This window comes from Argopecten irradians, chromosome 7, assembly GCF_041381155.1.
Source record: "Argopecten irradians isolate NY chromosome 7, Ai_NY, whole genome shotgun sequence".
Classification (NCBI taxonomy): domain Eukaryota; kingdom Metazoa; phylum Mollusca; class Bivalvia; order Pectinida; family Pectinidae; genus Argopecten; species Argopecten irradians.
This window is the reverse complement of record NC_091140.1, coordinates 837551-909639: the sequence shown is the minus strand read 5'-3', so window position 1 is coordinate 909639 and position 72089 is coordinate 837551. Positions and strand designations below refer to the sequence as shown.

Below are 72089 nucleotides of genomic sequence, written 5' to 3'. Positions count from 1 at the left end.
TATGTCATTATTGGTATGTTTAATGCATTACACAGTATGCCATTATTGCTATGTTTAATGCATTACACAGTATGTCATTATTGATATGTTTAATGCATTACACAGTATGTCATTATTGCTATGTTTAATTCATTACACAGTATGTCATTATTGATATGTTTAATGCATTACACAGTATGTCGTTATTGGTATGTTTAATGCATTACACAGTATGTCATTATTGATATGTTTAATGTATTACACAGTATGTCATTATTGATATGTTTAATGCATTACACAGTAAGTCATTATTGATATGTTTAATGCATTACACAGTATGTCATTATTGGTATGTTTAATGCATTACACAGTATGCCATTATTGCTATGTTTAATGCATTGCACAGTATGTCATTATTGATATGTTTAATGCATTACACAGTATGTCGTTATTGCTATGTTTAATGTATTACACAGTATGTCGTTATTGCTATGTTTAATGCATTACACAGTATGTCGTTATTGGTATGTTTAATGCATTACACAGTATGCCATTATTGCTATGTTTAATGCATTACACAGTATGTCATTATTGGTATGTTTAATGCATTACACAGTTTAATGCATTGCATAGTATGTCATTATTGATATGTTTAATGCATTACACAGTAAGTCATTATTGATATGTTTAATGCATTACACAGTAAGTCATTATTGATATGTTTAATGCATTACACAGTATGTCATTATTGCTATGTTTAATGGATTACACAGTATAATGCATTGCACAGTATGTCATTATTGATGTTTAATTCATTACACAGTAAGTCATTATTGATATGTTTAATGCATTACACAGTATGTCATTATTGATGTTTAATTCATTACACAGTAAGTCATTATTGATATGTTTAATGCATTACATAGTATGTCATTATTGGTATGTGTAATGCATTACACAGTATGTCATTATTGATATGTTTAATGCATTACACAGTAAGTCATTATTGATATGTTTAATGCATTACACAGTATGTCATTATTGATATGTTTAATGCATTACACAGTATGTCATTATTGATATGTTTAATGCATTACACAGTATGTCATTATTGCTATGTTTTATGCATTACACAGTAAGTCATTATTGCTATGTTTTATGCATTACACAGTAAGTCATTATTGATATGTTTAATTCATTACACGTATGTCATTATTGATTATTTAATGCATTACACAGTAAGTCATTATTGCTATGTTTATGCATTACACAGTAAGTCATTATTGATATGTTTATTTAATGCATTACACAGTATGTCATTATTGATATGTTTAATGCATTACACAGTATGTCATTATTGATATGTTTAATGCATTACACAGTATGTCATTATTGATATGTTTAATGCATTACACAGTATGTCATTATTGATATGTTTAATGCATTACACAGTATGTCATTATTGATATGTTTAATGCATTACACAGTATGTCATTAATTGATATGTTTAATGCATTACACAGTATGTCATTATTGATATGTTTAATGCATTACACAGTATGTCATTATTGATATGTTTAATGCATTACACAGTATGTCATTATTGATATGTTTAATGCATTACACAGTATGTCATTATTGATATGTTTAATGCATTACACAGTAAGTCATTATTGATATGTTTAATGTATTACACAGTATGTCATTATTGATATGTTTAATGTATTACACAGTATGTCATTATTGATATGTTTAATGCATTACACAGTATGTCGTTATTGGTATGTTTAATGTATTAAACAGTATGTCGTTATTGATATGTTTAATGTATTACACAGTATGTCGTTATTGATATGTTTAATGTATTACACAGTATGTCATTATTGATATGTTTAATGTATTACACAGTATGTCATTATTGATATGTTTAATGTATTACACAGTATGTCGTTATTGATATGTTTAATGTATTACACAGTATGTCATTATTGATATGTTTAATGTATTACACAGTATGTCATTATTGTATGTTTAATGCATTACACAGTATGTCATTATTGATATGTTTAATGTATTACACAGTATGTCATTATTGATATGTTTAATGCATTACACAGTATGTCATTATTGATATGTTTAATGCATTACACAGTATGTCATTATTGATATGTTTAATGCATTACACAGTATGTCATTATTGATATGTTTAATTCATTACACAGTATGTCATTATTGATATGTTTAATTCATTACACAGTATGTCATTATTGATATGTTTAATGCATTACACAGTATGTCATTATTGATATGTTTAATGCATTACACAGTATGTCATTATTGATATGTTTAATGCATTACACAGTATGTCTATTGTATGTTTAATCATTACACAGTATGTCATTATTGTATGTTTAATGCATTACACAGTATGTCATTATTGATATGTTTAATGCATTACACAGTATGTCATTATTGATATGTTTAATGCATTACACAGTATGTCATTATTGATATGTTTAATGCATTACACAGTATGTCATTATTGATATGTTTAATTCATTACACAGTATGATATTTATTGATATGTTTAATGCATTACACAGTATGTCATTATTGCTATGCTTAATGCATTACACAGTATGTCATTATTGATATGTTTAATTCATTACACAGTATGTCATTATTGATATGTTTAATGCATTACACAGTATGTCGTTATTGGTATGTTTAATGCATTACACAGTATGTCATTATTGATATGTTTAATTCATTACACAGTATGTCATTATTGATATGTTTAATGCATTACACAGTATGTCATTATTGCTATGTTTAATGCATTACACAGTATGTCATTATTGGTATGTTTAATGCATTACACAGTATGCCATTATTGCTATGTTTAATGCATTACACAGTATGTCATTATTGCTATGTTTAATGCATTACACAGTATGTCATTATTGATATGTTTAATGGATTACACAGTATAATGCATTGCACAGTATGTCATTATTGATATGTTTAATGGATTACACAGTATAATGCATTACACAGTATGTCATTATTGCTATGTTTAATTCATTTCACAGTATGTCGTTATTGCTATGTTTAATGTATTACACAGTATGTCATTATTGATATGTTTAATGCATTACACAGTATGTCGTTATTGATATGTTTAATGTATTACACAGTATGTCATTATTGCTATGTTTAATTCATTACACAGTATGTCGTTATTGGTATGTTTAATGCATTGCACAGTATGTCATTATTGATATGTTTAATGCATTACACAGTATGTCGTTATTGCTATGTTTAATTCATTACACAGTATGTCATTATTGATATGTTTAATGTATTACACAGTATGTCATTATTGATATGTTTAATGCATTACACAGTATGTAATTATTGATATGTTTAATGCATTACACAGTTTAATGCATTACACAGTATGTCGTTATTGATATGTTTAATGTATTACACAGTATGTCGTTATTGCTATGTTTAATGCATTACACAGTATGTCGTTATTGGTATGTTTAATACATTACACAGTATGCCATTATTGCTATGTTTAATGCATTACACAGTATGTCATTATTGGTATGTTTAATGCATTACACAGTTTAATGCATTGCATAGTATGTCATTATTGATATGTTTAATGCATTACACAGTAAGTCATTATTGATATGTTTAATGCATTACACAGTATGTCATTATTGCTATGTTTAATGGATTACACAGTATAATGCATTGCACAGTATGTCATTATTGATGTTTAATTCATTACACAGTAAGTCATTATTGATATGTTTAATGCATTACACAGTATGTCATTATTGATGTTTAATTCATTACACAGTATGTCATTATTGATATGTTTAATGCATTACACAGTATGTCATTATTGATATGTGTAATGCATTACACAGTATGTCATTATTGATATGTTTAATGCATTACACAGTATGTCATTATTGATATGTTTAATGCATTACACAGTAAGTCATTATTGATATGTTTAATGCATTACACAGTATGTCATTATTGATATGTTTAATGCATTACACAGTATGTCATTATTGCTATGTTTTATGCATTACACAGTAAGTCATTATTGCTATGTTTTATGCATTACACAGTAAGTCATTATTGATATGTTTAATTCATTACACAGTATGTCATTATTGATATGTTTAATGCATTACACAGTATGTCATTATTGCTATGTTTTATGCATTACACAGTAAGTCATTATTGCTATGTTTTATGCATTACACAGTAAGTCATTATTGATATGTTTAATTCATTACACAGTATGTCATTATTGATACGTTTAATGCATTACACAGTGTGGCATTATTGGTATGTTTAATGCATTACACAGTATGTCATTATTGATATGTTTAATGCATTACACAGTAAGTCATTATTGATATGTTTAATGCATTTCACAGTATGTCGTTATTGATATGTTTAATGCATTACACATTATGTCATTATTGCTATGTTTAATGCATTACACAGTATGTCATAATTGATATGTTTAATGCATTACACAGTAAGTCATTATTGATACGTTTAATTCATTACACAGTATGTCATTATTGATATGTTTAATGCATTACACAGTATGTCATTATTGCTATGTTTTATGCATTACACAGTATGTCATTATTGATATGTTTAATGCATTACACAGTAAGTCATTATTGATATGTTTAATTCATTTCACAGTATGTCGTTATTGATATGTTTAATGCATTACACATTATGTCATTATTGCTATGTTTTATGCATTACACAGTATGTCATTATTGATATGTTTAATTCATTACACAGTATGTCGTTATTGATATGTTTAATGCATTACACATTATGTCATTATTGCTATGTTTTATGCATTACACAGTATGTCATTATTGATATGTTTAATTCATTACACAGTATGTCATTATTGCTATGTTTAATGCATTACACCGTATGTCGTTATTGATATGTTTAATGCATTACACAGTATGTCATTATTGCTATGTTTAATGCATTACACAGTATGTCATTATTGATAGGTTTAATGTATTACACAGTATGTCATTATTGATATGTTTAATTCATTACACAGTATGTCATTATTGATGTTTAATTCATTACTCAGTATGTCATTATTGATATGTTTAATGCATTACACAGTATGTCATTATTGATATGTTTAATGCATTACACAGTATGTCATTATTGCTATGTTTAATGCATTACACAGTATGTCATTATTGCTATGTTTAATGCATTACACAGTATGCCATTATTGATATGTTTAATGCATTACACAGTATGTCATTATTGCTATGTTTAATTCATTACACAGTATGTCATTATTGATATGTTTAATGCATTACACAGTATGTCATTATTGATGTTTAATTCATTACACAGTATGTCATTATTGATATGTTTAATGCATTACACAATATGTCATTATTGATATGTTTAATGCATTACACAGTATGTCATTATTGATGTTTAATTCATTACACAGTATGTCATTATTGATGTTTAATTCATTACACAGTATGTCATTATTGCTATGTTTAATTCATTACACAGTATGTCATTATTGATATGTTTAATGCATTACACAGTATGTCATTATTGATATGTTTAATGCATTACACAGTATGTCATTATTGCTATGTTTAATTCATTACACAGTATGTCATTATTGATATGTTTGATGCATTACACAATATGTCATTATTGATAGGTTTAATGTATTACACAGTATGTCATTATTGATATGTTTAATGCATTACACAGTATGTCATTATTGATGTTTAATTCATTACACAGTATGTCATTATTGATGTTTAATTCATTACACAGTATGTCATTATTGATAAGTAAAATACGTTTGACTATGGTAAACAGGTTTTATTATTATATGACTGCAGCATAATCTATGGATACTTGTTAGCATTTGTATGTAATTAAATAAACTTTATGTTTGCAGACAACAATGAAAAGCATTTTCTGACGATAGACTTGATGATGTCTTAGTAAAATCCAGATATACACTTACGGTATTAGTATAAATACATATATAATTATTAAAATGTAATATATCCTTGTAAATCAATGCATACCAGTCACTGGTGACATCGTCATACCGGTCACTGGTGACATCGTCATAACGGTCACAGGTGTCATCGTCATACCGGTCACTGGTGTCATCGTCATACCGGTCACTGGTGTTATCGTCATATCGGTCACAGGTGTCATCGTCATATCGGTCACTGGTGTCATCGTCATACCGGTCACTGTTGACATCGTCATACCGGTCACTGGTGACATCGTTATACCGGTCACTGGTGTTATCGTCATACCGGTCACTGGTGACATCGTCATACCGGTCACTGGTGTTATCGTCATACCGGTCACTGGTGTCATCGTCATACCGGTCACTGGTGTCATCGTCATATCGGTCACTGGTGACATCGTCATACCGGTCACTGGTGCCATCGTCATATCGGTCACTGGTGACATCGTCATAACGGTCACAGGTGTCATCGTCATACCTGTCAGTGGTGTCATCGTAATACTGGTCATTGGAGTCATCGTCATACCAGTCACTGGTGTCATCGCCATACCGGTCACTGGTTTCATCGTCATACCGGTCACTGGTGTCATCGTCATACCGGTCACTAGTGTCATCGTCATACGGGTCACTGGTGACATCGTCAATCGGGTCACTGGTGACATCGTCATACGGATCAATGGTGTCATCGTCTTACCGGTAACTGGTGTCATCGTCATACCGGTCACTAGTGTCATCGTCATACGGGTCACTGGTGTCATCGTCATGCTGGTCACTGGTGACATCGTCATATCGGTCACTAGTGTCATCGTCATACTGGTCACTGGTGACATCGTCATACCGGTCACTGGTGACATCGTCATAACGGTCACAGGTGTCATCGTCATACCGGTCACTAGTGTCATCGTCATACTGGTCACTGGTGACATCGTCATAACGGTCACAGGTGTCATCGTCATATCGGTCACTGGTGACATCGTCATAACGGTCACTGGTGTCATCGTCATACCGGTTACTGGTGTCATCGTCATATCGGTCACTGGTGACATCGTCATACCGGTCACTGGTGTCATCGTCATATCGGTCACTGGTGACATCGTCATACCGGTCACTGGTGCCATCGTCATATCGGTCACTGGTGACATCGTCATAACGGTCACAGGTGTCATCGTCATACCTGTCAGTGGTGTCATCTTAATACTGGTCATTGGAGTCATCGTCATACCAGTCACTGGTGTCATCGCCATACCGGTCACTGGTTTCATCGTCATACCGGTCACTGGTGTCATCGTCATACCGGTCACTAGTGTCATCGACATACGGGTCACTGGTGACCTCGTCAATCGGGTCACTGGTGACATCGTCATACGGATCAATGGTGTCATCGTCTTACCGGTAACTGGTGTCATCGTCATACCGGTCACTAGTGTCATCGTCATACGGGTCACTGGTGTCATCGTCATGCTGGTCACTGGTGACATCGTCATATCGGTCACTAGTGTCATCGTCATACTGGTCACTGGTGACATCGTCATACCGGTCACTGGTGACATCGTCATAACGGTCACAGGTGTCATCGTCATACCGGTCACTAGTGTCATCGTCATACTGGTCACTGGTGACATCGTCATAACGGTCACAGGTGTCATCGTCATACGGTCACTGGGACATCGGTCACTGGTGACATCGTCATAACGGTCACTGGTGTCATCGTCATACCGGTTACTGGTGTCATCGTCACACCGGTCATTGGTGTCATCGTCATACGGTCATTGGTGTCGTCATCGTCATACGCAGGTCACTGGTGTCATCGTCACACGGTCATGGTCATCGTCATACGGGTCACTGGTGTCATCGTCATACAGGTCACTGGTGTCATCGTCATACCGGTAACTGGTGTCATTGTTCATTAACTGAAACCAGTATCAAATGTAAAATGACAAGCGTATATTTCTACACTAAATGATATTATACATTTGTATAACACCCAATATAACCTGTCACAACGACACTTACAGGAAAGGTAGCATACAAACTCTTTTTAGAATCCAAATCACACAGATTCTTTAGGCAATAGTATCACACATCTCACAAACTCTTGTAGGAAACAGTATCACACAAACTCTTATAGGAAAAACTATCACACAGACTCTAATAGGTGAACATGCAGTATCACACAGACTCTTGTAGGCAAAAGTATCACACAGACTCTTGTGGTAAAGACCATTACACAGACTCTTGTAGGCAACATGCAGTATCACACATACTCTTGTAGGCAACAGTATCACACAGACTATTATGGTAATTTAAACACCATCACACAGACTCTTGTAGGCAACAGTATCACACAGACTCTTGTGGTAAACACCATCACAAAGACTCTTGTAGGCAACATGCAGTATCACACATACTCTTGTAGGCAACAGTATCACACAAACTCTTGAAGTAAACATTATCACACAGACTCTTGTACTAAACAGTATCACACAGACTCCTTTAGAATACGATATATATAGCACATAGATTTATTTTTGAAACATCATAACATAGACTTTTGAAGGTAGGCAACAATATCACTCAGACTCTTGCAGGAAGCAATATCACATAAACGTTTTAAGCAATAAATAAACATGATTATCACATAAAGTCATTTTTTCAAAGAGTATCTCACACATGCACTTGTAGGAAACATCACATAGACGCTTACAGAGACAGCATTTAGGTAGGTCCATACTTTTGAACACCGCGTCAATTCGCATGTCGCTACACCGGAAGCTGCGGACGTTATTTCAATTTCCAGAATAGTTCCCGATACACTACGACAAGTGACAGTTGCCTACCTATAATATCTAATGTCTGAAACTATTAAGCAAATCAAATAAAAGCAATAAAGTGAGAATTAGAAGATATCTCTGAGATTTGATTTTCCTGTCATAAAATAGAATGAATTTTGAAACACTGGAAGTAACGTTGTCAAACGAAATGACAAGAGGGGACCGTCCGAACCGAAATTCCGGAATTATAAAAAAATCACACATACAGATTTTTCTTTATAATCCAAAATATGGAGAAAGTCATGAGAATAAACAGACGATATATATGAAATAATGTGGAATGGTGTTTTCGATGCGTATTAGTAAAACTACTCAAACATAACCCATCTTAGAACACAAATTAACACTGGGTTTCACTTCTTTTTTTGCAAATGCATTGATTTTTTTAGGTGCAAAAATATACCAAATCATGATTTTTATGTATTGAAACGGTCCTTGGAAATAAAGAGAATTAGTTTTTGTATTTTGCTTTTTCGTTAGACGTTCAGGATAAAACATTAATAGGAAAGAGGCGACATTCATCCTGACATTTCAGAAAACATAAACATAATCTTATCTTTTTTTTCTTATTCGGTTAGCAAATAAAATCTGCACAGATGGTTATATTAAGCTCAAATATTTACGGAAATAGTTCAAGAGCCCAAATTTTTCATATTTGAAAACTATAAGAGCATGAGGAAAGTGAGACCTATTGGAAAACAATGACATTAGTATGGAGCTACCTCAATACAGACTGGATTAACTATTTTAACCCGCATTCAACTAATACTTACACACATACACATGTAGCAATACATAAATGCTTACATTGCTCTGACACATTGTATCATCATACAAATAGTCACATAATATAATGTCTTATCTACGCTACGTCAATATTTTTTGATACAATGTCACTCTCAAACAGTGATTTGATTTCATCGTCGATTGTTTTAAAACAATAATATGATAATCATTTTAAATTTACAATATACCATGACGTAAAACTGCTTAATTAGGCCTATTGTAATAAGACGTTGGGTAGATTAAATGATGCTTCATGCAAATGTATTCATGTTTATCTTGTTAAGACAACATATGTTAAATGACTTTAATGAATTATCTATTCTGTTAGGAGACTAGATAATTTTAAAGTTGTCATAATACTCCAGGTACTCGATAAAAGTTTTAAAATAATTACAAAATACCCATTTCAAGTTTGTTTTTACAATACCGTGAGTGAAATATCTTGTGTTTGTTGGTGTATTACGACTTTACCATGAAACATAAGGGACAGCTATAAATATATGACTTGGTTAGAACAAATGACACACATCAAACAGTCTTTTTCAGAAATAAGGTCATTGCAAAAATATAAAGCTTCATAATATCAGCAGTCATTCATAGTTTCTAAGCAAAATCTTCAATAAATTGTTCTTCAAAGAAAAATGCTTTTAACTTTGATTTGAAAATGTGACATGGATTTGGTGAGACGCGTCTAATGCTCAATTACTGTTTGATAAGGAGGAGACACACTGTCGGCTCTACAGCCGGTACAACAGTACTGACACTAGATAGAGGGGGATACTTTAGAAACCGACCTGCCACTCTAGAAGACACATTTCCAACACTTTACATTTAGATGTAGACTTAACATAACCTCTGTTCCGGCCCGACATTCCGAGGAATGCTGAGGTTACATCGCATGGCGAACTTTAGTGTAATGGGATGCTAATTTGGATTCTATATATCAAAGGTGACTAGGTTTTAAATGTCTATGATTCATGATATGATCTTGTGATTCATGTAATCACCTTTGCATTTTAAAATCCAAAGGTGATTGATTTTGACATATTCTATGATCCATGACTAAATCTAATCTAACTATGTTCTATGTCTACTTGTAAGTTAGCAATGAGTAAGGAGACGCTGATTATCTCGTATCTAATCGATGTAAACACGCAAACTGAAGCACTCATAAGATAGGATAGGGATGATTAAACGAGTAAACAATAACTGATATCTAGGAAGACGCGATTAACATAAAGACACGCTGTGCCACATCTATTTAAGCACCCTTCTCGGACACACAGGGGTCTACAAAACTATGGACGTACACACAGGGGTCTACAAAACTATGGACGTACACACAGGGGTCTACAAAACTATGACGTAGATGATTAACTATGCCAGATCGTGAAACAATCTCAGCAATGTAATATGTACATATAATTTTGTCTGTATTTAAAGATTCATCAACCCAAGCTCGGCCATAGCCGATATTGGGAGGTAGTAGGACAGAGATTGGGTGGTGATTGTTTCAGTTTAATTGTAGTTGTTGCAAGCTGTTACTAGTGACTATACAATAAACAATTTATCTTGTCAAACATGGAAGATAACAAAAGCAATGTTTTTATGATATTTTATAGTCAACATGTTCACGACTCCACTACTTTGATTTACGTCTCTCGTGTTTGACCTCAATACATTGGTGCACAAAAACTGATAAAAATCGGTTGATGCCTGTAATCTACACACAAAGCACCATTCCATATTTAAAGACTGTTCAACAGGTTATTAAGCTCCAAACATCCTGTCTCATTTGTATTTTGGTGTTGGCCTCAAAGTTTAATTAACAACATCGTCTTACTCGAAGTTCTTATATTGTCCAGCCAACTTCGAGTTAACACTATTTCATGTTCAGTTAAGCAGGTTTCCCTTTATTTGAGTTTATAATTACAGTTAAAGAGGTTTCCCTATATCAAAATTTACAATTCGAGTGACCAAGTTTTCCTTTATTTCTGTTTGCAATTATTGTACGATGGCCGACAGCGGCCGGCAAAAAACAACTCCTACAAAACGTTTTTCGTGCTTAAATAGTCATTGATATTTAAGTACAACTTTTATTTTCTAAAAATATTTTTTGTCATGAAAAATAATAATGTACAAAATATTTATGTACAGAAAATATTTTCTAAAAATATTTTTTGTCGTGACAAATTTTTATCACATTTTTATGTACAAAAAACAACAGGTCTGATGCTAAACCCTGTATTTAAATGGAATCTTCCTATTCTCAGGTGTACAATTAATCTTTCAGATAAGGAATTCAACAATGAATGTTCCATTTGGCTTGCTTAAAACATAGACTGGGTCATACACAATCAATTAATACGGGTTTCTTAGTGGACTTTATTTTATCTATATTCGAGAAAGTGCATAAAAGTCGCAAACTTTAAGTGGTAATAAACAGGTCATAATCCCTATTCTTTGCCTACATTTAGTTATTATCCCTTTTATATATCTTTATATACCAAATGTTTAAATGTCCATTTAACTTAACTATTTGTTGCAAAACACGCCAGATTTTCCTGCAATCCTCAGTGTAATAGAACCCCACAAGTATTTGATATGCAATTAATCATCGTGATAAGTAGTACGGCTATGACCAAATTGGGGTGGTATTCACAAAATAATACGTCGCCTTTTGTTTTACTCTACTGTGATGATAGTACTGAAAACTACGAAATGTAAAACCGTTAATGATTTTTGTTAACAATGTTAAATTATATACCAATATTAACTTTTAATCCCGAATATCAGGACTACCATCAGAATAAGGAATTCGGCCAATGAAGTTGACATGTTAAAATAGTCCAACCTTAGGCGCGTTTGCATTCCTTATCTGAGAGATTAATTGAATATCTGAGAATGGGAAGATTCCATTTAAATACAGGGTTTAGCGTCAGACCTGTCGTTTTTTGTACATAAATATTTGATAAAAAATTGTCATGACAAAAAAACATTTTAGAAAATATTTTCTGTACATAATTATTTTGTAAATTATTATTTTTCATGACAAAAATATTTTTAGAAAATAAAAGTTGTACTTAAATATCAATGACTATTTAAGTACGAAAAACGTTTTGTAGGAGTTGTTTTTTGCCGGCCGCTGTCGGCCATCGTATGATTGAGATGGACCCGCCAATTTGACGGTCCTTCTTCGATTCATTTCGTGTGAAGTTGGCCTCGAAGAATGTTTAAACACTTAAACACAAAATTCCTAAGATAGTTTTATTCGGCTCGCTTTCTTCGAGTCCTTTAAAGACTGTAGTCTTCAAGGTCATTTATAATTTGGCGATTATCGTCACAAGTTTTTAAAATCAGCTCCCAGCTGTCGAATCACATAGCGATGATCAGTAGAAATCCCCTTTCGGCCACAGTAATTCCAAATGACGACCTGGAGGCGCCGACAACCGTCGTCGTATTGACCCGCTTCCTCAGGGTTTCCCTGACAGGAATAAAAAGGAGAATACTGAGAAACGTTAAAACACTGTCTCATAATGGCATAAAATGTTTTATTGGAACTTCAAACCAGTATTCAACACAAGAAAATTAAAAAAAACCCAGAATTATTTTAGCGTGAGAAATCAATGAGGCAGTAAGACATAACTGACTGTGTGATAAGGCACCACACCACACTACTAACTGACTGTGTGATAAGGCACCACACCACACTACTAACTGACTGTGTGATAAGGCACCACACCACACTACTAACTGACTGTGTAATAAGGCACCACACCACACTACTAACTGACTGTGTGATAAGGCACCACACCACACTACTAACTGACTGTGTGATAAGACCCCACACCCCACTACTAACTGACTGTGTGATAAGGCACACTAAGGCACCACACCACACTACTAACTGACTGTGTGATAAGGCACCACACCACACTACTAACTGACTGTGTGATAAGGCACCACAACCACACTACTAACTGACTGTGTGATAAGGCACCACACACACTACTAATGACTGTGTTAAGGCCCACCACACTACTAACTGACTGTGTGATAAGGCACCACACCACACTACTACTAACTGACTGTGTGATAAGGCACCACACCACACTACTAACTGACTGTGTGATAAGGCACCACACCACACTACTAACTGACTGTGTGATAAGGCACCACACCACACTACTACTACTGACTGTGTGATAAGGCACCACACCACACTACTAACTGACTGTGTGATAAGGCACCACACCACACTACTAACTGACTGTGTGATAAGGCACCACACCACACTACTAACTGACTGTGTGATAAGGCACCACACCACACTACTAACTGACTGTGTGATAAGGCACCACACCACACTACTAACTGACTGTGTGATAAGGCACCACACCACACTACTAACTGACTGTGTGATAAGGCACCACACAACACTACTAACTGACTGTGTGATAAGGCACCACACCACACTACTAACTGACTGTGTGATAAGGCACCACACCACACTACTAACTGACTGTGTGATAAGGCACCACACCACACTACTAACTGACTGTGTGATAAGGCACCACACCACACTACTAACTGACTGTGTGATAAGGCACCACACCACACTACTAACTGACTGTGTGATAAGGCACCACAACACACTACTAACTGACTGTGTGATAAGGCACCACACCACACTACTAACTGACTGTGAGATAAGGCACCACACCACACTACTAACTGACTGTGTGATAGGGCACCACACCACACTACTAACTGACTGTGTGATAAGGCACCACACCACACTACTAACTGACTGTGTGATAAGGCACCACACCACACTACTAACTGACTGTGTGATAAGGCACCACACCACACTACTAACTGACTGTGTGATAAGGCACCACACCACACTACTAACTGACTGTGTGATAAGGCACCACACCACACTACTAACTGACTGTGTGATAAGGCACCACACCACACTACTAACTGACTGTGTGATAAGGCACCACACCACACTACTAACTGACTGTGTGATAAGGCACCACACCACACTACTAACTGACTGTGTGATAAGGCACCACACCACACTACTAACTGACTGTGTGATAAGGCACCACACCACACTACTAACTGACTGTGTGATAAGGCCCCACACCACACTACTAACTGACTGTGTGATAAGGCACCACACCACACTACTAACTGACTGTGTGATAAGGCACCACACCACACTACTAACTGACTGTGTGATAAGGCACCACACCACACTACTAACTGACTGTGTGATAAGGCACCACACCACACTACTAACTGACTGTGTAATAAGGCACCACACCACACTACTAACTGACTGTGTGATAAGGCACCACACCACACTACTAACTGACTGTGTGATAAGGCACCACACCACACTACTAACTGACTGTGTGATAAGGCACCACACACACTACTAACTGACTGTGTGATAAGGCAAGCACCACACCACACTACTATACTGACTGTGTATAGGCACCAACACTACTAACTGACTGTGTGATAAGGCACCACACCACACTACTAACTGACTGTGTGATAAGGCACCACACCACACTACTAACTACTGTGTGATAAGGCACCACACCACACTACTACTGACTGTGTGATAAGGCACCACACCACACTACTAACTGACTGTGTGATAAGGCACCACACCACACTACTAACTGACTGTGTGATAAGGCACCACACCACACTACTAACTGACTGTGTGATAAGGCACCACACCACACTACTAACTGACTGTGTGATAAGGCACCACTACACTACTACTGACTGTGTGATAAGGCACCACACCACACTACTAACTGACTGTGTGATAAGGCACCACACCACACTACTAACTGACTGTGTGATAAGGCACCACACCACACTACTAACTGACTGTGTGATAAGGCACCACACCACACTACTAACTGACTGTGTGATAAGGCACCACACCACACTACTAACTGACTGTGTGATAAGGCACCACACCACACTACTAACTGACTGTGTGATAAGGCACCACACCACACACTACTACTGACTGTGTGATAAGGCACCACACCACACTACTAACTGACTGTGTAATAAGGCACCACACCACACTATACTAACTGACTGTGTGATAAGGCACCACACCACACTACTAACTGACTGTGTGATAAGGCACCACACCACACTACTAACTGACTGTGTGATAAGGCACCACACCACACTACTAACTGACTGTGTGATAAGGCACCACACACACACCACACTACTAACTGACTGTGTGATAAGGCACCACACCACACTACTAACTGACTGTGTGATAAGGCACCACACCACACTACTAACTGACTGTGTGATAAGGCACCACACCACACTACTAACTGACTGTGTGATAAGGCCACACACATACTAACTGACTGTGTATAAGGCACCACACCACACTACTAACTGACTGTGTAATAAGGCACCACACCACACAACTACTAACTGACTGTGTGATAAGGCACCACACCACACTACTAACTGACTGTGTGATAAGGCCCCATACCACACTACTAACTGACTGTGTGATAAGGCACCACCACACACACACTACTAACTGACTGTGTGATAAGGCCCCACAACCACACTACTAACTGACTGTGTGATAAGGCACCACACCACACTACTAACTGACTGTGTGATAAGGCACCACACCACACTACTAACTGACTGTGTGATAAGGCACCACACCACACTACTAACTGACTGTGTGATAAGGCACCCACACCCACACTACTAACTGACTGTGTGATAACTGACTGTGCACCACACACACACTACTAACTGACTGTGTGATAAGGCACCACACCACACTACTAACTGACTGTGTGATAAGGCACCACACCACACTACTAACTGACTGTGTGATAAGGCACCACACACACACTACTAACTGACTGTGTGATAAGGCCCCACACCACACTACTAACTGACTGTGTGATAAGGCACCACACCACACTACTAACTGACTGTGTGATAAGGCACCACACCACACTACTAACTGACTGTGTGATAAGGCCCCACACACACACTACTAACTGACTGTGTGAATAAGGCACCACACCACACTACTAACTGACTGTGTGATAAGGCACCACACCACACTACTAACTGACTGTGTGATAAGGCACCACACCACACTACTAACTGACTGTGTGATAAGGCACCACACCACACTACTAACTGACTGTGTGATAAGGCACCACACCCACACTAAGCCCACCCACCTAACTGACTGTGTGATAAGGCACCACACCACACTACTACTAACTGACTGTGTGATAAGGCACCACACCACACTACTAAACTGACTGTGTGATAAGGCACCACACCACACTACTAACTGACTGTGTGATAAGGCACCACACCACACTACTAACTGACTGTGTGATAAGGCACCACACCACACTACTAACTGACTGTGTGATAAGGCACCACAACAAACTGACCACACACCACACTACTAACTGACTGTGTGATAAGGCACCACACCACACTACTAACTGACTGTGTGATAAGGCACCACACACCACACTACTAACTGACTGTGTGATAAGGCACCACACCACACTACTAACTGACTGTGTGATAAGGCACCACACCACACTACTAACTGACTGTGTGATAAGGACACCACACCACACTACTAACTGACTGTGTGATAAGGCACCACACCACACACTAACTGACTGTGTGATAAGGCACCACACCACACTACTAACTGACTGTGTGATATAGGCACCACACCACACTACTAACTGACTGTGTGATAAGGCACCACACCACACTACTAACTGACTGTGTGATAAGGCACCACACCACACTACTAACTGACTGTGTGATAAGGCACCACACCACACTACTAACTGACTGTGTGATAAGGCACCACCACACTACTACTGGTAGGCACCACATCACACTACTAACTGACTGTGTGATAAGGCACCACACCACACTACTAACTGACTGTGTGATAAGGCCACCACACCACACTACTACTAACTGACTGTGTGATAAGGCACCACACCACACTACTAACTGACTGTGTGATAAGGCACCACACCACACTACTAACTGACTGTGTAATAAGGCACCACACCACACTACTAACTGACTGTGTGATAAGGCACCACACCACACTACTAACTGACTGTGTGATAAGGCACCACACCACACTACTAACTGACTGTGTGATAAGGCACCACACCACACTACTAACTGACTGTGTGATAAGGCACCACACCACACTACTATAACCACATCCACTGTGGACTGTGTAATAAGGCACCACACCACACTACTAACTGACTGTGTGATAAGGCACCACACCACACTACTAACTGACTGTGTGATAAGGCACCACACTATAACTTACTGTGTACACTACAACGACACTACTGACTGTGTAATAAGGCACCACACCACCACTACTAACTGACTGTGTGATAAGGCACCACACCACACTACTGACTGACTGTGTGATAAGGCACCACACCACACTACTAACTGACTGTGTGATAAGGCCCCACACCACACTACTAACTGACTGTGTGATAAGGCACCACACCACACTCGACTACTACTACTGACTGTGTTGATAAGGCACCACACCACACTACTAACTGACTGTGTGATAAGGCACCACACCACACTACTAACTGACTGTGTGATAAGGCACCACACCACACTACTAACTGACTGTGTGATAAGGCAACCCACACCACACACTACTAACTGACTGTGTGATAAGGCACCACACCACATACTACTAACTGACTGTGTGATAAGGCACCACACAACACTACTAACTGACTGTAGTGATAAGGCACCACACCACACTTACTAACTGACTGTGTGATAAGGCACACCACACCACACTACTAACTGACTGTGTGGATAAGGTACCACACCACACTACTAACTGACTGTGTGATAAGGCACCACACCACACTACTAACTGACTGTGTGTTTTAAGGCACCACACCACACTACTAACTGACTGTGTATAAGGCACCACACCACACTACTAACTGACTGTGTGATAAGGCACCACACACACACCACTACTAACTGACTGTGTGATAAGGCACCACACCACACTTACTAACTGACTGTGTGATAAGGCACCACACACACTACACTACTAACTGACTGTGTGATAAGGCACCACACCCACACTACTAACTGACTGTGTGATAAGGCACCACAACACTAAACTGAATGTGTGATAAGGCACCACACCACACTACTAACTGACTGTGTGATAAGGCACCACACCACACTACTAACTGACTGTGTGATAAGGCACCACACCACACTACTAACTGACTGTGTGATAAGGCAACCACAACCACACTAACTGTGTGTGATAAGGCACTAACTGACTGGACACACACCACACTACTAACTGACTGTGTGATAGGGCACCACACCACACTACTACTAACTGACTGTGTGATAAGGCACCACACCACACTACTAACTGACTGTGTAATAAGGTACGACACCCACACTACTAACTGACTATGTATAAGGCACCACACCACACTACTAACTTACTGTGTGATAAGGCCCCACATCACACTACTTAACTTACTGTGTGATAAGGCCCAACACCACACTACTAATACTGACTGTGAGATAAGGCACCACACTAACACTACTAACTGACTGTGTGATAGGGGCACCACACACACTACTAACTGACTGTGTGATAAGGCACCACACCACACTACTAACTGACTGTGTGGATAAGGCAACCACACCACACTAACTAACTGACTGATGGCCCACACCACACAACTAACTGACTGTGTGATAAGGCAACCACACCACACTACCTAACTGACTGTGTATAAATGATATAGACCAAATTCGTTTTACTGTATTTCTGTATAATACTTCTCGGAATTTATTATTCTAACCCCAGCCTTCTCTAAGCGGTTAACCGGGACCTTATGATTCTTATATATAATCTAATGATGACATATATGTATGTAAAGAGCTTAAATCATCAATCATCGTCATCTATTCATCATCGTCATTATCATCGTCATCATCATCACGATCATCATCATCATTATCATAATATCAGCATCATCCACGATACCTACATAGAAAACCTTACAACAAATTAAACTCAAGTCGTCTTTTACCCTATAAAGTACGAATTATGTACTAATGACAATGTGCGATGACTACATTGACTTATTTCTCAACAGACAAATTACATATCACATTCCTCTTATTCATACATGTCACAAATGAAACACTAATCTTATCTCCTATCAACACTACCCGGATCTATGCCGTCATTCCCCTTACACCCACGCTGCTGGCCCTGCGTCACATTCTTACCAATTCCTGTTAGAGATAAGACTATACCGGGGCATGGATATAATGGCAGCATTTAGACATCGTTAAATCTCAAACGCACAATTCTAACCCTCTTTCCAATTATAAGTTTTCTATTAAGCCATGGTGCAGTTTAATCTATGTAACATTTTGTCGAGGAGGATAATTTGAATGTTCTGAAATGTAAATGAATAGAAATTTACACGGAGATACATATGAACTTAATATGTGATGGAATTCAATGAATGCTGCACAGGAACTGAAATAATTCCTTCATATCAACAGCGATCCTAAATTTATCACATCAGAACCGTCTACTCCGTGGTTAATGAATGCCTAGCACGTGACATATGGAAATAAAATGGCCGCCTGTGGAGTAGTTTAATCAAAGAAGCTAAAGCGAGATGCGTTGCTGTCCCTGAAGGGGCCTAGTTAGCAGAATTACGAGGACACCCGCTTACAGTCCTCTTTCTTCTCATCCCGTTAAATAGAAATGGTTTTATGATGCGCTTCCACATTGCTGTAACGGAAGCAGATGGATTCATGGAGAAAGCTGCCAAATTGGAAATGGACGTTAAAAACTGTGGAAATAGGCGTTGATGCGTTTCAATTAAGAAGTCATGGGATGTTAATAGAGATCACGTGATCGTTTGTATCCAACAGACACGATCGGGCCTAGATGGATCTAATCTCGCTCTTCTGTCAATACATCCGGAAACAAATTCGAATGATAACATCTCTAAAAGGATTTGATAAACATACCAGCGTTTATGCAAGGTGCACAAGACTATCACTGTCTCACACGACACAGAATGACGTGTATTATACAAAGGACACCCGACTATCACTGTCCTCACACGACACAGAATGACGCTGTGTTATACAAGGTGCACCGACTATCACTGTCCTCCACGACACAGAATGATACTGTATTATACAAGGGACACCCGACTATCACTGTCCTCACGACACAGAATGATACTGTATTATACAAGGGACACCCGACTATCACTGTCCTCACACGACACAGAATGACGCTGTGTTTTATACAAGGGACACCCGACTATCACTGTCCTCACACGACACAGAATGACGCTGTGTTATACAAGGACACCCGACTATCACTGTCCTCACACGACACAGAATGATACTGTATTATACAAGGGACACCCGACTATCACTGTCCTCACACGACACAGAATGACGACTGTATTATACAAGGTGACACCCGACTATCACTGTCCTGGGTTCACACGACACAGAATGATACTGTATTATACAAGGACACCTCGACTATCATTGTCCTCACACGACACAGAAATGATACTGTATTATACAAGGGCACCCGACTATCACTGTCCTCAACGACACAGAATGACGCTGTGTATTATACAAGGTGCAACCCGACTATCACTGTCCTCACACGGACACAGGAATGATACTGTATTATACAAGGTGACCCGACTATCACTGTTCCTCACACGACACAGAATGACGCTCTATCAACAAGGTGCACCCGATATCACTGTCCTATACGACACAGAAGGTTATACAAGGGACACCCGACTATCACTGTCCTCACACGACACAGAATGACGCTGTGTTATACAAGGGACACCCGACTATCACTGTCCTCACACGACACAGAATGATACTGTATTATACAAGGGACACCCGACTATCACTGTCTCACACGACACAGAATGACGCTGTGTTATACAAGGGACACCCGACTATCACTGTCCTCACACGACACAGAATGACGCTGTGTTATACAAGGGACACCCGACTATCACTGTCCTCACACGACACAGAATGATACTGTATTATACAAGGGCACCCCGACTATCACTGTCCTCACACGACACAGAATGATACTGTATTATACAAGGGACACCCGACTATCACTGTCCTCACACGACACAGATCACTGTATTATACAAGGGACCCTACTATCACAACACGACACAGAATGACGCTTGTATTATACAAGGTGCACCCGACTATCACTGTCCTCACACGACACAGAATGACGCTGTGTTATACAAGGGACACCCGACTATCACTGTCCTCACACGACACAGAATGACGCTGTGTTATACAAGGGACACCCGACTATCACTGTCCTCACACGACACATAATGACGCTGTGTTATACAAGGTGCACCCGACTATCACTGTCCTCACACGACACATAATGACGCTGTGTTATACAAGGGACACCCGACTATCACTGTCCTAACACGACACATAATGACGCTGTGTTATACAAGGGACACCCGACTATCACTGTCCTAACACGACACATAATGACGCTGTGTTATACAAGGTGCACCCGACTATCACTGTCCTCACACGACACAGAATGACGCTGTATTATACAAGGTGCACCCGACTATCACTGTCCTCACACGACACAGAATGACGCTGTGTTATACAAGGTGCACCCGACTATCACTGTCCTCACACGACACAGAATGACGCTGTATTATACAAGGGACACCCGACTATCACTGTCCTCACACGACACAGAATGACGCTGTGTTATGCCCACAAGTTAGAGTACACTATTAAGAGGCGTCCCTGACATGCCCACGAGTTAGATCACACTATGGAGAGTCGTTCCTGACATGCCTACAAGTTAGAGATACTATGGAGAGGCGTCCTTGACATGCCCACAAGTTAGAGTACACTATGGAGAGACTTCCATGACATGCCCACAAGTTAGAGATACTATGGAGAAGCATCCGTGACATGCCCACAAGTCAGAGTACACTATGGAGAGACTTCCATGACATGCCCACAAGTTAGATTACACTATGGAGAGGCGTCCGTGACATGCCCATAAGTTAGAATACACTATCAAGAGGCGTCCCTGACGTGCGCACAAGTTAGAGATACTATGGAGAGGCGCCCGTGACATGCCCGTAAGTTAGAGATACTATGGAGAGGCGTCCGTGACATGCCCACAAGTTAGTGTACACTATGGAGAGACTTCCATGACATGCCCACAAGTTAGATTACACTATGGAGAGGCGTCCGTGACATGCCCACAAGTTAGAGTACACTATTAAGAGGCGTCCCTGACATGCCCACAAGTTAGAGATACTAAGGAGAGGCGTCCGTGACATGCCCACAAATTAGAGCACACTATGGAGAGGCGTTCGTGACATGCCCACAAGTCAGAGTACACTATTAAGAGGCGTCCGTAACATGCCCACAAGTTAGAGTGCAGTATGAAGAGGCGTTCGTGACATGCCCACAAGTTAGAGTGACCAAATACCAAATGCAAAAAACTAATGATAAAAGGAAAGTTGGGATTCAAAATGGTACAGACACAAATAAATGTAGACAAAAATATGAAATGCACGAAGGAAAGGTTAAGATGACAAAACGATATGAGTTTGGAACAGCATACATGTAACTATCGATTTATATTGTCCTAGATTTATAAGCTTTTCTTTTTTGCATATTACATAGTTAGCTGTCCGTTCTGGTAGGTACTAAATGCAACGTCATTTTTTTTTGAGTGGAACGTCATGTTTTAGATAATAATGTAATGCTTGATCACAATGTAATGACGTCACAATGATACTTATCCGCAAGGGAGATAACTCTGTAACAATGATATAATAAAATAAGAAATTGAGTATAAAAATCGTAACAGTAAAAGCTTTATAGCTTGCAGTTTAATCGTATTTTATCACCATTAAAATTCTTATAATGAAATGAAATTTTATTTATTTATTTTTGTGTAATGATATACTACCAGAACTGCTGCTAGATGGTTTTGAGTATGTCTCTCATTGGCATTGGTGTACGTGGACAGTCACGCGTGTGATTAACGAGGCAAACACTAAACTAGACATTTAACAAAAAACACCGGACAGGGAGTGGTACCTGTTAATTGATCCAGTATGACGTCATCTCGAGCGCTACTTGAGGGTGGTGACGTCAGACCACAGATCCGCGTCCAGGTTGCCCGTCACGCTCCAGTACTTAGGAAAGGTGACTGAAAGGATAGTCCATCGCCTTTCAATGTTTGAACAAATCATTCACTGCAATAGAGCGGAAAATACACACTGGCTAACTAACAACTTTAGAAAAAATCCGCTCATAATTACAAAAACCGAGATAGTCGATCCAAAGCAATACTTTATTCTGATTTATGGTTCTGTTTTAGCTTTAGACAATTACATAACTGCATGCTTAGATAACATAATACAATATACGTTCCTTTCTGTACTCTGTACAGCTGGCTCACATTTATCAATATGATTTCTGTCCCCTGTACAGCTAGCTGACATTTATCAATATGATAAATTCGATGAATTATAATATAGAGTTACAGCGCTGTATCTATTAGTAAGTAATGTTCAGACATTTTTATTCATACGTAATCGTTTTTCTTCTTGATTTATATCAATGTATGGAATTTATCGAAATGTGTTTCCTAACGCTGTATGGGGCCTTTATACAGACATGTCTGATGCTATCACAGCGGTATTGATTGACAAGTCCTTCGGTTACAGAACTTATTCATTTGAGAGAAGATTTATTTCTATGATGACCGTATTTTGATTTCATTGAAGGATATTTAAAGTGAAGAAATGACCAATACAATCTAACAATGTTTGTTACTTACTGTGAACCAGCCGGGGCAACTTACAATTACGTTCAGTGATTTCACGTGTTGGTTTTTTCTAATTTAGTCATTACAACCTGTGTATTAGTACATTGTCACCCAGTACAGCTGTTTTGGTGGTATTATATTGTACAACAAGACAATCATATTTGATATATTACTATTGTAAAAGCCTTTTAGAGCATAACGCCTATTTCGGGCATACGATTACGTTTTGGACAGGGGATGTAACATTGTATGACGTAACGCCTTTTCTGATTCTTATTTTAAAGGTATTATATTGTGTGTGTCTATTTTAGACGTTGGTATTCCGTCTTTGCATATTACAGAGTTAGCTCCCTTGCAGGTAGGTTCATGTATCGATTATGACGGAATCATTTTGTGAGCGCAATTCGCGTCGTTTTCTCCAAAAAGTATAACGTTACGCTCGCAAACATATGCCATCACAATCAATACCTACCCGCAAGGGCAGATAACTCCATAATATACAAATACGGAATAAATGATTTTGTGTGAGATTGTGGAGGTGTGACATTGTATATACCTATTTTAGACATCGGTATAACTTTTTATATGAAATTTTGCCTGCGTTTTCTGACGGTGTGTGGTATGAAGGTCTTTGGATTGTCTACAATAGATCCACTTGGTCTGACGTTGTATGATATTACGGACTTTGGATAGTCTACAATACACCCACTTGGTCTGACGTTGTATGATATGACGTCCTTTGGATTGTCTACAATACACCCACTACGTCTGACGTTGTATGATATGACGTCCTTTGGATTGTCTACAATACACCCACTACGTCTGACGTTGTATGATATGACGTCCTTTGGATTGTCTACAATACAACCACTTGGTCTGACGTTGTATGATATGACGTCCTTTGGATTGTCTACAATACACCCACTAGGTCTGACGTTGTATGATATGACGTCCTTTGGATAGTCTACAATACACCCACTAGGTCTGACGTTGTATGATATGACGTCCTTTGGATTGTCTACAATACACCCACTTGGTCTGACGTTGTATGATATGACGTCCTTTGGATTGTCTACAATACACCACTAGGTCTGACGTTGTATGATATGACGTCCTTTGGATAGTCTACAATACACCCACTAGGTCTGACGTTGTATGATATGACGTCCTTTGGATAGTCTACAATACACCCACTTGGTCTGACGTTGTATGATATGACGTCCTTTGGATTGTCTACAATACACCCACTAGGTCTGACGTTGTATGATATGACGTCCTTTGGATAGTCTACAATACACCCACTAGGTCTGACGTTGTATGATATGACGTCCTTTGGATAGTCTACAATACACCCACTAGGTCTGACGTTGTATGATATGACGTCCTTTGAAATAGTCTACAATACACCCACTAGGTCTGACGTTGTATGATATGACGTCCTTTGGATTGTCTACAATACACCCACTAGGTCTGACGTTGTATGATATGACGTCCTTTGAAATAGTCTACAATACACCCACTAGGTCTGACGTTGTATGATATGACGTCCTTTGGATAGTCTACAATACACCCACTAGGTCTGACGTTGTATGATATGACGTCCTTTGGATAGTCTACAATACACCCACTAGGTCTGACGTTGTATGATATGACGTCCTTTGGATTGTCTACAATACACCCACTAGGTCTGACGTTGTATGATATGACGTCCTTTGGATAGTCTACAATACACCCACTAGGTCTGACGTTGTATGATATGACGTCCTTTGGATAGTCTACAATACACCCACTAGGTCTGACGTTGTATGATATGACGTCCTTTGGATAGTCTACAATACACCCACTAGGTCTGACGTTGTATGATATGACGTCCTTTGGATAGTCTACAATACACCCACTAGGTCTGACGTTGTATGATATGACGTCCTTTGGATAGTCTACAATACACCCACTAGGTCTGACGTTGTATGATATGACGTCCTTTGGATAGTCTACAATACACCCACTAGGTCTGACGTTGTATGATATGACGTCCTTTGGATAGTCTACAATACACCCACTAGGTCTGACGTTGTATGATATGACGTCCTTTGGATAGTCTACAATACACCCACTAGGTCTGACGTTGTATGATATGACGTCCTTTGGATAGTCTACAATACACCCACTAGGTCTGACGTTGTATGATATGACGTCCTTTGGATAGTCTACAATACACCCACTAGGTCTGACGTTGTATGATATGACTTCCTTTGGATAGTCTACAATACACCCACTAGGTCTGACGTTGTATGATATGACGTCCTTTGGATTGTCTACAATACACCCACTAGGTCTGACGTTGTATGATATGACGTCCTTTGGATAGTCTACAATACACCCACTAGGTCTGACGTTGTATGATATGACGTCCTTTGGATAGTCTACAATACACCCACTTGGTCTGACGTTGTATGATATGACGTCCTTTGGATAGTCTACAATACACCCACTAGGTCTGACGTTGTATGATATGACGTCCTTTGGATAGTCTACAATACACCCACTTGGTCTGACGTTGTATGATATGACGTCCTTTGGATAGTCTACAATACACCCACTAGGTCTGACGTAGTGTATGATATGACGTCCTTTGGATAGTCTACAATACACCCACTAGGTCTGACGTTGTATGATATGACGTCCTTTGAAATAGTCTACAATACACCCACTAGGTCTGACGTTGTATGATATGACGTCCTTTGGATAGTCTACAATACACCCACTAGGTCTGACGTTGTATGATATGACGTCCTTTGGATTGTCTACAATACACCCACTAGGTCTGACGTTATATGATATGACGTCCTTTGGATAGTCTACAATACACCCACTAGGTCTGACGTTGTATGATATGACGTCCTTTGGATAGTCTACAATACACCCACTAGGTCTGACGTTGTATGATATGACGTCCTTTGGATAGTCTACAATACACCCACTAGGTCTGACGTTATATGATATGACGTCCTTTGGATAGTCTACAATACACCCACTTGGTCTGACGTTGTATGATATGACGTCCTTTGGATAGTCTACAATACACCCACTAGGTCTGACGTTGTATGATATGACGTCCTTTGGATAGTCTACAATACACCCACTAGGTCTGACGTTGTATGATATGACGTCCTTTGGATAGTCTACAATACACCCACTAGGTCTGACGTTGTATGATATGACGTCCTTTGGATAGTCTACAATACACCCACTAGGTCTGACGTTTATGACGTTTTGGATAGTCTACAATACACCCACTAGGTCTGACGTTGTATGATATGACGTCCTTTGGATAGTCTACAATACACCCACTAGGTCTGACGTTGTATGATATGACGTCCTTTGGATAGTCTACAATACACCCACTAGGTCTGACGTTGTATGATATGACGTCCTTTGGATAGTCTACAATACAACCACTAGGTCTGACGTTGTATGATATGACGTCCTTTGGATAGTCTACAATACACCCACTAGGTCTGACGTTGTATGATATGACGTCCTTTGAAATAGTCTACAATACACCCACTAGGTCTGACGTTGTATGATATGACGTCCTTTGGATAGTCTACAATACACCCACTAGGTCTGACGTTGTATGATATGACGTCCTTTGGATAGTCTACAATACACCCACTAGGTCTGACGTTGTATGATATGACGTCCTTTGGATAGTCTACAATACACCCACTTGGTCTGACGTTGTATGATATGACGTCCTTTGGATAGTCTACAATACACCCACTTGGTCTGACGTTGTATGATATGACGTCCTTTGGATAGTCTACAATACACCCACTAGGTCTGACGTTGTATGATATGACGTCCTTTGGATAGTCTACAATACACCCACTAGGTCTGACGTTGTATGATATGACGTCCTTTGGATAGTCTACAATACACCCACTAGGTCTGACGTTGTATGATATGACGTCCTTTGGATAGTCTACAATACACCCACTAGGTCTGACGTTGTATGATATGACGTCCTTTGGATAGTCTACAATACACCCACTAGGTCTGACGTTGTATGATATGACGTCCTTTGGATAGTCTACAATACACCCACTAGGTCTGACGTTGTATGATATGACGTCCTTTGGATTGTCTACAATACACCCACTAGGTCTGACGTTGTATGATATGACGTCCTTTGGATAGTCTACAATACACCCACTAGGTCTGACGTTGTATGATATGACGTCCTTTGGATTGTCTACAATACACCCACTAGGTCTGACGTTGTATGATATGACGTCCTTTGAAATAGTCTACAATACACCCACTAGGTCTGACGTTGTATGATATGACGTCCTTTGAAATAGTCTACAATACACCCACTAGGTCTGACGTTGTATGATATGACGTCCTTTGGATAGTCTACAATACACCCACTAGGTCTGACGTTGTATGATATGACGTCCTTTGGATAGTCTACAATACACCCACTTGGTCTGACGTTGTATGATATGACGTCCTTTGGATAGTCTACAATACACCCACTTGGTCTGACGTTGTATGATATGACGTCCTTTGGATAGTCTACAATACACCCACTAGGTCTGACGTTGTATGATATGACGTCCTTTGGATAGTCTACAATACACCCACTAGGTCTGACGTTGTATGATATGACGTCCTTTGGATAGTCTACAATACACCCACTAGGTCTGACGTTGTATGATATGACGTCCTTTGGATAGTCTACAATACACCCACTAGGTCTGACGTTGTATGATATGACGTCCTTTGGATTGTCTACAATACACCCACTAGGTCTGACGGTGTATGGTATGACGTCCTTTGGATAGTCTACAATACACCCACTAGGTCTGACGTTGTATGATATGACTTCCTTTGGATAGTCTACAATACACCCACTAGGTCTGACGTTGTATGATATGACGTCCTTTGGATTGTCTACAATACACCCACTAGGTCTGACGTTGTATGATATGACGTCCTTTGGATAGTCTACAATACACCCACTAGGTCTGACGGTGTATGGTATGACGTCCTTTGGATTGTCTACAATACACCCACTAGGTCTGACGTTGTATGATATGACGTCCTTTGGATTGTCTACAATACACCCACTTGGTCTGACGTTGTATGATATGACGTCCTTTGGATAGTCTACAATACACCCACTAGGTCTGACGTTGTATGATATGACGTCCTTTGGATAGTCTACAATACACCCACTAGGTCTGACGTTGTATGATATGACGTCCTTTGGATTGTCTACAATACACCCACTAGGTCTGACGTTGTATGATATGACGTCCTTTGGATAGTCTACAATACACCCACTAGGTCTGACGTTGTATGATATGACGTCCTTTGGATTGTCTACAATACACCCACTAGGTCTGACGTTGTATGATATGACGTCCTTTGGATAGTCTACAATACACCCACTAGGTCTGACGTTGTATGATATGACGTCCTTTGGATTGTCTACAATACACCCACTAGGTCTGACGTTGTATGATATGACGTCCTTTGGATTGTCTACAATACACCCACTAGGTCTGACGTTGTATGATATGACGTCCTTTGGATAGTCTACAATACACCCACTAGGTCTGACGTTGTATGATATGACGTCCTTTGGATAGTCTACAATACACCCACTAGGTCTGACGTTGTATGGTTTGACGTTGTATGATATGACGTTCTTTGAAATAGTCTACAATACACCCACTTGGTCTGACGTTGTATGATATGACGTCCTTTGGATTGTCTACAATACACCCACTAGGTCTGACGTTGTATGATATGACGTCCTTTGGATAGTCTACAATACACCCACTAGGTCTGACGTTGTATGATATGACGTCCTTTGGATAGTCTACAATACACCCACTAGGTCTGACGTTGTATGATATGACGTCCTTTGGATTGTCTACAATACACCCACTAGGTCTGACGTTGTATGATATGACGTCCTTTGGATAGTCTACAATACACCCCACTAGGTCTGACGTTGTATGATATGACGTCCTTTGGATAGTCTACAATACACCCACTAGGTCTGACGTTGTATGATATGACGTCCTTTGGATAGTCTACAATACACCCACTAGGTCTGACGTTGTATGATATGACGTCCTTTGGATAGTCTACAATACACCCACTAGGTCTGACGTTGTATGATATGACGTTCTTTGGATAGTCTACAATACACCCACTAGGTCTGACGTTGTATGATATGACGTCCTTTGGATTGTCTACAATACACCCACTAGGTCTGACGTTGTATGATATGACGTCCTTTGGATAGTCTACAATACACCCACTAGGTCTGACGTTGTATGATATGACGTCCTTTGGATAGTCTACAATACACCCACTAGGTCTGACGTTGTATGATATGACGTCCTTTGGATTGTCTACAATACACCCACTAGGTCTGACGTTGTATGATATGACGTCCTTTGGATTGTCTACAATACACCCACTAGGTCTGACGTTGTATGATATGACGTCCTTTGGATAGTCTACAATACACCCACTAGGTCTGACGTTGTATGATATGACGTCCTTTGGATTGTCTACAATACACCCACTAGGTCTGACGTTGTATGATATGACGTCCTTTGGATAGTCTACAATACACCCACTAGGTCTGACGTTGTATGATATGACGTCCTTTGGATTGTCTACAATACAACCACTTGGTCTGACGTTGTATGATATGACGTCCTTTGGAATAGTCTACAATACACCCACTAGGTCTGACGTTGTATGATATGACGTCCTTTGGATTGTCTACAATACACCCACTTGGTCTGACGTTGTATGATATGACGTCCTTTGGATAGTCTACAATACACCCACTAGGTCTGACGTTGTATGATATGACGTCCTTTGGATTGTCTACAATACACCCACTAGGTCTGACGTTGTATGATATGACGTCCTTTGGATTGTCTACAATACACCCACTAGGTCTGACGTTGTATGATATGACGTCCTTTGGATTGTCTACAATACACCCACTAGGTCTGACGTTGTATGATATGACGTCCTTTGGATAGTCTACAATACACCCACTAGGTCTGACGTTGTATGATATGACGTCCTTTGGATAGTCTACAATACACCCACTAGGTCTGACGTTGTATGATATGACGTCCTTTGGATAGTCTACAATACACCCACTAGGTCTGACGTTGTATGATATGACGTCCTTTGGATAGTCTACAATACACCCACTAGGTCTGACGTTGTATGATATGACGTCCTTTGGATAGTCTACAATACACCCACTAGGTCTGACGTTGTATGATATGACGTCCTTTGGATAGTCTACAATACACCCACTAGGTCTGACGTTGTATGATATGACGTCCTTTGGATAGTCTACAATACACCCACTAGGTCTGACGTTGTATGATATGACGTCCTTTGAAATAGTCTACAATACACCCACTAGGTCTGACGTTGTATGATATGACGTCCTTTGGATTGTCTACAATACACCCACTAGGTCTGACGTTGTATGATATGACGTCCTTTGGATAGTCTACAATACACCCACTAGGTCTGACGTTGTATGATATGACGTCCTTTGGATTGTCTACAATACACCCACTAGGTCTGACGTTGTATGATATGACGTCCTTTGGATAGTCTACAATACACCCACTAGGTCTGACGTTGTATGATATGACGTCCTTTGGATAGTCTACAATACACCCACTAGGTCTGACGTTGTATGATATGACGTCCTTTGGATTGTCTACAATACACCCACTAGGTCTGACGTTGTATGATATGACGTCCTTTGGATTGTCTACAATACACCCACTAGGTCTGACGTTGTATGATATGACGTCCTTTGGATAGTCTACAATACACCCACTAGGTCTGACGTTGTATGATATGACGTCCTTTGGAATAGTCTACAATACACCCACTAGGTCTGACGTTGTATGATATGACGTCCTTTGGATAGTCTACAATACACCCACTAGGTCTGACGTTGTATGATATGACGTCCTTTGGATTGTCTACAATACACCCACTAGGTCTGACGTTGTATGATATGACGTCCTTTGGATGTCTACAATACACCCACTAGGTCTGACGTTGTATGATATGACGTCCTTTGGATAGTCTACAATACACCCACTAGGTCTGACGTTGTATGATATGACGTCCTTTGGATAGTCTACAATACACCCACTAGGTCTGACGTTGTATGATATGACGTCCTTTGGATTGTCTACAATACACCCACTAGGTCTGACGTTGTATGATATGACGTCCTTTGGATTGTCTACAATACACCCACTAGGTCTGACGTTGTATGATATGACGTCCTTTGGATAGTCTACAATACACCCACTAGGTCTGACGTTGTATGATATGACGTCCTTTGGATAGTCTACAATACACCCACTAGGTCTGACGTTGTATGATATGACGTCCTTTGGATAGTCTACAATACACCCACTAGGTCTGACGTTGTATGATATGACGTCCTTTGGATAGTCTACAATACACCCACTTGGTCTGACGTTGTATGATATGACGTCCTTTGGATAGTCTACAATACAATACACCCACTAGGTCTGACGTTGTATGATATGACGTCCTTTGAAATAGTCTACAATACACCCACTAGGTCTGACGTTGTATGGTATGACGTCCTTTGGATAGTCTACAATACACCCACTAGGTCTGACGTTGTATGATATGACGTCCTTTGGATAGTCTACAATACACCCACTAGGTCTGACGTTGTATGATATGACGTCCTTTGGATTGTCTACAATACACCCACTAGGTCTGACGTTGTATGATATGACGTCCTTTGGATAGTCTACAATACACCCACTAGGTCTGACGTTGTATGATATGACGTCCTTTGGATAGTCTACAATACACCCACTAGGTCTGACGTTGTATGATATGACGTCCTTTGGATTGTCTACAATACACCCACTTGTTCTGACGTTGTATGATATGACGTCCCTTTGGATTGTCTACAATACACCCACTTGGTCTGACGGTGTGTGGTAGGACGTCCTTTGGATTGTCTACAATACACCCATTTGGTCGACAAGGCGATGTGACCTACCAATACGTACCGCTATATGTACTACAATCGATTCTCCGATTTCTATATTAATGCTATGAAATATTTATTCATAAGATTTTTTTGTGAGTTACCAGGTTGTATGTGGATTTAGGAATAATTAAAGTGAGTAAATTAGACAAGTCTGATGTGAGTATCTCTATCAGAGCGTCTGATAGGCGTCTTCTAGTCGTTAACATGCATATCTAAACGAGAGCCTCGGCGCGTCCGTTACTATGTCGTAGAATCATTGTATAGCCCACGCGATTAGAGTTTGGATCTCGTTACTAATCAACATTGAAATCCACCTTATCCGACTTAATGTTTGAACCATACGAAATACCCCAAAAGGTATTTGTTCCAGTTATTTCTCCTGACGTTTTCAGAAATCGAACGAACTGAAAGATGTGGCGATAAATCGGTAACGTATGGTAATGTAAATGATCCTAGTATGGACAGTCAGAAAGATGGAAGTTGTTTCCGAAGTGTCATTTAATACCTACATTGATATCTGTATGGAGTATTAAGTGGGATGGCAAATCTTTGCTTTGTTGTTTTCTGGTTTGTGTCTTCCTCACTTGAGGTGTCATCGTCATCAAATATTTTTGTTGTTTTATGTTAAGGAACAAACAAAAGAGTTGACAATCTTAAGACGTGTGATATAAACAAAGCAGGACTCTTACCTTGATAATGCATATTCCTTTCCATGGAACAGCCTTTTGCCTGCAAATGTATGAAATATTTATTATGTCAGCAAATTGTGGAAAGTTCCTTTGACGACTAGGTCTGCAGTAGTAGACAATAGTAATAATAATTGAAATAATGATTATCATATACAACAGCTTAATTTACTAACACTTAGTTAAACTTTGGTGGATATTAGGGGACAAAAAGCGGCCATACATATTCATTCTACCAATAGATCATTCTCGATACTCCAAGGGTTATTGTCACTGAGGTTATATCCACTCTCATAGGAAACGTGAAGGCAGCTCAAGAAAATAATATGACCAATAAAAACCTGCAGAGACTTCCTTTGCAGATTACAGAGAAAGCCACACAGTCAACCACAGTGCATCGTTATTCGATTCTTTTGATATATTTACTTGTGTTTTCTGCTGCCTTTAGTTTCAAAGGGGTGGATATAACGACAGTCATAGTAACCCCTGGGGTATTGAGGATGTCAATAGAGAGGAATGTGACATTTACCTCTCTGTAGCCAACACCCCAAGATGACCCCTAACGCTATAGAACAGACTCTGAGTGATATGGCTACATCTTACAGATCACAAACTAGATAGAGTCATGTCCACTGTTGTGAGAAATAGAAATCACGGAGACCTGGGATTACAAAGAGCAAATAAAAGGCAAAATGATGACCACATCTTTTATGTGACTGCATATCATCTTGTGTTTTGTTTATCGTTTAAACAAACTTACTAAAATATGCAATGGTATGATATGAAATATTATAATTGTTCCAGTAAAGTATGGTTTTAAAGTCGAGTGCAAATGCATAAACGGCGTAGTAACGCTAACATAATAATTTCGGGATACGTAATCACTAAATAGGAAAACATTGGTTTATAATATAGGACAGTTTACAGATAGTTAACGATTAAAGGATTGTTAGGTTGCATTTATCGGAGATATAAATGCAATCTGGGTGGCAGATAAATAGAATGAGGCCCGTTCGGGAGATATATTTTAATAAAGGGTAAGATTTCCGTATAAAGTCTCCATATTCCATTTTTAATTATGATTAAAACAACTAGTTGACGAAGAATGGAAAAGAGAAAGGACGTCTATAGAAGTGTCCTTTTACAATCTCAGTATAAACTATTATTTCTAGGAGCTAGTATCTGTTGTTGTTATGACGATCATTTTTATTATCTATCACCGATGAATTATTTTTGTAAAAGGCAGATTTCTTAGCCGTTCAATACAATATTTGAAATTCATCCTTATTTGAATGACACGTTTTGGTACGGGTATGGTATGGCTGTGTTGTTGGTACGGCATTGAAGTTTTTGGTACGTTATGGATGTTTTTGGAACGATATTGATGTTTTAATGGTACGGTATTGAAGTTTTTTTGTACTGTATTAATGTTTTTGGTACGGTATTGATGTTTTTTTTTGGTACGGTATTGATGTTTTTTTGTACGGTATTGATGTTTTTTTTTGGTACGATATTAAAGTTTTTGGTACGGTATTGATGTTTTTTTAAGCAGTGATCCCAAGTCGATCTCGATCTACTAGCATGAGTCATGATCTACTATCTACTAGCACGAGCAGTGATCCCTAGTCTATCTCGATCTACTAGCATGAGCAGTGATCCCTAGTCTATCTCGATCTACTAGCACGAGCAGTGATCCCTGGTCACTATCTCGATCTACTAGCATGAGCAGTGATCCCTAGTCTATCTCGATCTACTAGCATGAGCAGTGATCCCTAGTCTATCTCGATCTACTAGCACGAGCAGTGATCCCTAGTCTATCTCGATCTACTAGCATGAGCAGTGATCCCTGGTCTAACTCGATCTACTAGCATGAGCAGTGATCCCTAGTCTAACTCGATCTACTAGCATGGCGGTAGAGCCAATTCCCGAAATCTTTTAATGATCAATAATTCAAACAGAAGGTAATTCAATGTTAATCAAAGTTTCTGTTTGGCTAATTATCTAATTGATTTAAGATTTAATTGAACTGCATAGAAAAAAGTAGCAAAACCATTCAAATACCTTACAGGCTAGATTTACGTATTGTAATGCGGTGAGAACAGTCGGAAAGAAATTACATAAGGCTTACGGAAGTAAGCTCACATACAATGTTCGGCGAGCAAAAGGTCAGAAGAGATGCTGCATGTAATTACCCATCTGGAAAATTATACAACGATCGTTAATTTTGTATCGGTGGATGCAGGCTGTACTCAATGACAGGACGTCACAGAGAAGGGCTTCACATGTATACAGCCAGGCAGTGCATTACCTTATTAAGACTATCAGTTAATTAAAACGGAGAGATGCTCTTAGTATAATTTGTTCCTTATCGACTCAGACAACATCTACCTATACAAAGGCTTTGTTTGTCGGTATATCATCACATATAGAAATATCGTATTGACATTCATCTACACGGATATAAAAATGTCGCTTTTCATCTGACACCCCTAGATGTATGACCTTCATCTACACGAATATAAAAGTGTCACTTTTCATCTGACACCCCTAGATGTATGACCTTCATCTACACGAATATAAAAGTGTCACTTTTCATCTGACACCCCTAGATGTATGACCTTCATCTACACGAATATAAAAGTGTCACTTTTCATCTGACACCCCTAGATGTATGACCTTCATCTACACGGATATAAAAATGTCGCTTTTCATCTGACACCCCTAGATGTATGACCTTCATCTACACGAATATAAAAGTGTCACTTTTCATCTGACACCCCTAGATGTATGACCTTCATCTACACGGATATAAAAATGTCGCTTTTCATCTGACACCCCTAGATGTATGACCTTCATCTACACGAATATAAAAGTGCCACTTTTCATCCGACACCCCTAGATGTATGACCTTCATCTACACGAATATAAAAGTGTCACTTTTCATCCGACACCCCTAGATGTATGACCTTCATCTACACGAATATAAAAGTGTCACTTTTCATCTGACACCCCTAGATGTATGACCTTCATCTACACGGATATAAAAATGTCGCTTTTCATCTGACACCCCTAGATGTATGACCTTCATCTACACGAATATAAAAGTGCCACTTTTCATCCGACACCCCTAGATGTATGACCTTCATCTACACTGAGATATCTTTAAATTTTGTTTTCTAATTTAGCTAATAACACAGATGTTTGGGAAGACCACTGTTTTACGTGTTTTGAGGTAAACAATGACAAGGGATGATTGGTTAGTCCAATACTTCGTTCATTCCTGTCAAATAATTATTGTGTATTGCTTCAATCCTAGAAATGTAAGACAAGACAAGGTGACATGTTATAAAGGAACATTAATCTGGTCTATGTAGATCAAGGATTTCTGATGAAGTCTTTGTTCGTAGTGTGGACTGGCTTTGATCTGTACTGCCATTCATCTTTTGACTTAAAAGACAAACATGTTTCAGTTAAGTAATTGATAACACAAAACAAAGAGCTATAACAGTGTTTTTTTCTGTGTAATTCTAAGGTTGAAGGGTGCAAAATCACAATTCAACATAAAAAGTATCCGAAATTACTGACGTGATTTATATGTCATTTCGAAGTATTTCATCTCATGGTTTTGGCCGTTAATATTATTACATATAGAAAAGATAAAGTAAATTGTCGATGATTAACAGAATGCTGATGAAAATGAATATCTTAGAAGGAGACAGACGTCAACACTACATGATAATTTAGTTTACAAAATGACCCTGAAACTAATTAAAAGTCATTTATATTGAAGTATTGATATTATTTTCTATCATAGGTGAAACCTAGTGACATTATCAAGTAAGAGGAATTTTAAAGTATAAATGGAGCACTATATAGTCAATCCAACTGTTATTTTTTGTATGTGGTGAACGTATTGAATTTCCTACAGATCACACTGCTCATATATTTCTGTAAACATTGTGTTTGATCATTATTACGCGCTTTCATACGGCTTCATATGATGCAATTGTTGGATAAGTACTATGACAACTAGAATTGCAATAGTAGAAAATTGCCATAATAACTGAAATAATGAAAATCAAATACAATAGCTTAGTTTCCTAACAGTTAAACTTTAACGGATGTTAGGGGACAAAATGGGGCCCAAAAATAGAGAAGTATGTGGCATTTACCTCTCTGCAGCCAAATCCCCCAGAGGACCCCTAAAGGTAAAACAGAGTTACATAGCTACAGACAGTGGCGAGAATACGGCACGCAAGTGATTTGTTACTATATACTCTTAGTAATATTACATTCAAAAAGCTCCTCTGATACTCCTGAAAGCAATTGTAAACGTAAATAATTCAAAATTGACAACAATAAAGGCTAGTTACATAGCGCTTATTTTGAAATAATGAAAATGTTCTTCCGTTGCAATATGTCCCGAGTTGTGAGCGATTATATCAAACCAAAGTTTGGTGACGTCGCCATTTCCTTCATGGTCTATAATAAAATGGTGCCATAAAATTACATGTCTATAATTGAGATCGATTTTGCGATAAATATTGCACGGGGAATATTGAAGATAATTTATATAGGATGCAAAAATAGTTCTTAGTCAAAACAAAACATCTTGTTACGATTGAATGCAAAATGGCGTTAGAAATAACAATTATAAAATGTGTAAAAATAGCAAACTTTCCAATTGCGTACTGTATTATGGCCAGTGACTGTACAGTACTAACATTATCAATAGACGATGGACATGAATAAACCTAACGCTCACGGTGACCTTTTTTGGATGACAAAGAGGAAAGGGAAAATGACCAGCTTTGTTCTAACGATACCGCGACGTTAGATCAGAGGTCGATAGGCTGTGTAAATATGTTAAACAACGCCTATTTGCAGCCTAAAATATCATTATTCTTTATCGATATAACGGTACGGTGATTGGCTTAACAGCGTCACGTGTCCAGGAAACAAATTTCAAGCATCCCTTTCGGAACCTACTTCCCTCCATTTTACATGTTGAGTATCCCTCTTGGAACCTTTCGGGTGTTTTCATAACAATTATTTGCAGACAAAATGAAATGTGTTCTTTATATATCAAACATGTATTGCCCGAGTGTGAGGGAGCCCTCGGGAAACATGATTTATCTCGGGGGACACAAATCTTCATGTCTCCCTTGCACCAGGACTAAATATCTTGAAAACATTTTCATGATAAAGATTTGAAGATGAGGAGAACGTGTGACAAGGACCGGTGAAGTTTTCTTTATATCAGTTTTGAACACCCAACATTTTTGTGTACAGACCACAGTGTAATTTTAATGTCTGGTTTCTGTGTGAGATATACAGACAGAAACCCTTTAAGGTCTATACAAATGGATCCAGATATAAAAGAAGTCTTTTACTGTCTGAAGAAATAATCGACTTACAAAATTTATATTTGTTCTAATGGAGCGCCTGTGGACAGGCATAGTGGGCCGGAAGTTGTCGCGGAAAAATGCCATCGGGTTTTCAGGACCGCTTTGGCGCAGCTTCCGGAAAGCCTCAATCTGAAATTAATTGAGTAAATATAGAATATAACGCAAAAAAACCATAACCCATAAAAGTAGCTTAAGCTTAGCAAATGATTTGATATACAACATTTTAAAGAAATTGATAATCTACAAAGTCGTAACGGTATCATTCAGAACGTTTAAGGTTTATGAAATAATAAAAAATAATCAGTACGTATAAGATAAAACATGCCAAAATTAATAGAAGTAATTATATTTTGATATTACATGATCTAAGCAGCTAGCTTGCATGACTGTTATGTCCTGACTGTTGGACAGGCGAGCTTAAGATGAAACAAAAGTAGGTGATTTCTTCCCGTAGCCTTTACTTACAACAGGACATATAAACAATACGCCACTGTGGTGGCCATGGTCATACCATTAGTCTATTGTTCAAGGTATCCCGTGGAACTGTAGCAATATGTACTTGAATGGTCTTTGTGGCTTTACATATGATATTATAACGTTGAACATATAATTAAGCATATTTTTAACTTTCACTGATTTTCTACTTACTTCTACATAAAGTGAAACAGATACTATCAGTAGTGAATTGTTTTTTACATAATACATTGTATTAATACTGTATGTAGCTTGGTAAAATTTGAATAGTTTGTATCTCTTTCTTTATTTGTACAATATAAAGTTGAATAGAATCCTAAATAACCTTTATCCCATTGTTTATTTGTACAATATAAAGTTGCATAGAAACCTAAATAACCTTTTGTACAATATAAAGTTGAATAGAAACCTAAATAACCTTTATCCCATCCTTCATTTGTACAATATAAAGTTGAATAGAAACCTAAATAACCTTTATATCACCCTTCATTTGTACAATATAAAGTTGAATAGAAACCTAAATAACCTTTATATCACCCTTCATTTGTACAATATAAAGTTGAATAGAAACCGAAAAACCTTTATATCACCCTTCATTTGTACAATATAAAGTTGAATAGAAACCGAAAAACCTTTATATCACCCTTCATTTGTACAATATAAAGTTGAATAGAAACCGAAAAACCTTTATATCACCCTTCATTTGTACAATATAAAGTTGAATAGAAACCTAAATAACCTCTATCCCATCCTTTATTTGTACAATATGAGCTGCATAAAGAGTTATCTTCTTTCTTTCTTTAATATGTAAATTTGAATACAAATTTGAGAAGACTTTACCCATTTTTTTCATGTGTACAATATCAACTTGAATAGAGATTTGAGTAGTTTTTATCCTTTTCTTCATTTTTAGAATATAAAGTTGAATAGAGATTTGAGTAGTTTTTATCCCCTTTCTTCATTTTTAGAATATAAAGTTGAATAGAGATTTGAGTAGTTTTTATCCCCTTTCTTCATTTTTAGAATATAAAGTTGAATAGAGATTTGAGTAGTTTTTATCCCCTTTCTTCATTTTTAGAATATAAAGTTGAATTGAGATTTGAGTAGTTTTTATCCCCTTTCTTCATTTTTAGAATATAAAGTTGAATAGAGATTTGAGTAGTTTTTATCCCCTTTCTTCATTTTTAGAATATAAAGTTGAATAGAGATTTGAGTAGTTTTTATCCCCTTTCTTCATTTTTAGAATATAAAGTTGAATTGAGATTTGAGTAGTTTTTATCCCTTTTCTTCATTTTTAGAATATAAAGTTGAATAGAGATTTGAGTAGTTTTTATCCCCTTTCTTCATTTTTAGAATATAAAGTTGAATAGAGATTTGAGTAGTTTTTATCCCTTTTCTTCATTTTTAGAATATAAAGTTGAATAGAGATTTGAGTAGTTTTTATCCCTTTTCTTCATTTTTAGAATATAAAGTTGAATAGAGATTTGAGTAGTTTTTATCCCTTTTCTTCATTTTTAGAATATAAAGTTGAATTGAGATTTGAGTAGTTTTTATCCCTTTTCTTCATTTTTAGAATATAAAGTTGAATTGAGATTTGAGTAGTTTTTATCCCTTTTCTTCATTTTTAGAATATAAAGTTGAATAGAGATTTGAGTAGTTTTTATCCCTTTTCTTCATTTTTAGAATATAAAGTTGAATAGAGATTTGAGTAGTTTTTATCCCTTTCTCTATTTGTACTCAATGCAGCTGAACAGACACTTCTTTTTCTGTTTATACTGTAGAAATGCTGACTATGCCGTCTATAACACTAGTCCTTGAGGAGACTGAGAGAACAAATTGACCAATTCCACAGCCTCATCAGATGCAGATGACATTTCTGGCGTTTGGAATCGAGTTTATGATAATGTCATAAGATCATCGCTTTGGCGGGATTCAGGTTTTATTGATATAATATTGGTGGGACGGCGAGCAGTGTTCAGTGCAACATGTCTCCCCGGAGTTCCAGCCTTATAGTAATGGTATGTGATAGAGGCTTGGGTCATCATTACAATCGAGGTATAATTCAATCATAAGGCAGTACGTACTATACCATAGCCTGATAACATCTACCACTATCAATCAGAAAGATTCATCTACATATAAACCAATCCTGATCGTTTGTGGTTCTACATTACAAGTAGGACACCGGAAGGACACTGCCTGTCACAGCATGAATGAGTGAATGCTTCTTTATCACCAATGTTGTGATTTATTCAATTCAATTCAAAATATTTTAGTGTATATAAGTTATACACAATGGGATTGGGTAACAGGCAGTGCCTATATCAACCCTTTCCCTCTTCAAGTAATGTACAACATAAATACAAAATAATCATCAAATTCATTAATATACACATCCTTACACTCTCTAACAAACATCCTCACGTTCCAACTCTGTGAAATATATTAATGAAGCAGGGAGCCTTTTAATTTGAGTAAAGATAGTAAATTATATAAGAAGATGTATAAATAATTTATTATTAAATGTGTTTATTAATTAATAGATAAGTATATGACTGAATATATCAACATAAAGGTTATATCATAGTCGTTTTGTATGTATTATATATTTGGATACATTATCTAGAATATGTTTGTTTATCAATATCAGAAAGTGAAAGACTACCTTTAGTTAGTATGTCAGTGGAGAAATAGCCAGTTTTGATAAATATCAAGTATAAAAAGTGTCTACAGGGATAATAATATTATATATATAATTGTGATTTATACAATATAATTGTATGCATATGCTTCAAAAGAAGAAAATGTCTCACAATCTAATAGCTATTTCTTTTGAGATGAAATCTGGATAAAATGATGAATAGTTTATGATAAATGGGATGTTATATTAGTTTGATAAAGTGCTGTCATAACTGAAATGTGATAATAATGTCCCAGTAAAACACATGTGTACGTACATGTAGTATTGGGTTATTATCTCCGTATAACATTATACCATACCTACAGTATTGGGTTATTTATCTCCGTATAACATTATACCATACCTATAGTATTTGGTAACTTAACTCCTTATAACATAATACCATACATGTAGTATTGGGTTATTTATCTCCTTATAACATTATACCATACCTATAATATTGGGTTATTTATCTCCTTATAACATTATACCATACATGTAGTATCGGGTTATTTATCTACGTACAACATTATACAGTGGAACTCGGTTAATACGAACTCGAAGGGACCGAGATAAAACTTCGAGTTATCCGAGTGTTCGAATTAAGCGAGTTCTCATGTCTAATGACGATCTCTTTACTTGGTATATACAGACCAGTTCCATGTCGTAAAATGATGTGAACAAGAGAGATGTAAAAATCGCCGATTGTAGTTGCAAAATTATAACAATAAAACCGAGATATATATTTTGAAATGCTTTTCTACAGCAGATTTTTGAGGAAAAAATCAGCATTTTCGGCGAGCTCGTTGTCCAAAAAAATCTCATTTCGAGTTATAAGAACATTTTATGTATGATTTTTGTAATTCGGACCCAAAATTTACTTCGTATTATCCGAGTTCTTCGAGTTTTCCGAATTCGAATTATCCGAGTTCCTTAAACAAAGATAAAGAGGGAATTCGGCCGGGACCGGCAAAGTACTTCGTATTAAGCCGGGTTGTCGAATTATCCGAGTTCGTATCAACCAAGTTCCACTGTACCATACATGTAGTATTGGGTTATTTATCTCCGTATAACATTATACCATGCATATAGTATTGGGTTATTTATCTACGTATAACATTATACCATATATATAGTATTGGGTTATTTATCTCCGTATAACATTATATAATACCTACAGTATTGGGTTATTTATCTCCTTATAACATTATACCATACCTATAGTATTTGGTTATTTAACTCCTTATAACATTATACCATACATATAGTATTGGGTTATTTATCTCCTTATAACATTATACCATACATATAGTATTTGGTTATTTAACTCCTTATAACATAATACCATACATGTAGTATCGGGTTATTAATCTACGTATAACATTATACCATACCTATAGTTTTGGGTTATTTATCTCCGTTAACATTATACCATACATGTAGAGTATTGGGTTATTTAACTCCTTATAGCATTAAACCATATATATATTATTGGGTTATTTATCTATCTATAACATTATACCATATATATAGTATAGGGTTATTTATCTCCGTATAACATTATACCATACCTATAGTATTTGGTTATTTAACTCCTTATAACATTATACCATACATATAGTATTTGGTTATTTAACTCCTTATAACATTATACCATACATATAGTATTTGGTTATTTAACTCCTTATAACATTATACCATACATGTAGTATCGGGTTATTAATCTACGTATAACATTATACCATACCTATAGTTTTGGGTTATTTATCTCCGTATAACATTATACCATACATGTAGTATTGGGTTATTTATCTCCGTATAACATTATACCATACCTATAGTATTTGGTTATTTAACTCCTTATAACATTATACCATACATATAGTATTTGGTTATTTAACTCCTTATAACATTATACCATACATATAGTATTTGGTTATTTAACTCCTTATAACATTATACCATACATATAGTATTTGGTTATTTAACTCCTTATAACATTATACCATACATGTAGTATCGGGTTATTAATCTACGTATAACATTATACCATACCTATAGTTTTGGGTTATTTATCTCCGTATAACATTATACCATACATGTAGTATTGGGTTATTTATCTCCGTATAACATTATACCATACATATAGTATTGGGTTATTTATCTCCTTATAACATTATACCATACATGTAGTATTGGGTTATTTATCTACGTATAACATTATACCATACATATAGTATTGGGTTATTTATCTCCGTATAACATTATACCATATATATAGTATTGGGTTATTTATCTCCTTATAACATTATACCATACATATAGTATTGGGTTATTTATCTCCTTATAACATTATACCATACATATAGTATTGGGTAATTTAACTCCGTATAACATTATACCATATATATATTATTGGGTAATTTATCTCCGTATAACATTATACCATACATGTAGTATTGGGTTATTTATCTACGTATAACATTATACCATACATATAGTATTGGGTTATTTATCTCCGTATAACATTATACCATATATATAGTATTGGGTTATTTATCTCCTTATAACATTATACCATACATATAGTATTGGGTTATTTATCTCCTTATAACATTATACCATACATATAGTATTGGGTTATATAACTCCTTATAACATTATACCATACATATAGTATTGGGTTATTTATCTCCTTATAACATTATACCATACATATAGTATTTGGTTATTTATCTCCGTATAACATTATACCGTACATACAGTATTGGGTTATTTATCTACGTATAACATTATACCATACATATAGGATTGGGTTATTTATCTTCATATAACATTATACCATACATGTAGTATTGGAGTATTTTTCTCCGTATAACATTATACCATTCATATAGTAATGGGTTATTTATCTCCGTATAACATTATACCATACATATAGTATTGGGTTATTTAACTCCGTATAACATTATACCATACAAATAGTATTGGGTTATTTAACTCCGTATAACATTATACCATACATGTAGTATCGGGTTATTTATCTCCGTATAACATTATACCGTACATATAGTATTGGGTTATCTATCTCCGTATAACATTATACCATACATATATGATTGGGTTATTTATTTCCGTATAACATTATATAATACCTATATTATTGGGTTATATAACTCCTTATAACATTATACTATACATATAGTATCGGGTTATTTATCTCCGTATAACATTATACCATACATATAGTATTGGGTTATTTAATTCCGTATAACATTATACCATACAAATAGCATTGGGTTATTTAACTCCGTATAACATTATAACATACCTATAGTATTGGGTTATTTAACTCCTTATAACATTATACCATACAAATAGTATTGGGTTATTTAACTCCGTATAACATTATAACATACCTATAGTATTGGGTTACTTATCTACGTATAACATTATACCATACATATAGTATTGGGTTATTTATCTCCGTATAACATTATATAATACCTACAGTATTGGGTTATTTAACTCCTTATAACATTAAACCATACATATAGGAATGGGTATTTATCTCCGTATAACATTATACCATACATATAGTATTGGGTTATATAACTCCTTATAACATTATACCATACATGTAGTATTGGGTTATTTATCTTCGTAAAAATTATACCATACATGTAGTATCGGGTTATTTATCTCCGTATAACATTATACCATACATGTAGTATCGGGTTATTTATCTCCGTATAACCTTATATATCATACATGTAGTATTGGGTTATTTATCTACGTATAACATTATAACATACATATAGTATTGGGTTATTTATCTCTATTTAACATTATACCATATAAAATAGTATTGGGTTATTTAACTCCTTATAACATTATACCATACATATAGTAATGGGTTATTTATCTCCGTATAACATTATACCATATATATAATATTGGGTTATTTATCTACGTATAACATTATACCATATATATAGTATTGGGTTATTTATCTCCGTATAACATTATACCATACCTATAGTATTGGGTTATTTATCTCCGTATAACATTATACCATACCTATAGTATTTGGTAACTTAACTCCTTATAACATAATACCATACATGTGGTATTGGGTTATTTATCTCCGTTAACATTATACCATACATGTAGAGTATTGGGTTATTTATCTCCGTATAACATTATACCATACCTATAGTATTGGGTTATTTAACTCCTTATAACATTATACCATACATGTAGTATCGGGTTATTTATCTATGTATAACATTATACCATACATATAGTTTTGGGTTATTTATCTCCGTAAAACATTATACCATGCATGTAGTATTGGGTTATTTATCTCCGTATTACATTATACCATACATGTAGAGTATTGGGTTATTTATCGTCGTATAACATTATTTAACTCTTTATAACATTAAACCATGTATTTATTACCGTATTGGGATATTGTTTTTTGATTACGTCATTGATTGATTCTGTGACAACTTTGCATGCACTTATTCATTTGCAGTATATTGAATTACCTGTTGTGATCCGGCGTATATTGGTTTGTTCATAATCATCCACGTGACAGTCTCGTGACATCCGGGATGCGTTATTGAGCCGTCGTATGTGACGTAATGTAGGCTTCGGGGTATCAACTTTTGCATATACAGATTTTTTAAAGGTGTGGATGTCCCTACAAAATAAAGAAAATATTATTATTGATAACAACAGACAAATATAAATATTAATCTCATATTTATGTAAATGGTAGTAATGCTGCGGTCTGTATACTATTTTTCAGCAAGTCGTTTATATAACTTACACGAACTGAGTTTATATAACTTACACGAACTGAGTTTATATAACTTACACGAACTGAGTTTATATAACTTACACGAACTGAGTTTATATAACTTACACGAGCTGAGTTTATATAACTTACACGAACTGAGTTTATGTAACTTACACGAACTGAGTTTATATAACTTACACGAACTGCGTTTATGTAACTTACACAAACTGAGTTTATATAACTTACACGAACTGAGTTTATATAACTTACACGAACTGAGTTTATATAACTTACACGAACTGAGTTTATATAACTTACACGAACTGAGTTTATATAACTAACACGAACTGAGTTTATATAACTTACACGAACTGAGTTTATATAACTTACACGAACTGAGTTTATATAACTTACACGAACTGATATATAACTTACACGAACTGAGTTTATATAACTTACACGAACTGAGTTTATATAACTTACACGAACTGAGTTTATATAACTTACACGAACTGAAAAGATTTCGATGTCTTTGGGTTGAGTATCCTAATGAAATGTAAATATGTTTTGTCGACAACTGATGACAACACAGCGGCTAACTGGTGCAGATAAGGACTGCGAGAAAACAGCTGATATCGAGGTCAAAAAGGATAGTACGTATCTATTTCTACAAATACCTTGGGGTTCAAAACAAATGATCGAGGCCAAAATTGATTTGATATTGTTTCTACATGTATACATATCTAGTGGTTCGATGGTCACCATACGAATATATATAAACTCGATTAAAAATGTTTATCATCGCGTTTATTCGAAGTTGGATAATTGATTTGTCATGTCATTATCAAGTAAGACAGTTTACATCATTACAAAATAATTGTTTTGTTACGTCATCATGAAATAAGACAGATAAGATTATTTAAGGAATAGATGTTTATTTTGCAAAATAAACATATATTCCTTACATTTACAATTTTTCCAGGAAATGAATATTATTTATTCCCGCGGCAGTTGCATATTTTTTGTTAAAATGCCCATACTTTTTCTCTCCCGTCATCGTCAACGAATTTGATTGAACAGCTGATTGGAATCGAGTCATTCATATGTTCCCGCCAAAGTTGGGTCATGACCCCACGTTACTACGCAAATGACTATTCACGTAACAATAGAATCGCCGCGCGTGTTGTGCTAACATTATACACTGATAATGATAATACTAGAAATCATGATTATTGGGTTAGGGTTAGGGTAAGAGTCCATGTCAGTGCAAACTGTAAATATTTCAAAGTAATTGTTTTGTTACGTCATCATCAAGTGGACAGATTAGGTCATTACAAAATAATTGTTTTGTTACGTCATCATCAAGTAAGACAGATTAGATCATCACAAAATTATTGTTTGGTTACGTCATTATCAAGTTAGACAAATTAGATCATTACAAAATAATTGTTTGGTTACGTCATCATCAAGTCAGACAGATTAGATCATTATAAAATAATTGTTTTGTTACGTCATCATCAAGTAAGACAGATCAGATCATTATAAAATAATTGTTTTGTTACGTCATCATCAAGTAAGACAGATTAGATCATTATAAAATAATTGTTTTGTTACGTCATCATCAAGTAAGACAGATTAGATCATTACAAAATAATTGTTTTGTTACGTCATCATCAAGTGGACAGATTAGATCATTACAAAATAATTGTTTTGTTACGTCATCATCAAGTAAGACAGATTAGATCATTATAAAATAATTGTTTTGTTACGTCATCATCAAGTAAGACAGATTAGATCATTATAAAATAATTGTTTTGTTACGTCATCATCAAGTAAAACAGATCAGATCATTATAAAATAATTGTTTTGTTACGTCATCATCAAGTAAGACTGATCAGATCATTACAAAATAATTGTTTTGTTACGTCATCATCAAGTAAGACAGATTAGATCATTACAAAATAATTGTTTTGTTACGTCATCATCAAGTAAGACAGATAAGATCATCATTATAAAATAAATGTTTTGTTACGTCATCATCAAGTGGACAGATTAGATCATTACAAAATAATTGTTTTGTTACGTCATCATCAAGTAAGACAGATCAGATCATTACAAAATAATTGTTTTGTTACGTCATCATCAAGTAAGACAGATTAGATCATTACAAAATAATTGTTTTGTTACGTCATCATCAAGTAAGACAGATTAGATCATTACAAAATAAATGTTTTGTTACGTCATCATCAAGTGTACAGATTAGATCATTACAAAATAATTGTTTTGTTACGTCATCATCAAGTAAGACAGATTAGAGCATTACAAAATAATTGTTTTGTTACGACATCATCAAGTGGACAGATTAGATCATTACAAAATAATTGTTTGGTTACGTCATCATCAAGTAAGACAGATTAGATCATTACAAAATAATTGTTTTGTTACGTCATCATCAAGTAAGACAGATTAGATCATTACAAAATAAATGTTTTGTTACGTCATCATCAAGTGGACAGATTAGATCATTACAAAATAATTGTTTTGTTACGTCATCATCAAGTAAGACCGATCAGATCATTACAAAATAATTGTTTTGTTACGTCATCATCAAGTAAGACAGATAAGATTATTACAAACTAATTGTTTTGTTACGTCATAATAAAGTTAGACAGATCAGATCATTACAAAATAATTGTTTTGTTACGTTATCATCAAGTAAGACAGATCAGATTATTACAAAATGATTGTTTTGTTACGTCATCATCAAGTGGACAGATTAGGTCATTACAAAATAATTGTTTTGTTACGTCATCATCAAGTAAGACAGATTAGATCATTACAAAATAATTGTTTTGTTACGTCATCATCAAGTGGACAGATTAGGTCATTACAAAATAATTGTTTTGTTACGTCATCATCAAGTAAGACAGATTAGATCATTACAAAATAATTGTTTTGTTACGTCATCATCAAGTAAGACAGATTAGATCATTACAAAATAATTGTTTTGTTACGTCATCATCAAGTAAGACTGATCAGATCATTACAAAATAATTGTTTTGTTACGTAATCATCAAGTAAGACAGATTAGATCATTACAAAATAATTGTTTTGTTACGTCATCATCAAGTAAGACCGATCAGATCATTACAAAATAATTGTTTTGTTACGTCATCATCAAGTAAGACAGATTAGATCATTACAAAATAATTGTTTTGTTACGTCATCATCAAGTAAGACAGATCAGATCATTACAAAATAATTGTTTTGTTACGTCATCATCAAGTAAGACAGATTAGATCATTAAAAAATAATTGTTTTGTTACGTCATCATCAAGTGGACAGATTAGATCATTACAAAATAATTGTTTTGTTACGTCATCATCAAGTAAGACAGATTAGATCATTACAAAATAATTGTTTTGTTACGTCATCATCAAGTAAGACAGATTAGATCATTACAAACAATTGCAAATGTCAATGACAAACTTACAAAGAATTAAACATTTTTACTGGAGCATTTGGAACAAATTAGATACATTATCAACACATCACGGAATAGAATTAGCCAAAATGACATTAAATTTGTTTTCTATTTCATCAAAACCCGTCTGCAGTACATAAAGTAAAGATTAATGTAACCAAATGGCTGATAGTGTACAGTCTGATATACGCTTAATTCAATATAGGTACTGTTCCCACGATAACATCTATAGCGATATAGATACCAACGCCGTATTTAGTTATACTAATCGCAGATTATAGGATCCTACACATATTGGCGAGGCGCCGGAACGACAGCCAAGGTAGCAACCCCCTCGGGTAATACCTAACTTCTTTAACTACAAATTGTTACCATTTAATTTCATTAGCGTTAGGAGTAGTCTCCTGTGAGATAATTTATCAATACTTCTTAAAATATGTTATAATCAAGTCTCAACAGCGTCACACAACAAAGGCCTCGCCGGTATTAGACAATACATTTACCTTTACACCATATGTTGTCTTCACTATAACTTATATTTACACGTCAGGTAATAGGTTTATATGTCTTTGTATTGCCTTTAATGTCTATTTTGCCTTGTACTGAAGGTTTTTTCTCGATTTTATCATAATGTTTCTATGGTTTATTATACACAATATCGTTCCTTCGGATACTAAAACATAACGGAGAGAACATGTTTCAAAGAATGACTTTAAAACACGTGGATGTACAATAGACAATATTAAATGGTAGAGTTTTCTATAATAACTGATCATTCTTGCCACTATTTCTACTTAATGTTTGTTACTGGACAGGTAAGGTAACATATTTACTCCATCAACTGTAGCTTATTCATTGTAGCCTCATTAGTATATAATTGATATGAACTTTTTAAGGTTTTACTACATCATTGCAGTAGCGTTCTTATATAATTGATCTGAATTGTTTGATGTTTTACTCCATCATTGCAGTAGCGTTCTTATATAATTGATATGAATTGTTTAATGTTTTACTCGATCATTGCAGTGGCGTTCGTATATAAATGATATGAATTGTTTAATGTTTTACTCGATCATTGCAGTGGCGTTCGTATATAAATGATATGAATTGTTTAATGTTTTACTCGATCATTGCAATGACGTTCGTATATAAATGATATGAATTGTTTAATGTTTTACTCGATCATTGCAATGACGTTCGTATATAAATGATATGAATTGTTTAATGTTTTACTCGATCATTGCAGTAGCGTTCTTATATAATTTATATGAATTGTTTAATGTTTTACTCGATCATTGCAGTAGCGTTCGTATATAATTGATATGAATTGTTTAATGTTTTACTCCATCATTGCAGTTGCGTTCGTATAAAATTGATATGAATTGTTTAAGGTTTTACCTCATCATTACAATGACAATCTTTTATAATTTATATGAATTGTTGAATGTTTTACGCGATCATTGCAGTGGCGTTCGTATATAATTGATATGAATTGTTTAATGTTTTACTCCATCATTGCAGTTGCGTTCGTATAAAATTGATATGAATTGTTTAATGTTTAATCAATCATTGCAGTTGCGTTCTTCTATAATTTACATCAATTGTTAAATATCTTACTCCATAATTGCAGTTTCATTCGTATATAATTGATGAATTATTTAATGTTTTACTTCATCATTTCAGGTGCGTTCTTATATAATTAATATGAATTGTTTAAGGTTTTACTCCATCATTGCAGTAGCGTTCTTATATAATTGATCTGAATTGTTTAAGGTTTTACTCCATCATTGCAGTAGCGTTCTTATATAATTGATCTGAATTGTTTAAGGTTTTACTCCATCATTGCAGTAGCGTTCTTATATAATTGATCTGAATAGTTTAAGGTTTTACTCCATCATTGCAGTAGCGTTCTTATATAATTGATCTGAATTGTTTAATGTTTTACTCCATCATTGCAATGACGTTCTTATATAGTTTATATGAATTGTTTAATGTTTTACGCGATCATTGCAGTTGCGTTCGTATATAATTGATATGAATTGTTTTATGTTTAATCAATCATTGCAGTTGCGTTCTTATATAATTTACATCAATTGTTTAATATCTTACTCCATAATTGCAGTTGCATTCGTATATAATTGATGAATTATTTAATGTTTTACTTCATCATTGCAGTTGCGTTCTAATATAATTTATATGAATTGGTTAATGTTTTAATCCATTATTGCAGTTGCGTTCTTATATAATTGATCTGAATTGTTTAATGTTTTACTCCATCATTGCAATGACGTTCTTATATAGTTTATATGAATTGTTTAATGTTTTACGCGATCATTGCAGTTGCGTTCGTATATAATTGATATAAATTGTTTTATGTTTAATCAATCATTGCAGTTGCGTTCTTATATAATTTACATCAATTGTTTAATATCTTACTCCATAATTGCAGTTGCATTCGTATATAATTGATGAATTATTTAATGTTTTACTTCATCATTGCAGTTGCGTTCTAATATAATTTATATGAATTGGTTAATGTTTTAATCAATCATTGCCGTTGCGTTCTTATATAATTTACATCAATTGTTTAATATCTTACTCCATAATTGCAGTTGCATTCGTATATAATTGATGAATTGTTTAATGTTTTACTACATCTTTGCAGCTGCGTTTGTAAATAATTGTAATGAATTGATTAATGTTTTACTCCATCATTGCAGTAGCGTTCTTATATAATTGATCTGAATTGTTTAAGGTTTTACTCCATCATCGTAAGGTTTTACTCCATCATCGTAGCCTTATCCGTATGTTTCCATTAATTTGTTTAATATACACACAAAATTTTAAACTACCAATGTTGTTTTCATTAGAAATACTTACCTTTAAAACGAACATCTTCTATATTTTCAATTATTTTTTCCAGTTCTTGATGGCTTAAATTTCCCCTTGTCTGGAAAATAAACGGTAAAACTGTAGAGAAGTTTGCGTACTGACATAAAATCAAAGAATTGATTATATCAAACTAAGCATACTTCTAGCTACAATAGAATACCTCAAATGAGACCTAGTGATCCGGATGGTGAAGACGAGTTCTATTTCACTACCCTATATATTACGACTTACAATACGAAACACAGCTAAGCATCACGACCGCACTTGGCTGATAGAACGGGCAGCTAAAAGAAGTTTATATATATATATATATAACTTTTTCATTTTGTTCATATACATAACAATCTATTTGAAATACCGGTGACAAGCGGAAACACTGGCTCGAAATACACTGTCATTTCAATAAAGTTATATATTTGTCAAATCAATATAATGCAATAGGAGAGCTAAAGAAAACAAATTGACGATACCACTGTACCAGATGATGCCTTTCTATACATATATAGACACTGCGGCCACAGAGATATTTTATCTGATACCAAGGAATACATTGAGGCAGAAAAGACTTTATTTTATCAGAATAGAGACACCAAAGTATACATTGAGGCAGAGAAAATTTTATTTTATCAGAAAAGAGACACCAAGGTATACATTGAGACAGAGGAGACTTTATTTTATCAGAATAGAGACATCAAGGTATACATTGAGGCAGAGAAAACTTTATTTTATCGGAATAGAGATACCAAGGTATACATTGAGGCAGAGAAGACTTTATTTTATCAGAAAAGATAAACCAAGGAATACATTGAGGCAGAGAAGACTTTGTTTTATCGGAATTGAGACCAAGGAATACATTGAGGCAGAGAAGACTTTGTTTTATCGGAATTGAGACCAAGGAATACATTGAGGCAGAGAAAACTTTATTTTATCGGAATAGAGATACCAAGGTATACATTGAGGCAGAGAAGACTTTATTTTATCAGAAAAGATAAACCAAGGAATACATTGAGGCAGAGAAGACTTTGTTTTATCGGAATTGAGACCAAGGAATACATTGAGGCAGAGAAGACTTTATTTTATCAGAAAAGATAAACCAAGGAATACATTGAGGCAGAGAAGACTTTATTTTATCGGAATAGAGATACTAAGGTATACATTGAGGCAGAGAAGACTTTATTTTATCTGAATAGAGACACCAAGGAATACATTGAGGCAGAGAAGACTTTATTTTATCAGAATAGAGATATCAAGGAATACCAATGAAAACATTTAGGCAGAGAAGACTTTATTTTATCAGAATAGAGATATCAAGGAATATATTGAGGCAGAGAAGACTTTATTTTATCTGAATAGAGACACCAAGGAATACATTGAGGCAGAGAAGACTTTATTTTATCAGAATAGAGATATCAAGGAATACCAATGAAAACATTTAGGCAGAGAAGACTTTATTTTATCAGAATAGAGATATCAAGGAATATATTGAGGCAGAGAAGACTTTATTTTATCAGAAAAGATAAACCAAGGAATACATTGAGGCAGAGAAAACTTTATTTTATCTGAATAGAGACACCAAGGAATACATTGAGGCAGAGAAGACTTTATTTTATCAGAATAGAGATACCAAGGAATACATTGAGGCAGAGAAGACTTTATTTTATCAGAAAAGAGATACCAAGGAATACATTGAGGCAGAGAAGACTTTATTTTTATCAGAATAGAGACACAAAGGAATATATTGAGGCAGAGAAGACTTTATTTTATCGGAATAGAGATACCAATGTATATATTGAGGCAGAGAAGACTTTCTTTTATCAGAATAGAGATACTAAAGAATACATTGAGGCAGAGAAGACTTTATTTTATCAGAATAGAGATACCAAGGAATACCAAGGAATACATTGAGGCAGAGAAGACTTGATTTTATCAGAATAGAGATACCAAGGAATACATTGAGGCAGAGAAGACTTTATTTTATTGGAATTGAGATACCAAGGAATACGAAGGAATACATGTAGGCAGAGAAGACTATATTTTATCAGAAAAGAGACACAAAGGAATACCTTGAGACAGAGAAGACTTGATTTTATCGGAATAGAGACACAAAAGAATACGTTGAGGCAGAGAAGACTTGATTTTATCGGAATAGTGACACCAAGGTATACAATGAGGCAGAGAAAACTTTATTTTATCGGAATAGAGATACCAAGGAATACATTGAGGCAGAGAAAACTTTATTTGATCAGAATAGAGATACCAAGGAATACGAAGGAATACATTGAGGCAGAGAAGACTTTATTTTATCAGAATAGATATACCAAGGAAAACATCGAGGCAAAGAAAACTTGATTTTATCGGAATAGTGACACCAAGGTATACAATGAGGCAGATAAAACTTTATTTTATCAGAATAGAGATACCAAGGAATACCAAGGAATACATTGAGGCAGAGAAAACTTTATTTGATCAGAATAGAGATACCAAGGAATACGAAGGAATACTTTGAGGCAGAGAAGACTTTATTTCATCAGAGTAGATATACCAAGGAAAATATTGAGGCAAAGAAGACTTTATTTTATCGGAATTGAGATACCAAGGAATACATTGAGACAGAGAAGACTTTATTTTATCAGAATGGAGATACCAAGGATTACATTGAGGCAGAGAAAATTTTATTTTATCAGAATAGAAATACCAAGGTATACATTGAGACAAAAAAGACTTTATTTTATCAGAATAAAGATACCAAGGAATACGAAGGCATACAGTGAGGCAGAGAAGACTTTATTTTATCAGAATGGAGATACCAAGGAATACATTGAGGCAGAGAAAATTTTATTCTATAAGAATAGAAACACATGTACCAAGGAATATCAAGGAAAACATTGAGGCAAAGAAAACTTTATTTTATCGGAATTGAGATACCAAGATATACATTGAGGCAGAGACGACTTTATTTTATCAGACAAACTGCAGTCACAACGATAACAAAACTGTACAGGGTTAGCTAGTGGATCCAGATGTCTAGTTCGAATAAATGAATGTTATGGAGAGTAAATGCAGATATGTCAAATAGATGTTTCAATACTTCTATGATAGAATGCTTTGCATAATAAAAGAAAACAAGCAAACATACATTAAACTACCTATTTATGGACCAAATGAAATAGATGTCAGAGCTTTGCAGACAATGCGCGATAGCACATAATGAATCAATTGTCGTCTGCGAAACTCTTGCATGTATAAACAGCACGAATTCCATCAAAACAACTTCATGCTTATATATATATTATGTTAAGGTTAGACAAAAAAAATCGTTTTTAATGATAATATATACCACAAGATGGAACAGCCATTTCGACAGCGATCACTTAACGTTTTCATTTCATTATAAGTGACGTCATAATTTTCTCGATTTGAGTACCATCCCTATCAAGATATACCTTACACTGGCTTGGGTAGTTTAAATACTGTTACAAATAGTAACAAGCGTATATACAAATGTAAATACTTAAATATATGTGTCGCAATTATCTTCCATCAACGTACCTGTACGAATACAGCAATGGCGGCGATACCGCGTGGTGATACGACGGCTTGTGAGAAATTGTGGTATAGATCTGTATTATAGGCAAGGAACTGTATCTGTTAATAAACAATAGATCTTATAAACACAAGGAATCACATCTGTATCTGTTAATAAACAATATATCTTATAAACACAAGGAATTACATCTATATCTCTTAATAAACAATATATCTTATAAACACAAGGAATCACAACTGTATCTGTTAATAAACAATAGATCTTATAAACACAAGGAATTACAACTGTATCTGTTGATAAACAATATATCTTATAAACACAAGGAATCACATCTGTATCTGTTAATAAACAATAGATCTTATAAACACAAGGAATCACAACTGTATCTGTTAATAAACGATATATCTTATAAACACAAGGAATTACATCTGTGTCTGTTAATAAACAATAGATCTTACAATGTATAAACACAAGGAATCACATCTGTATCTGTTAATAAACAATATATCTTATAAACACAAGGAATCACATCTGTATCTGTTAATAAACAATAGATCTTATAAACACAAGGAATCACATCTGTATCTGTTAATAAACAATATATCTTATAAACACAAGGAATCACATCTGTATCTGTTAATAAACAATAGATCTTATAAACACAAGGAATCCCAACTGTATCTGTTAATAAACAATATATCTTATAAACACAAGGAATCACATCTGTATCTGTTAATAAACAACAGATCATATAAACACAAGGAATCACATCTGTATCTGTTAATAAACAACAGATCATATAAACACAAGGAATCCCAACTGTATCTGTTAATAAACAATAGATCTTATAAACACAAGGAATCACATCTGTATCTGTTAATAAACAACAGATCATATAAACACAAGGAATCACATCTGTATCTGTTAATAAACAACAGATCATATAAACACAAGGAATCACATCTGTATCTGTTAATAAACAACAGATCATATAAACACAAGGAATCCCAACTGTATCTGTTAATAAACAATATATCTTATAAACACAAGGAATCACATCTGTATCTGTTAATAAACAACAGATCATATAAACACAAGGAATCACATCTGTATCTGTTAATAAACAATAGATCTTATAAACACAAGGAATTACATCTGTATCTGTTAATAAACAACAGATCATATAAACACAAGGAATCACATCTGTATCTGTTAATAAACGATATATCTTATAAACACAAGGAATCACATCTGTATCTGTTAATAAACAATAGATCTTATAAACACAAGGTATCACATCTGTATCTGTTAATAAACAATATATCCTATAAACAAAAGGAATCACATCTGTATCTGTTAATAAACAATAGATCTTATAAACACAAGGAATCACATCTGTATCTGTTAATAAACAATAGATCTTATAAACACAAGGAATCACATCTGTATCTGTTAATAAACAATAGATCTTATAAACACAACGAATCACATCTGTATCTGTTAATAAACAATAGATCTTATAAACACAAGGAATCACATCTGTATCTGTTAATAAACGATAGATCCTATAAACACAAGGAATCACATCTGTATCTGTTAATAAACAATAGATCTTATAAACACAAGGAATCACATCTGTATCTGTTAATAAACGATAGATCCTATAAACACAAGGAATCACATCTGTATCTGTTAATAAACAATAGATCTTATAAACACAAGGAATCCCAACTGTATCTGTTAATAAACAATATATCTTATAAACACAAGGAATCACATCTGTATCTGTTAATAAACAATATATCTTATAAACACAAGGAATCATATCTGTATCTGTTAATAAACAATAGATCCTATAAACACAAGGAATCACATCTGTATCTGTTAATAAACAATATATCTTATAAACACAAGGAATTACATCTGTATCTGTTAATAAACAATATATCTTACAATGTATAAACACAAGGAATCACATCTGTTAATAAACAATAGATCTTATAAACACAAGGAATTACATCTGTATCTGTTAATAAACAATAGATCTTACAATGTATAAACACAAGGAATTACATCTGTATCTGTTAATAAACAATATATCTTATAAACACCGATGTACTTGGAGGCAACCGTCATCTACAGTCTCCCCCAGGGGATGTCAGTTGACTATATACCATTCGTAATACTGACCACTTCTGTCACCACTATATAACTAATTATCTCGAAGAACCATTACACATACCCAGGACAGTATCAGCAACACATTTGATAACCCTACATATATTGACACGTTAAATATATTGAATTATCAGTAGCTGTCCGATCCCTGGTCGCTTCATATAGCGGAAATCAACTACCCTTCGTATCTACTGCAGCAACACAACAGGAAACAGGTCGTATACGATGTATATGTATTATTAGGGTAATATTAGAGAGAGGTCACAGATCACTAGATAACATTTATTTAATTCCACTACTTACATTTTTATAAACGTGTATATTAGTATAGAACCGTGCTGAGGGCAGATGGAATATTATTACAGAATGACTCTATTGATATTAACTATTTAAAAGTACTCAATAAGCAAAAAGAAGAAATCATTTAGATTGACAATTGTGTAGCGCCTCTAACTTACGATTTGCGACGATTATAGGTTATGGTAAAATATTCAGCATTCGAGTTATCTAAAAGAATAAAGAAATAAACCTTATTAATGAGAAATGATGGTATTGGAGCCATAGAGATCATTGCTAAATTAACTCTAACCTGTTTTTGACACCAGCTATATCTATATACCTACTAACCTACGGTAACTCATACGGAGAGGATGGCATAGCTAACCTAAAGGGTATGTTGTGAAGCTATACGTTACGTACATAACTCGGAGGGATTTAAATTGTACTATAAACGTAATTATTTTAAGGATGTACTCCTCTGAGAAGTCAAAATTTTCTTGTATTAAACTTTTTTGCTCATATAGATTTTTGGAAATAGGATTTCATATCATAAAAGAAAATGGAAGAAAAAACATATGTCCGTGTGCTCGTTTTTGAGCTATTGTCACTCAAAGACACCTAGTTGACAAAATATTGGATTTTATGGGAAATTTGTCGTTTTGACCATATACACAAGATATTAAAGCCACAATTTCCTAATGAGGTGTTTGATATGTATGGATGTTTGTAGAATTTATTTTCCAGTAGTCTTCTTTAAAAATATACCAGTTTTGATTAATAAGACTAATATTTTTCCTCAGAATAATAATATATGTTACCCCTACCCCTTAATTTTGAGCTACAAAATGCACCATTTTCAGCCATTTTTGCCAAATTTAACCCTTTATAGAAAAAGTTCTGGTATTAAACTTTTGTTAATATTTTGCATATCAATAGGGAAAGGGTTGTTCTTTCTAAATCAGGCAGAAAAATGGGGGGTCCGTGTGCTTACTTTTTTGGCCCATTTGAATATTTGTTATTTTTCAGTATTTTAGAGTAAAAAATAAAAGTGCTCAAATTACCATTAAATGTTAAAATTAAGTGACAAAAGTGTATCATTTCACACATTAAAGCTCAATATTTTGATTACCACGAACCCAGTAAAGATTTACAGCAAAAATTAGCTCGATACAGCTCAAAATACTGGCGCAGCGATGATTTAAGTAAAAACAATTTCAGAACAAAATGGTAAAATTGTGGCTCTACTCAAAGCGAAAAAAGACACAATTTTAAAATGACCGCCAAATGGACCATTTCTTAAAATCCCCGTATAAAAAAAATCTACTAAAAATAGAAATGTAATTTTTTGACAAAATTTGCAACTGGCAACTTGCTACAGATATTGATAGATTTTATTTGAAAATCTCATAACTTCTTTGATCTATGTCGAAACGAGACTTCAACGGGACTGAAACCTCAGAAGAATACAACCTTAATACCATCAAAGTTTAGCGTCATGTTGAAGATTGAACAAGTTACATAAGTAGTGCAGTGACTTATACTAACGGAACGTTATGTAGAAAATAGCACAACAATATGTACTTTAACAGTGCAATGTTAAATCACACATTTTATGATAAGTACTTTTACAGTAACACGACAAGCCCTATACTATAACTACTTAGACTCATACCTCAGCTGCGAATGGTTTGCCGTCAATGGTGTGTTCTGAGCCTCGAGAATCGTCCCTGCCGAAGTGAACCCGGATTTGGTGAAGTTTATAGGTGTAGGAAAGTGGACCAATGGAGAAAAGAATATCATCGTCCCGACTAGAATTGACGTACATAACCAAGGCGTTACCGAGATTGTGCATTGTCGAGGACACCTGTCAATGGAAAATTTATTTCAATGTAGAAAACAACGGAAACTCTAAATGTCGACGAGAAAATCTATTACCTGATAACCAATTGAAAATTGCTAATTTAAATCAAACAAATGTTTACTAAATATCTTATTCAATTTCTTAATGGAATAGGGAAACATGTATCTAAAATTATTCTGAAAGACAGCTGACCAGAAAACATAGATCCAACACAATGGCGTACAAATGAGTATACCAACCAATACAATATGACGACATCGGATTTCATATATAAATATCAGTTGCCAAAGTATTTGGTTTGCTTTTGAGACAGTGAATATTGCTACGAAATGTCGTACAAGTTATAGCTTGATGGTATTTGTCTGTAGTAACGTCACATTGGACTCGTGCCGACGTCACATTGGACACGTGCCGACGTCACATTGGACACGTGCCGACGTCATATTAGACACATGCCGTCGTCACATTGGACACGTGCCGTCGTCAGATTGGACACATGCCGTCGTCAGATTGGACACGTGCCGACGTCACATTGGACACCTGCCGACGTCACATTGGACACGTGCCGACGTCACATTGGACACGTGCCGTCGTCACATAGGACACGTGCCGTCGTCACATTGGACACGTGCCGACGTCGGATTGGACATGTGCCGACGTCACATTGGACACGTGCCGTCGTCAGATTGGATACGTGCCGACGTCACATTGGACACGTGCCGACTGGTCGTACGTCATTGTGTAGCGTAGGATTCTTATCAGTGACAGAAAGACATCAACTCCTGTGTTTGTTCATACTTCATTTTGCTTTAGACATGTCCTATCCTTTGTATAAGCATTTGTTGTGAAACGTAACTGTTCTGAATATTATTTTACACCTCAAGCTGCTGGGTCAAATAGGCATGAAACGGAATATTTCTGAATTCCTTTGGTGCATATAAGTCGCATATTCTATACGAAATAATAAAACTACCTACATTTAATATAGGGGGTAAAGTACTATATGTACGTGTGACAACCACAATGACCTTTACCATGACCTTTAGAAAACAATAACATGTACTATAATAAATGTCATCGAATTCATTATCAGAGTAAATCCGTCGCCAGGGAAACGTTATGTTTGTAAGAATCCTTATTGTTTCTACCCTTACGCTTGTCAATAATACAAAAGGATGTAGGTAATGAGCCCGGGCCGTTGTATGTTCCAGTTATATCACAGCTATGATTTAATGTCGTGGACATTGGACGACTACTCCTCATCATTACAATGGGGAACGATAATGTTGACACTTAAACACATTTAAAATACACAACAAGTCATCGTATATTGTTGTTTATTTCACCAACCATCAATAACGGGACCATTAACTAGTCAAATTACTCGTGTCTAACATTTACAAAGACCTTCCGATACAATGTATATCAGTTAATGTTGGTCGATATTTAAACGTTTAATATTTTCATGTAGTTATCATATGATGTAAGGATTTAGGTATTTACGAAAACAAAAGTGCAAAATACAATACCATTCGACCTGAACTTTAACAGTAAAAATAGTGAAAACCAAAGAAGGTTACCGGGGATTCTCTCTAAATCAAATGACATTCCAAAAAGCCAGAAAAACTTAACTACATACTGGCTTGCGACTCTCAATTGAAAAAAATGAAATTTTACTAATTTTTCCCTATACGTTGCATTCAATGTCGGATTTTTAGGAATCTAAATAACCATTACCACAAAATAGCTCAGTTTAATAGTTCCATCGATTTATATTAATTCTTATAATAAAAAACAATGATTTGGAAAAGACCATGACATATCTTGATCGCGTCAAGTTACTGAATTCATTATCATTGTTCCCAAAAGTATTTAAAATAGTGACGAAAAAAATAAAATTGAACATCAATATAAGACAGCTATTTGAATGTAAAGTCGTATGGTATATGACTTTTTTCTAATATTGTCAAAAAAAGTATTTAAAGAGGTCTACATATTTTAAAATAAGCAAGTTATTCTCTCTTAGTTTAAACTTCCCATATTTACCGAGTTTTGTAAAGTTCGTTTTCACAAAATTATTGAATAACTAAATCTTAATATTGAATCGTTTAAAATAGCTCTGAGATCTCCAAACTGTTCCGATCTATTCCGATCTGTACTGGTATTGTCGATGGTGGTCATGTGATGCAACTCGGTTTTTTGATATAATCCTAAAGTGTGAAACATACTGTTGACTGTGGCGGTTCTTTCAAAACGTGTGATATTTCAAGCATTCACCACTATGTCTATAGTATATTGGTGCTTTTATGAATCTGAACCATTATGTGTATACTCATCCATATTCACACGTTTTGTGTTTTATGACAGTTTGTGATGGTGGTGAAAATTACAAGAAATACAACTTTGTAGTGGTAAATGTCGCATGAAAAATCACAGGTTTTGTGTCAACACTGACCTTATTGCCCGATATCTTTATGTGTTTTAGTCCCGGATCAAACAGCAGATCCTCCGGTACTATGTTGACAGGCGATTGGTTTTTACCTCGGTGACAAATACTCCATTCTAATTTGTTCATAGTCCCCCAGAAGCTAGGCCCTAGAAAAAAGCAAAACAAAATTCAGAAATGTATTATGCTTAGGAATGTAATGGAAGTCTTTACAGAGGTAATGTCTCAACATTAAGTGAAAAGGCACATTAGGAAGGGGGCTTTTTGTACAAATGTTTCATTTGGGACCGCCATCAATAATGGCCCCGAGACGGCATATCACTGTTGTACCGTTATCAGTAGAAGCAAGGCCCCGAATCAGCACATTAAACCGCGCGCAGTTATCTACAAGTGGAGGTTAGTGTGTTGGCATGCTATCATAATAGATTTGTAGGAAGATTATTGGTAACGAATAAAAGTGCACACTAGGGCAGAAGGTGTGAGAATTGTGTATCACATCGGGGTGTGACCATGTTACATCATGATTGTCGACCATGTATCATACACAATGCCCATCAGTATCAAAGATAGATACAACAAGCAATTAAGATATAATGAACCGTTAACGAGAACAGATTTTCCAAAACTAAGGATAGTTTCATCGGTATGATTTGAAACAATTACAAGTTAATGATAAATCTGAATATCACTTGTACCACATAGCTATTTAAACTTAGACTCCATTAGCTGCTTTATCGATTAGGTAAGCAGAGGTGTGTATGGTAAGATACTGTACGCTGTTAAATGTGAAATTTGCCTCCTGCTGCATATAACTGAGATAATAGTATCAGGCTTTATGCTCTAATCCCATAGCAATGACACATTTGTTTGTGTTTAATTAAACTAACTATTTGATAAAGCGTACGTTGAAAGCAAATATTCAGTTGGTGTTTTAAACAGCACTCATAAACTGTCAAGTATTTATATATAGCTGATAAGAAACACAATGTGTTGACAAGATATTCAACCAGTAGCTTCAGTATCAGTGTCAGAAATCATTGTCAAAATACGTCATAGATTTATACACCAGGACGTTGTGTCTGCAGCAGGGAGACAATCAGGGAGTGTATGGATTCATCAATATGTACAGCTCTTCACTCTTATAACCATACACTTTTCATTATCAACATACCTTACATTACATGTATACGTTGCATGAAGCGAGTATCTGGTATTGCCCACATCCTTAACTACACGCATTTCTTTCATTTCACACATAGTTTGTCCTTACGAACACACTGTTATGACACCAAAACCTTTCGTTCCTAGCATTTTTAATTACAACTGCGTTCCATTCAAAGTATTTATTAAAATTACACAAATGTATATTTTTACTTATCGTTCTAACTGTATCGTTTCCTTACAGATATAGCATGTAGTGTCATTATATGCATTTCATTCATTTCATGCATTCCATTCATTCTATGCAATCCATTCATTCCATTCATTCCATGCAATCCGTTCATTCCATGCATATTTTTAATTCCAGCATTGTCTCCATTTCCTGTATCCAATCAATTCCAGGTTTCTGTTCATTCAATGCATATTTTCATTCCAGACCTTTCTTTTCTCACGCAATTTTTTAATTCAATAATCTGCGGTGCCAGATTCATAACTTAAAAACAAGGAAGAAAAGAGTAGGATTGAAACCCTTATGCCACATTGAAAAATAGTGTCGGTAGCATTAAGCTGAATTAGAAATATACAGTAAATAATTTCATTAGTGAAGGTATAATGTGATGGAGCCCACGACCATATATAGCATTACGGTTATAATGTTTAAACCCGGGGGTGCTGTATTTCACGTGATGCAAGAGATGGTCTAGAGGGGACCGTTACCGTGACATACACTTACATTGTGTCTCGTAAAGTCTACTGTACTGTCTTTTGTCTGTGTAATATCCGTCATGAGTCTATCAATGTGATCAGATGGAAGGTTGACATGTAAGGTGATATAGAAGTGGTCTACCCTGTATCAATGTGATCAGATGGAAGGTTGTCATATAAGGTGATTTACAGGTGGTCTACCCTGTATCAATGTGATCAGATGGAGGTTGATGTATAAGGTGATTTAGAGGTGGTCTACCCTGTATCAATGTGATTAGATGGAAGGTTGACTTATAAGGTGATTTAGAGGTGGTCTACCCTGTATCAATGTGATCAGATGAAAGGTTGACGTATAAGGTGATTTAGAGGTGGTCTACCCTGTATCAATGTGATCAGATGGAGGTTGACGTATAAGGTGATTTAGAGGTGGTCTACCCTGTATCAATGTGATCAGATGGAAGGTTGACTATAAGGTGGTGATTTAGAGGTGGTCTACCCTGTATCAATGTGATCAGATGGAAGGTTGACTATAAGGTGATTTAGAGGTGGTCTACCTTGTATCAATGTGATCAGATGGAATGTTGACTTATAAGGTGATTTAGAGGTGGTCTACCCTGTATCAATGTGATCAGATGAAAGGTTGACGTATAAGGTGATTTAGAGGTGGTCTACCCTGTATCAATGTGATCAGATGGAGGTTGACGTATAAGGTGATTTAGAGGTGGTCTACCCTGTATCAATGTGATCAGATGGAAGGTTGACTATAAGGTGATTTAGAGGTGGTCTACCCTGTATCAATGTGATCAGATGGAAGGTTGACTATAAGGTGATTTAGAGGTGGTCTACCCTGTATCAATGTGATCAGATGGAATGTTGACGTATAAGGTGATTTAGAGGTGGTCTACCCTGTATCAATGTGATCAGATGGAAGGTTGACGTATAAGGTGAATTAGAGGTGGTCTACCCTGTATCAATGTGATCAGATGGAATGTTGACTTATAAGGTGATTTAGAGGTGGTCTACCCTGTATCAATGTGATCAGATGGAAGGTTGACTATAAGGTGATTTAGAGGTGGTCTACCCTGTATCAATGTGATCAGATGGAAGGTTGACATATAAGGTGATGTAGAAGTGGTCTACCCTGTATCAATGTGATCAGATGGAGGTTGACGTATAAGGTGATTTAGAGGTGGTCTACCCTGTATCAATGTGATCAGATGGAAGGTTGACTATAAGGTGATGTAGAGGTGGTCTACCCTGTATCAATGTGATCAGATGGAAGGTTGACTTATAAGGTGATTTAGAGGTGGTCTACCCTGTATCAATGAGATCAGATGGAAGGTTGACATATAAGGTGATGTAGAGGTGGTCTACCCTGTATCAATGTGATCAGATGGAAGGTTGACTATAAGGTGATTTAGAGGTGGTCTACCCTGTATCAATGTGATCAGATGGAAGGTTGACATATAAGGTGATGTAGAGGTGGTCTACCCTGTATCAATGTGATCAGATGGAAGGTTGACTATAAGGTGATTTAGAGGTGGTCTACCCTGTATCAATGAGATCAGATGGAAGGTTGACATATAAGGTGATGTAGAGGTGGTCTACCCTGTATCAATGTGATCAGATGGAAGGTTGACATATAAGGTGATGTAGAGGTGGTCTACCCTGTATCAATGTAATCAGATGGAAGGTTGACATATAAGGTGATTTAGAGGTGGTCTACCCTGTATCAATGTGATCAGATGGAAGGTTGACATATAAGATGATTTAGAGGTGGTCTACCCTGTATCAATGTGATCAGATGGAAGGTTGACATATAAGATGATTTAGAGGTGGTCTACCCTGTATCAATCAGATCAGATGGAAGGTTGACTATAAGGTGATTTAGAGGTGGTCTACCATGTATCAATGTGATCAGATGGAAGGTTGACTATAAGGAGATTTAGAGGTGGTCTACCCTGTATCAATGTGATCAGATGGAAGTTTGACATATAAGGTGATTTAGAGGTGGTCTATCCTGTATCAATGTGATGAGATGGAAGTTTGACTATGAGGTGATTTAGAGGTGGTCTATCCTGTATCAATTAGATCAGATGGAAGGTTGACATATAAGGTGATTAAGAGGTGGTCTACCTTGTATCAATTAGATCAGATGGAAGGTTGACATATAAGGTGATTTAGAGGTGGTCTACCCTGTAACAATGCGATCAGATGGAAGTTTGACATATAAGGTGATGTAGAGGTGGTCTACCCTGTATCAGTGTGATCAGATGGAAGGTTGACATATAAGGTGATTTAGAGGTGTTCTAACCTGTATCAATGTAATCAGATGGAGGTTGACGTATAAGGTGATTTAGAGGTGGTCTACCTTGTATCAATGTGATCAGATGGAAGGTTGACATATAAGATGATTTAGAGGTGGTCTACCCTGTATCAATCTGATCAGATGGAAGGTTGACTATAAGGTGATTTAATCAATGTGATCAGATGGAAGGTTGACTATAAGGTGATTTAGAGGTTGTCTACCCTGTATCAATGTGATCAGATGGAAGTTTGACATATAAGGTGATTTAGAGGTGGTCTATCCTGTATCAATGTGATCAGATGGAAGGTTGACTATAAGGTGATTTAGAGGTGGTCTATCCTGTATCAATTAGATCAGATGGAAAGTTGACATATAAGGTGATTAAGAGGTGGTCTACCTTGTATCAATTAGATCAGATGGAAGGTTGACATATAAGGTGATTTAGAGGTGGTCTACCCTATTACAATGCGATCAGATGGAAGTTTGACATATAAGGTGATGTAGAGGTGGTCTACCCTGTATCAGTGTGATCAGATGGAAGGTTGACATATAAGGTGATTTAGAGGTGTTCTAACCTGTATCAATGTAATCAGATGGAGATTGACGTATAAGGTGTTATATTATATTTTGCAACAGCGACTCCCATGACTCTAAAGATAATCGTGATCTGCATTATGAGCCAATAAATGCAGCCTAGACTTTGTGCAGTAATACATACATAAATGGATGCGAGTCTTGTTTACTAATATCATGTTACTCCGCGCGGGAAATTGACATTGTAGTTGAGTGAACCAGTTTGGTTATGAAACTTATAAAAAATCTTTAAAATGTCTCGATAATTGAAAGTAAACTGAATAGCTATTAAAAACCATTGAAGTTTTGTTATCTTTTCAATTTTTTTATAGGGACTATTTTTTATCACAGTGAGCTGTTGAGGTTAAATGGCTGAAGCGGGAAATTCAAATGTCCACTGGCATTTAAATTATGATTTACTTTGAACTAGAAAATAAAATGTAAATATAAAAATTAACGGGCGCTATTCCATTTATCTGCCACCCAGATTGCATTTATATCTCCAATAAATGCAATCTAACAATACTTAAATTGTTAATTAGAGGTGGTCTACTCAAGGGCAAATGTGATCAGTGAAAACATGAAATATCCACCGCGGTTCAAACGCTTTTCGTGAGAACAGTGAACTTCATTCTGTTTGAAAACTAATTGTACGTTAAAGGTTTTTTTGTGAGATCAATAAACTAGTGTCTCATTGTAGACTAAATACTATCCTTATACAATTATGGACTTTTGTGTCGGTGAATATGATGTGATATGAACTTAAAATGGTGACATTAACCGAGATAAAGTTTTATTGTAAAGTCCAAAAAGTAAATAGATCTTAATACTGTAATTGTATAACCCACACACAGGGACAACTTTCTCTGTGTGAAGTAGGTAGGATTTTAAGGCAGCTCCATGATTAGCTACTGTTGTAGCGGAAAAGATATCACCTTCTGACTGACTTTTCCGCTACTGCAAGGTCCCTCTATAAAGGTGTGGGAAACCAAATCAGGCACGACCGACCATCGATTATGTCTTGTCAAAAATTATTCCGATCAAACACGGCTTTGGCACATAACTGATTGTTAGTAGGGGATGTTATTCTAGCTGTAGACGTCGAGTTTTTAACTTTATCACCATTATTTAATCAGATTGATGCATTTGAATCCAATGTTGACAATTTCTCAGCTAAAATCGAGCGACATTTTGTAAACTACCGCCGCGCATGCGCCAGTCTCCGATAACATTACTTGTGAGGCCCATTAGGGGTGATGATATTTCCATTATGTCTTGCAGGCCTACAAATATTCATGAAACGCGTGCAATGGATAGACAGACAATTTGATTATAAATATACATAAAAAACATGATAAAGAGGAAAAGAAAATTTTTTTTTCATTCTTTAAGTAAAAAAAATGTAAAAAAAAAAATGATTATAACAAAATAAAAAAAAATCATAGTTTGTTTTGAAAAAAAATTTCAATTCATCATCAGCATCTGTATTTTTTGGAAAGTTTTATTTCTAATTGTTTTTATTTTTAGAATGATTATCATTATCATCATTATTATTATCATTTATGTCAAACTTATTGAATTTATTTTTATTTGGAAAGTGCATACATGTGTTTTCATTTTTTTTCATAACTCAACTGCAGGATTTTTCTGTAGTTTGTTTATATGTACATGTAAGCCTAACAACATTAAACATAATAAACCAAGCTAATTATACAGTTTAATCTTGATTTGAATTGTAGGATGTCAAAAATTAAATTCTGATTGATTAAGATAATTTGAAATGGAAGATATTCTTGATGTTTTCTTCATCAACACACATTAACATGGTAAAGTTATTTGAAAATGCAGTATATAATTTATATAAAATGTGGCTTGTGTATCGACGGAAGAAATGTATGTGTCTGAAATTTTATTGATATTGATTATAAGTATCATAATTATAGCTGACATATTCATTTATGAATTATAAAAAAAAAATATGAGAACAGAGATATTCAGTAATAGTTTCTGATGCTAGAATTTATAAGAATATTTCCACAAATTTCCATTCCTAAACGATAATGTCAAAGTAAAAATTGTATTACCATGCGATCTACAATTATAAATATACAAGTACTGTGTGCATTGTTAAAAAATGCAAAAAAAAAAAAATTAAAAAAAAATCAAAAAAATCATGGAAAATATGTCAAGACATATTGGAAACAGATAAGATAAGAGTCATTTATTGTTTTATATAGGCCTATATATATTTGTTTGTTAATTTTATCAGCCCTGCAGGTAGGGCGTTAGAATTGTACCTGCTGCCCCTATTGCATGATCGTAAAAGGCGACTAAATTAAGGATCTTATCTTTTCTTTTCTTCCTAACTGACTTTATCTTTCCTAATGCCTTCCTTGGCACCGCCTCACTTTTGGCCTTGCGTTGAGCGTTCGTCCCTGTGAGGAAGGCTCTGGGTTCTGTCCCCTGGCCGAGACACACCAAAGTCTATAAAAGTGGTAGTTTCTGCTGCTGCTTAGCGCTCAGCAAACGGGGAGTGGGACGACTGGTTCGCCCGTTGTCAGTATAATGTGACCGGGTGGGGTGTGTTGCTTGGTGTCTTCGGCGGCATGCTTCAGTGATATAGCACTATAAAAAGGGCAATAGTTCCACTATACAAGAAGACATAACATGAATTTACCGCAGTCTCCCAAAACACGCACCTCGCACAACATACACGCAACACACCGCATACATGGAA

At 35.8% G+C, this 72089-nt stretch overlaps 2 protein-coding genes across 3 annotated transcripts in view; both read right to left on the bottom strand.

Moving 5' to 3' along the window:
- Positions 1-7992, bottom strand: part of LOC138326781 (coiled-coil domain-containing protein 1-like) — an 11494-nt gene extending 3502 nt beyond the window's left edge. Inside the window, exons 1-4 of the mRNA XM_069272785.1 lie at positions 7876-7992; positions 7476-7690; positions 6780-7259; positions 6132-6737 (exon numbers count right to left, since the gene is read on the bottom strand). Of these exons, the coding sequence (XP_069128886.1) occupies positions 6132-6737; positions 6780-7259; positions 7476-7690; positions 7876-7992 (1418 nt within the window). The remainder of the gene's footprint in view (positions 1-6131; positions 6738-6779; positions 7260-7475; positions 7691-7875) is intronic.
- Positions 7993-12822: 4830 nt separating this feature from the next.
- Positions 12823-64891, bottom strand: LOC138326982 (putative carbonic anhydrase-like protein 2). 2 transcript variants are annotated; one of them, XR_011209010.1, is made up of 9 exons: positions 64615-64891; positions 61971-62162; positions 57844-57939; positions 54283-54352; positions 47665-47819; positions 39967-40086; positions 34553-34592; positions 24010-24167; positions 12823-13186 (listed from the first exon to the last, which is right to left on the bottom strand). XR_011209010.1 is itself a non-coding variant. In XM_069272941.1 (9 exons), the coding sequence occupies exons 1-8, from the start codon at positions 64732-64734 to the stop codon at positions 24045-24047; spliced, it is 870 nt and encodes a 289-aa protein (XP_069129042.1). In that variant the 5' UTR covers positions 64735-64891; the 3' UTR covers positions 12823-13186; positions 24010-24044. The 2 variants fall into 2 exon arrangements, 1 of the variants encoding a protein (XP_069129042.1); XM_069272941.1 differs by having other exon boundaries at positions 24010-24121.
- Positions 64892-72089: the final 7198 nt, after the last annotated feature.

What these genes read in the sequence shown, in the direction of transcription:
- LOC138326982 (XM_069272941.1), bottom strand. Translation starts at nt 64,734, where the DNA reads ATGAACAAATTAGAATGGAGTATTTGTCACCGAGGTAAAAACCAATCG. An exon ending in AGAAGATGTTCGTTTTAAAG is followed by an intron (nt 47,820 to 54,282) that starts GTAAGTATTTCT and finishes TTTATTTTGTAG; the next exon opens with GGACATCCACACCTTTAAAA. An exon ending in TATACGCCGGATCACAACAG is followed by an intron (nt 40,087 to 47,664) that starts GTAATTCAATAT and finishes AATTAATTTCAG; the next exon opens with ATTGAGGCTTTCCGGAAGCT.